A 72,089-nucleotide genomic window follows, 5' to 3' on the forward strand; every position below is an offset into this window, starting at 1 on the left:
ACGTACCTCACTCATGGCTAATTTAAAGTTTGAATAAGCATCATGAAATCCCTACATGCATAGAGCTTTTTTTTATTAGTAATGTTAGTATAGAGTTAAGTGGCTACTTGAAATATCAATAAACTTATGACTTGTTGGAATGTCATTCTATTCATTGTATACTTAAGAAAAAGATAGTCATATAACTAGGTTTGTAATGGCATATACAAGTTGTTTTCTTATATTATCCAAAAATAAATAGAAATAGGTACCCTTAGTCCCTTACCCTTTTGACACTAATCATTATTTAGACAAGAAGAGTAAAAATGAAACTTCCCTTTACTCTTAGGATTTATTTTAAAATCATTGTGTCCAATGACACTGACTCAATGTTTCTTACTTCCTTCACCAAAGGATGTAAAATTATTTTTAATATGTTAGCATAATATAAACTATTTTCAGCATGCCAGCTGAACATATTGCTAATCTGTTGCCAATATAAACGTTGTTATTTCACTAGGAACACTACAAGAGGGGGGTGAATTGTATGTGTAGAAATAAACTTAATTTTTTGCGGAATTTCAAACTTAAACAAATAAACAAGCTAAAGGAACACAAGGGATTTTTTACGAGGAAAAACTTCTTGGGCCCAACAAGAAGAAACAACCTCGACCACTAGGGATTTTAAACTCAACTCTTTCACTAATTAGGCCAAATAACTTTGTTACAACCTAATTCTACTCACGAGCCACAACTTGAGTTCCTAAACTCAAGTTCCTGAACCACTGTTCCCTTAACAACTGTTCCTCTCAACTTCACTTGAAGTTTTCTCACTTTTACTTGCTTCACTCAAAGCTTCTCTCTTACAAAACTTCACTCAAAGTCCCCTCACCCCAAAACCAAAATACAATTGATCGAATAAACTTAGTGGAATTAGAGTAAGAAGGCAAAGAACAAATGACTTTTATGAGAGAATGAATGCACTGACACTTTACTTAGTTACTCACTAAATCACTTAGTCAGACACTCTTTGGAACTTAATTAGACATTAGTATTTATAGTGGTAGTAATTTAAAACGTGGGATCAAAACATGTATTTGTGAAAAACCATTATCCCATAATGTTCCTTACTCTGAGGAACACGTTCCTTAACCATCCCATGATTTCCATGATCACTGTTTAAACGTGGGAGTGTTTTTAGTTACTGCTCCTTAATTTTAGCAACCACTTTAAGCATTACTCGAAAATCTGATTTAATTAAAAACATATTAATTAATATAACCGAAGTAAAATCCTTTTAATAAAAATATTATCTTTAAATTATTTCCGTAAAAACCGAAGAATATTATTATTATATTTGGAAAAATAAAATCTTTTCCTTAAAAAGATTTTTCATAAAATCAGATTTTTCCTTAAATAAAACGGTTACCTAGATTCTAGGCATAATTTGCTCAACTGTCATTTATGTACCTTTGTAATGTTTCAACCTAAGTCTAGTTCCTTTTAATTGTTAGTTCCTTTAACTTATAAGTTTAGCGTCAATTCGTCTGTTCCTTACAAAAGAACAAAAGATCATTCTCATAGTAAACTGCCATAGTTCATTACCATCTTTACTCGTTCCTTTACAATGGAACTAGAAACAAAAAGCCTCCTTCAGTCTTCTTGCTCCAATGCAGCTCCAGTACCAAATAGAGAAACATCTTCACTTAGTCTTCGAAATTCAAACTTGATTTCTTCCTTGACTTAGTATTCTCTTTGTTCCTTTCAGTGATACCTTGAAATTCACTCACTTAAACAACTTGTTAGTCCAGTACTTAGTTTGCATCTTTGTTCCTTTGTCATCATCAAAACTAGGGTTCAACAAACATCTTGCCATTTTAAGTTTATTCTCACTTTACATCCATTTTCATGCCAATCTCAAATATAACACATATTCTAAGCCCTTGTAAATTTCAATTCATTTGCTAGGCATTTGCCACCATCTTCAATGAATTCATGGTAGCAAGCTTTTAAATCTAGATCACGCCATCTAAGTCCTTGTGTATTTGCACTCTCTATCAGGAATGTGCCAGCATCTTTCATGAATTGAAGGAAACGACTTTTTTAATCCAAGTCACACCAAAGACATCATTTTCTAGAAACAGGGTGCTACGGTGGGAAGTTATAAACATCTTATGTTAATAAGCCAAGGCTCCACTTGACAAATGCTTCAAAGACATGTTGGAACCCTCCACGTAAACCAGTTCAACATTTTATAACTATCGAGAATTGCTAGATAAGACGTCCAAATTGTACTTTAAACAACCAATACCATTTCTTTTCAACATTTTGTCTTGTAATTAGTTTTAGTATGAGCACATACCCTTTGTGGTTTGCCTAATGTAGTTCAAAAACATCGTCATGTGCTTACTACCTATTTGAAACGAATTGCAAACAATATTATCGCACTAATTACACCTGACAAATTACGAATATCACAATTACACTATTTTAATGTGCTGCACGCGTAGGTGCGTTGTGCAATAACTAGTTTATACAAACAAGTAAAGACAAACTGTCACTTAGAGTCCAAGGTTTGGACTATGCCTCTTGTTATTGGTCCTTGTAATTAAGGGTCTTTAACTAGCATGTGTATAATCTTATAATTGAATGATTACCAAAAATAAAAATAAATGATATAGAACTAACATACATGAAACTGTACAAAAACTTACGAACATAAGAGAAAAATAGAAGTAATCAAATCAAGTAGAAAGATTGGAAATCATTGTAAAAAATAGTACCTCCATTATAATTATCGAGATAACTAGGGAACAACACATAATACTTAAAGTCTTAAACTACATGAGATTGAACTAAAATATAGTAACCCTAAGCTAAAGGCCACGAATTAAACTATTTCCTCCATTTCAAATTAGTTGTGTCACTTTTAGAACCACTGACTCCTATGCAACTTTTGGAGAGGAGAGAGATAGAGAAAAAATAAAAGGGTCTCATGTGATAGGAGAGAGATAAAGAGAAGTTATTACCCAAAATAACAGTGTAACATCTAATTTGAAACTTCTTAAAATAGAAACTGTCACAACTAAATTGAAACGGGTAAAGTAAGAAGACGTAAGAAAGGAGAAAAGTTTGCTTATAGAAGTATTGTTGTTAGCCGTTGTTGATTATTCCTATATTTATAAGTTATTATGGCAATTATTGTTTCAACTATCAAGATCTTTGTTTCAACTCCTTTTTAGTGTCATATTAAAAATACGCTCCTTCATATGTTCAACCTCGATTGAGATTGAAGATTGTCTTGAATAACCATTTCTCATTTTGTTTTATTCTAACGCCGGAACTTATTGGTTGATATTATTGGCCGGTATTTGTTGACTTTGACTTCTTCTGCCAAATTCACAATGGGTTTGGTACATTATTGGGTTCTTTTAAGAGATAAATTTAAATACGTATAATAAATTACCCCCTAATTTTGTAAGGTTGATATTATGAAGCTACGGAATGTTGCACATTTCTTCTTTGTAATTTTTTGAATTTGTTACCACCATGGTTATGTAATAGCTAGCATTTATTATGATACATTATATCAAGCCCCAAGGGTTTAATGTTTAATGTTTATGTAAATGTGAAGGCCCAACCATACAAAGAAGCCCATGATAAATAGTCAATAACTAGGAGCCCATAAAAAAAATCCCATCAATCAAGAGTGGTCAAGAGATGAAAGTCAAACGACGCCGACATAGACAAAGATGTGGGTGATAGTTAATCTGATTATGGAGCATGCAAGTACATGGGTAATGGGACGTGGTCATTGTGGCGCCAGAAGATAGCAGTTGTGATTTGAATCATAAATGATTCAAATCATTTTGTAATAGCCCGCACTTCCGAGCTGCTAGCTAATCACACTTAAGATTCACTAATCATAATCAACACTTAATAAACCTCGAATTATATATTTACTCGCAGCGGAAACATAACCTATTTACACGATCCTAGACCTGTGGGTCAGGGCCCACAACAAATCATCTTCAAAACCAATAACAGATTACATAATACCTTACTCGATTCCCAAAACAATATAATACTTAAACATCAAATGAGAACTTAATATTCAACATATATTCTAAAATAACTTCGAATCACTAATTTAATTTCCATCTGATCTCTTAATTGAAACCTCTTCCTCTTGATTCATTCCGAAACCCGAACATACATCTGCAAATTACATAAGAAAGAACAAGACAAAAAACAAAAACTAAAATGAGCGAAAAACTCAGTAACTTTACTTATGCCCGTCAAAACGGTTTTGGTTCGTAAACATATTTCATACAAGAAACAAACTTGGTAATTTTTCGGATAATAATGTATTATAAAAAACATATCGCTGGCATAGCTTAATCACGTAACATAAATCGCTGGCAAGTACAGGCTTATAACATAACATAACATAACATTCGACCTTTTCTGGTCTTAACTCATATCTGAATCATTTCCCTCCACTTGTACCTTGCCTAATATTCATCTTAGTTCATAAGCTAAGACAACTAAAAAAAATTTCAAAATCATTTTCTCATTTATCATACTCAAATCATATTCTAAGAAACATAATATTTCCGAACAATTCCAATAACTAAACAAAAGGATACTTTTATAACAATCCAATAACAATTCACAACTAACTCATAGAGACGCATCTATAACCATGGCCATGACTATAAACGATATATAATATCAAAAATATAACATAACACATACGGACATATAAATACATTTTTGCTGAACATAAATGTTGCCTCAATTGCAAACCAATTTCTTAAAATGCAATCCAATAATTTAGCACCCTTAAGCTCCTTTAATTTCTCCAAGATCCACAAATCGATATACATAAGATGCCTCAACAACAAAAACCAATAATTAACCACCATTCTGACTACAATTTAGAAAAAAATAATTTGACTCTCTTATACTTATTAACTTTTCTATGAACTAAACACAACATCTTATATGCAAACAATTTCCCTAACCAAGTCACATTTTCTATCTCCCATGATAACTCTAATTTCCCATTCTCATTTATAGAGAATATATTCAACAACATAACTTATCAAAATTTGATTTCATAAAACTAACTTAAGAAATAAAAATACAGATTTTGAGCTTCAACCCATCGTTTAGCTAAGAGTGAAAAGATTCAATCTTTAAAATTTAAAAATGCTCACCACAATTTGATTTTGCCAATCAAAGACAAAAATTCAGAATTGAACTAATTACTAAAACATTGTCACAAAATAAACCAATTTACACCACAACATGAATTCTTGGAACAAAAACATATATAGAAGGAGAGATGAGAGTTAATTTATACCTCCTCAAACCAAAATTGGTTTGCTTTTAAAATAAAAATCAAGATCTTGCAAACGGGAAGAACAACTTAATATCAACAACCATGGTACTACTGACGACCAGCAACACCACCAACCAAAATTCGTGGCAGCAACATCCACGAAGAAGAGGAGAGAGAGAAAACGCTGCAACAGTGGCAGCAACAACTACAACTTCCAGAGATCATAACTCCTAGCTCTGAACTTCGATTGAAGAAGATTTTGATCCTAAATTCAATAACTCGAAGAGATCTACAACTTTGATGAAGGAACAAAGACTAAAAAATGAGAGTATGTTGCTTGAATTCGATGGACAGAATGGAGATGATAGAAATGAAGAGATTTTGGGGTTTGGGTTCCATGTTGTTGAAGGAAAATGAGAGTTTGACAAAAAAGCAAGGTTTTGGCATTTCCCAAATATGCCACGCAAGAGGGTTTCTTTTTCTTTTTTTTTTCTTTCACTCAAATTATTTATTTCTATAAACCCACAAAGATTTAAAATAATGATTCTCAAATAATAATCCTTTTCTTATATTTTTATTAAAGCTTAGTTAAAGTAATAAACATAATCACTTTATTTAAAACATGCTTAAAATATAGACTACTATACATTTCCCTCCAAAGAGGTAAGGAAGTTACACATGGTCACGGTGTATAAATACAAGAAGGAGGATCAGAACAAGACAACAAACACAACAACGTACAAATTTACTTTCTTTTCTAGCGTAGCTTTAACCTCGATTAGCCAACCCCCTTTCGGGGTTATAGTTAGTTCCTAGATCTAGAGCATGTACCAAGTGATACGTTTGTTCAAACTCCAGTTTTAGCCGGAGCTCATGGAGGTATCCATCTTCGTGTTTTCCCACTAATTGTCCAGCCTTGTTTATCTTCATGTGTGCTATAAGAGAATCTTTCTAGAAGTTTGTGATATAAGTTGGAATATTCAGCTTTAACTAATAGATTACTTATTGCATTGATTGTCTTAGTTAATACCCATCGCCTGAATTTATTAGGCGTTGTAGTTTAATCATCTTAAGCTATAACAAAGTATGTTATTAGCAAGATTTTATCTAATTAATATCTAAAGGGATGAGTACATCTATTGGAATCTCTTCCCTAAGAATATAGGGGTTTGTTATGACAATCGTCGAGGAAGGAGGAGAATATGGAAATTCAATATTCAATGGAATTGAATCCATGAGATCTTCGTCGCCTTAAAAGAAGAGATTTTCTTCAGCAGATGCCATGTTATGATGCCTAGCTTCTCCTTGGGGGGCACTGACTTCCTCCAAAGCACCTTGTCTTTCCAAAGCAGGGACGGTTGTTGACTTCAATTGGGGGGCAATCTCACTTGGTGTAGAGACAATGGGCTCATCAGCATGTGTAATGTTGGGTTCATCAAAATGAGTACCCTCCATATTTTATCTTGGACCAACTATTGTGGGAACGTGTTCAGCAGTTGGAATGATAAAGTTGAGATTTGAAGGCTGTCTAAGATTAAGATTTGTCGGCCTTTCCAAAGACGGATCATCAAGATCTTTAGATTTAGACTTTGTTGGGCTAGATGAACCTGTAATGCACAATAAATTATGGAAAAACAGGTTATTGCTAAAATAAAGCTCCATATCAAGGAATATAAATAGGTGTATATACCTGTTTTGGTTCCTTGATGTTTTAGTTTTAGGAAGATTTGAGATATGGTCTTAGCATCCTCTTCATCAGAAGAAACATTGAAGTGTTGGACTTCAGAAGATACTTCTAGTTTGGGGCGTTTTCTGCAGGATTGTCTTAAGGATTTTGGAGCTGAGGGGGAGCTAATGTCTCTTTTCTTGAAAACTTTCTAAACATATTCAAATTGTTCTACTAGCTCAGGGGATGAAGTACTCTTGAAAATAGAGAGACAGTTATAATCTCTCTTCCTACCAGCTCTTTTGAGAGGATCGATTTTCTCCATTGGTTCCATGGTCTGAATGTCCTCTACAGTTTCGACATCTCCATAATAGACTCCTTGATCATTGGCAGCATCATATTTGTTGACCCTTGAGTTTTGAAGATGACCTAACCACAAAAGACATAGTATATTTTATTTTATGTTGATTGCAAGGTAATTCATGCTCGAGCTAAGAGAATACTTGATTGAAGATTAAAGCGGAGAATTAATCAAGATCGAAGTAAAGATGTTCGAGAAATGAAGAATCAAGCATGGAATGAAGATTAGAATACATTAGGGTATTTATTAATCTTCTTGTTAAGGTTGAGTAATAGCTTTATTAAGTTCGTGGTGAATTCTCAAAGGAACTTGGTTCTGTTCCCATGAAAGGAACAGACCTGGCACTATAGGAACAAGGCTTAGGAACAATACTTAATAATTAGGGAACAAGACTTTAAAACTAATTTAGGAACTCTAAGTGACTAATATTGTGCGCCTAAGGTAATTGTGTGCCCAATATAGTTGTTAGAGTTTTTAGGGATAATTTGACTAAGATCCATAATTTTAGGAAGTTAGTTTAAGTTTGTTAGGAAAAGATTTTAAATAGATTTTCTGATTTTAAAATAACTGATTTTCAAATCTTATCTTTTTAAAATATATATTTTATCTTTTAATTTTATTTAAAAGATTTAGTTTTCGAAAATATATATTTCCGGTTTTTAAAATGTTTCGGATTTTTTGAAATATAAAAAATGTTTCCGGTTTTTATAAAAGATTTTGAAAAAGATATTTTTCCTAAAAACTAGCTAAAGGATTTTTATTTATTTATTTCCTAATTCTAGCTTACACGCCTAAATGATTTACTGCTTCATGTTTATGGAGTTAGTGGATTTAGTGGCTAAGTTAATTATCCTCCAAGTATTTAATTAAATTAAATAAGATTAATTATTCTCCAAGTTTGCAAAACCACGTATTTGTTACTGCTTCTATGAAGTGAAGTAATGGATTAGTGGATGATGTACATGACATGAAATAATTAATTTAATTTAATTAATTAATTAGAAATCATGGAGAACATGTGATAATGGTCTAAGTTAGTGGAAATCATGTCTTGTCTTAATAGTCTATAAATAGGCGCCTAATTCACTTGAGAAAAATTGTGTCTGACTTAGTTAATTTGTCTTAAGTTATCTAAAGTGTCAGTGCCTTTCCTTAAGAGAATTCATACTTACATTAATCGAGTTTTTATTACTCTTCCATTGTTTTACAAAGTGTATTTTTGAGAAAAAGGGTTTGAGTGAACTCTTGTAAGTGTGAGAAAGCTTTGAGTGAAGCAAGAGAAAGAGAAAGAGAAATTCGAGTGAAGTTTGAGAGAAAACGTCAGTTGTTGGGAACTGTCGTTGGGAACTTGAGTTGAGTGACTTAAGTTGAGAATCGAGAGAAAAGTAATAGGTTGTAATCAGAGTTGTTTTGGCCTATTATAGTGGAAAGTTGTTTAAAATCCCTTGTGGTCGAGGTTGTTTCTTCCTACTAGGCCTAGGAAGTTTTTCCTCGTAAAATCTCTCGTGTTCCCATTGTTTGTTCCCAAGTTTACTTTTAATTCCGCAAAAAGTAGTGCTTATTCTCTCACTATAATTCACCCCCCTCTTATAGTGCTCATATTATACAACAATTGGTATCAGAGCGGGAACTCTAATATTCAGGAAACCCTGTTGAGTTCAAGATCTTGAAAAATATGAATACTAGAGAGAAACTGGAAGAAGGGTACTCTACGCAGAGGCCACCAATGTTCAATGGTAAGTTTATACTTACTGGAAGAACAGAATGGAGATCTTTATCAAAGCCGACAATTACCAGGTATGGAGAGTCATAGAGGTAGGTGATTTTGAAGTCACTACCACTAATGACAAAATGAGGTAATTCCTAAATCTATATCTGATTTTGATAAAGCTGATTTCGAAAAGATGGAAATTAATGCTCTTGCTATAAAATTGCTTCATTGTGGTCTTGGTCCTCATGAACACAATCGTGTCATGGGATGTAAAACCGCAAAACAAATTTGGGATCTTCTTGAAGTCACTCATGAAGGTACGAGTGAAGTTAAGAGATCAAAAATAGATCTTTTGATGAACCAATATGAACTTTTTCAAATGAAATCAAAAGAGTCTATCCAAGACATGTTTACACGCTTTACTAATATAATTAATGAGCTAACATCTCTTGGTAAAGTGATTACATCTGAGGAACAGGTACGAAAGGTCCTAAGGAGCCTTCCTAGGGATCGTTGGATGGCTAAGGTAACTGCCTTGCAGGAAACTAAGGACTTTACTAAGTTCAATTTGGAACAACTTGCTGGTTCCCTCATGACTCATGAGTTGCAATTGGACAATGAGAATGGAGAATGTCCAAGCAAAAGTCGATTGCCTTAAAAGCTGATGAAAGTGAAGGCTCAGAAACAGATGAAGAAGAATCTGCTCTCATGGTCCGAAAATTCAAAAGAATGTTTAGGAACATGAAGAAAGGTGATTACAAAGGTAAGAATAAGAAATATTCTAACAAACTTGTTTGTCATAAGTGTGGCAGTTCTGAGCACTTCATCAAGGATTGTCCCCAATGGGAACAAGAAAAAGGCAAAGGAAGGGAACAGAGCAGAGATAGGAACAAAGAATACAAAAACTCCTATACTCGATCTGACATGAAGAAAGCTATGGTTGCTGCATGGGGAGACTCTGACTCTGAGGAAGAAGATGATCCTCAACCAAATGAGGAGACTGCAAACTTCTGTCTTATGGCTCTTGACAATTCCGAATCTGATGAAGAGATTGAATCTCTTGAGGCAAGTCTAGACACCATCAAAACTCGTCTTAATTCTTTAAGTAAAGAAAAATTATTTGAGTTTATTGTTGACGCTGTAAATGATTGCAAAGATGAAACCATTAAACTAAAACAATGTCAAAATGCTTTAAGTGTAGCAAAGGAACATACCTCTTGGCTTAAAAGTGTTCGAGTTGATATTGAGAAAAGATTTTTCGAATTGTTTGACAAAAATCTTAAATTAAAAGAGGATTTCGAAAATCTTAAAAATGAGAACTACTTGTTGAGCCTTGAGTTGTCACAACTAAAAGAGTTTGTTCCTGAAGTAAGTTCATTTGACATTAAGTCAGTTCCCTTGCAAAGTTTCAAATCTGAAATAAACGAATTGAAAAATCATGTTTCATTTTTGGAAATTGAAAATAAGGAACTTGAAGGGGAACTGCACCAAATGAGAAATGAAAAGAAAATGCTACCTATTCCAAACTGGATTAAGAACCCTCAAACAAAACGAACTGAAGGTCTTGGTTTTAATCACAAAAAGAAATTTGAAAAACCTAAAAAGAGAGTTGATTTACCAAGTGATAAAGTTTGTATGTTTTGTGGGAACACTGGTCATTTTAGGAACTCTTGTCCTAAAAGACTTGGTCGCATCAATGAGAACTTGGAAACAAGTAATAATTTGGAAAAAGAAATCTATTGTTCCTGAAGGAAAGGAACCCAAGAAAGATTGGGTTCCTAACTCTAACAATTAGTTTTCTTGCAGGTTGGAGTGAGGGGGAACAACACATGGTACCTAGACAGTGGTTGTTCTAAGCATATGACTGGAGATAAATCAAGATTTCTCTCACTCTCAGCCTACAATGGTGGAAGTGTGACTTTTGGTGACAACAAGAAAGGTAACATAGTTGCCATGGGCAAAGTTGGTAAGTCATCGTCACATTCCATAGAAAATGTGTTTCTAGTTGATGGATTAAAGCATAACTTGTTCCCAATTCTGTGATAGAGGGAACTGTGTGAAGTTTAATAGTGAAAAATGTTTGATAGTCAACAATAGCACAAAGGATATCATTTTGGAAGGAACAAGGAAAGGGAACACATATGTTGTGGATCTCAACCTTGTTCCCAAAAACAAATTCACATGCCTTAGTGTTATTGATGATGATTCATTCTTATGGCACAAGCGTCTAGGTCATGCTAGCTTTTCCTTGCTTGACAAACTGCGTTCTAAAGAACTAGTTTTAGGTTTACCCTCTACTAAGTTTCATTTAGATCATGTGTGTGATGCATGCGCAAAAGGCAAGCATGTTAGGTCCTCTTTCAAGTCCAAGAATGTGGTGAGTACCACAAGACCTTTAGAGTTAATACATATGGATTTATGTGGACCTATGAGGATACAAAGTGAGTGGAAAGAAATATGTGTTAGTAATTGTAGATGACTTCTCTAGATTTACTTGGGTTATTTTTCTTTCTAGCAAGGACGAGACTTATGATGAGTTCCTTGTCTTTGCAAAGAAAGTACAAAATTTGAGTGGTCATAAGTTACTTCACCTTAGATCCGACCATGGTAAAGAGTTTGAAATTATAAGTTCGATGACTTTAGCAGAGACAATGGATTAGATCACAATTTCTCAGCCCCTAGAACACCTCAACAAAATGGTGTTGTTGAAAGGAAGAATAGAACACTAGAAGAGATGGCTAGGACTATGTTGATAGCTAGTGGACTTCCTAAAAACTTTTGGGCAGAAGCTGTGAATACTGCTTGTCACATTATAAATCGAGCCATGGTAAGACCTTTATTAAATAAAACGCCTATGAGCTGTATTTTGGTAAAAAGCCCAATATTACATATTTCAGAACATTTGGATGTAAATGTTTTGTTCATAATAATGGGAAACAAAATATTGGAAAATTTGATGCTAGAAGTGAAGAAGCTGTATTCTTAGGATATTCTTCTAGTAGCAAGGCTTATAGAGTGTATAATAAAAGGTCTATGTGTGTAGAAGAAAGTGTGCATGTTATTTTTGATGAAACAGATAAATTTGATGCAAGCACACAGGTTGAAGATGACTTCGAAATAGGATTGACAAAAGACCTAAGTCTTATTGATGAGACTTTGGAAGACGAAGTCATGGGAACAAAGCCAAGGGAACAACATCCTGTTCCTGTTCCCAATGAGGAAGAAGAGGAACTAAGTGATGATGCACTAGTGAATGAATCCACTATTGTTGAACCTGGTTCCCAAGTACAGGGAAATGAAGATGATCAAGGAAACCAAGTTTCCATCCAGGATTTCCAACCAAAGCCTTGGAAAACTCATCGTTCCCATCCTGTGGAACTAATAATCAGTGACATAAATAAGGGAACTCAAACGAGATCTCAATTGAAAAACTTTTGTGCTTTTCATGCTTTTCTTTCTATGTTGGAACCTAGGAATCATGAAGAAGCTCTCACTGATGCTGATTGGATCGTAGCAATGCAGGATGAACTTCATCAATTTGAAAGAAACAAAGTTTGGCACCTTGAACCTAAGCCTAAACATAACAAGGTTATTGGTTTAAAGTGGGTGTTTCGAAACAAATTAGATGAGTTCGGAACTATCATAAGAAACAAGGCCAGGTTAGTTGTGAAAGGATACAATCAACAGGAAGGCATTGATTATGAAGAAACTTTTGCTCCAGTTGCAAGATTGGAAGCAATTAGAATCTTCATAGCTTTTGCTGCCTTCATGGGTTTCAAATTGTATCAAATGGATGTAAAATGTGCTTTTCTAAATGGTTATCTTAATGAGGAGGTATTTGTAGAACAACCTCCAGGTTTTGAAAATAAAGAATTTCCTAATCATGTCTTTAAGCTTGACAAAGCTCTTTATGGGTTAAAGCAAGCTCCAAGAGCATGGTATGAAAGACTTTCTAAGTTCCTTCTTGAAAATGAGTTTAAAAGAGGAAAATTGGATCGAACCTTGTTTTTAAAATCAAAAGGAAAACATTTATTAGTTGTTCAAATATATGTTGATGATATTATATTTGGTGCTACTAATGAATCTTTGTGCAAGGACTTTGCTAATCTCATGAGTAAAGAATTTGAAATGAGTATGATGGGTGAGCTCAACTTCTTCTTGGGGTTGCAAATCAAGCAAACAGAAGAAGGAATCTACATCCATCAACAAAAGTACATAAAGGAACTATTGAAAAAGTATGGTTTGGAAGCATCCAAAGTTAATCATACACCTATGGGAATCTCAACCAGATTGGATGAAGATTCTATAGGAAAAGTGTGGATCAAACCAAATATCGAGGTATGATTGGCTCATTACTATATCTAACTGCAAGTCGTCCTGATATTGCTTTCAGTGTAGGATGTGCAAGGTTTAAGCCAATCCAAAGGAATCTCATCTCACAGCTGTGAAGAGAATCCTAAGATACCTCAAGGGAACAGATGATTTAAGCCTATTCTATTCGAGGAGTGATACCTTTGAATTGAAAGGATTTGCGGATGCTGACTATGCAGGAGATCTGGTCAATAGAAAGAGTACATCAGGTATGGTTCAGTTCCTTAGTCATAGTTTAGTTTCTTGGAGCACCAAGAAGCAAAACACAGTTGCTTTATCTACAGCAGAGGCTGAATATGTTGCAGCAGCAGCATGTTGTTCCCAAATGCTATGGATAAAACAACAACTACGTGACTATGGAATCTACTTTGAATGTGTTCCCATCTATTGTGATAATACTAGTGCTATTAGTATTTCTAAAGATCCCGTACACCATTCAAGAGTCAAACACATCCATATTAGGCATCACTTTCTGAAAGATAATGTTGAAAAGGGTCTTATTAAAATGGAATTCTGTGAGACTGAACGTCAAATTGCAGATATCTTGACAAAACCCTTAAATAGAGATAGGTTTGAGAAATTGAGACTTGAACTTGGCTTAATAAATTGAAATGATTGCTACATTATTCCCCTTTGTGTTAATTCTTTGGCATTATGTCTTGATGTGCATTTTTGATGTTTTTATTTGCTTAAATACATCACAATTCTTATATGATTATTTCATATGTATAAGTAAAAATGTCTGAAAACTGCTCACCAATGTCCAATAATATTCCCCTTATTGTTCATAGGACAATTCTATGCCTTAAGTGATAACAAAGGATTAAAAGAATTAATGGAGTTCCAAAGTAGCAAAATTTCATTGTTCCCTTCACTGTTCCCAAAGCTGTTCCCAATTCCCAGCGTATTAGAGTTAGATTTTTTTTCTTTTCAAAATTCGAAAAACCAAAAATATTTGTTCAGATTTTATTTCCTAAAAATCTGATTTTTCCTTATATCTCTCAAGTTAGTTGAAGATATTTTTTTGAAGATTTTCTTTCTCTTAAACACGTGTAAATACACGGTTTTATGTTATTCTTTCCTTAAATCAAAACAAATTTTTTTTCCTTCTCATAAAACCGAAAATTACTCCACAAAACATGACTACCAAAAACACTCATCACTCTCTCTCCTCCCACAAAGCCGAAAAACCCTCTCCTTCATCCTCTAAAATTGAATCACCAACACCCATGGATATTTCTCCCAATTCTTCATCAAGAATTCTAAGGAAAAGGAAGAAACAAGAAGAATCGGTTGAAATGGAGGTTGAAGAAGCTCATGCAACTAGTGAGGGGGAATCAGATGTTCCCGAGAGAGGAACAACTCGGTTGTTCGAAAAAATTCCACGGCAACTAGGTATGTGCATGGACTTTTTATTGATGTTTCTTGGTGCAAAAGAGTAAACTTTCGTCAATTACTTAATATGATTAAGTTTCAAGGTTGGGAAAATCTTTTTGTGAAATGTTATGGAAATAGTTTGATTCCTAAATTGATGGACGAATTTTGTGAAAACTTTTCCATGGATGAAGAAGGAAATTGTTCCACCTTGGTGAAAGGAACTCAAATTGATTTTAATGCTAAAATTTGGGTAAAATGCTTGGTGTTCCCGTGAGAGGAACAGATGTTTATTTCAAGAAACAACGTGGTTCATATCCATTTTCGGACATTTCCTTTGATCAATTGATTGTTAAGTATGGTGGTCAAAAGGGAAAAACTTTCTTGATCATAATCTTCTTTCCCCTTATCACAAAATTTTGTTTCACATCCTCAAGAAAGCTTTATTGCCTCGTCTTTCCAAACGTGCTCAAGTTAGCATGTTGGATTTAATTTACATTCATTGTCTTAGCTTCTCACAAACACATAAACTTTCCTTCCTTAATGATTCAACATTTGAGTCATTGCATTGAAAATGGATTTGTTGTTGGCTATGGAGCCTTAGTAACCGAAATTCTACTTAAGTTTAAAGTGAAAATTTCGGGAACTCAGTCCATAAGTGTGTCCACGGGAAATATGTTGAATGTGCGTGCCTTGAATAACTTAAATGTTTGTGTTGTGAATGGAGAAGTTATTAAGGGCCGTGCTAATCTTGATGATGATGAGGATGATGATGATGTGGATGATGAAGTGGAAGAAGAAGAAGAAGAAAAAGAAGTTGAAGAGAAGAAAATCGAAAAAGAAAAAAAAAGAAAAATCAAAAAGAAAAGAAAATTGAAAAAGAAAAAGAAGAAACTAAGAAGAAAGGGAAGAAGGTGGTTGATGAGGTGGTGAAACCGGTTTGAAGAGCACTAGAGCTAGTCAAAGGGTTCAAAATATGAAAGTGCTTAATTTTCCTATCTTGATGCCGAAGAAAGTTGTGAGGAAGATGAAGTAAAGGTGATTGATAGGGAAGATTATGAATCTAACCTACCTCCTTCTAGGGAACCGACTCCTGTTCCCATGGAAACCAATCCTCCTTTTCCTCCATCTCCACAAAAATCTGCCTCACCCTCTACCCTAGCACCACAAGATGATACTATCCCTCCCTCTACCTCAAAACCCTCCTGTTCTGTTCCTAAAGCTAAGGAAACAGTTGGTGTTCCCATTCTAGAGGAACAACCTGCTGTTCCCAAACCTAAGGAACAAACCGCAAACCCAAGCCTTCTCAAGCTCCCTCGTCTTCTCAAAATCCTACCATTGGTTCTACATATACTCTAGCTCATGCTAGAAGGTTGGATTCTTTGTTTTCCTTGGTTATGGGTCATTCGGAAGCAATGATGGAGTTTGCTACGGAAGCTAAGGATTTAAATGGGTTGGTAAAAGGGGTTATGAGCAAAGTTGACAAAGCCTTGGATGGACAACAGAGATTATGGCTCGGCTTGGTGAACTTTCTTCCTCATTCAAGCTATGAACTCAGATTGTTGAAGTTGGAAGAATTGTGCTCAAGGGAAATGATACATTGGCCGAAAATCATCAAGAAGTGATGGCAAAGCTTCATGATGTGGTGGAAGAAGTAGAACAACCTCCCTCTCCTAAATCATAAACTTTTCTCATTTAGCTTGTTTTATTTTGTGTGGGAACATGAACTTTGTTTAATATTTGTCTTTTCTATCCTTCTCCTTTAATCATGCTACAATGGAACTTCTTGGTTTGCTTAATTCTAAGTTTGATCTTTTTGCATGTGTGCGTCTAAATGAATGGCTAATATTCTTGGATTGCGGTTTTTGAGAGTTGAATGCTTTATTTGCTTATACTAACCAACTTATTTCTTACAAGTTTGGTGGTGTGATGTGTTTAGTGAATAATATTCATCTTTTTGAAATCGTGGACTATGTTTTTGAAGATGCCAAAGGGGGAAAGATAAGGCAAATCAGAGTAAATTTTTTTTTGTCATGAATTATGTTCTCATATTTCGACTTTACAAAATAAAATAACGAGTCTATAATACTTAATTTAACTTGGTTACATACTTTGTTAAAATTATTTTATATGACTTATATATATTATTTTTAGTATATGCCTTTTGTTGCCATCTTCAAAAAGGGGGAAATTGTTGACCCTTGAGTTTTGAAGATGACCTAACCACAAAAGACATAGTATATTTTATTTATGTTGTTGCAAGGTAATTCATGCTCGAGCTAAGAGAATACTTGATTGAAGATTAAAGCGGAGAATTAATCAAGATCGAAGTAAAGATGTTCGAGAAATGAAGAATCAAGCATGGAATGAAGATTAGAATACATTAGGGTATTTATTAATCTTCTTGTTAAGGTTGAGTAATAGCTTTATTAAGTTCGTGGTGAATTCTCAAAGGAACTTGGTTCTGTTCCCATGAAAGGAACAGACCTGGCACTATAGGAACAAGGCTTAGGAACAAGACTTAATAATTAGGGAACAAGACTTTAAAACTAATTTAGGAACTTCTAAGTGACTAATATTGTGCGCCTAAGTAATTGTGTGCCCAATATAGTTGTTAGAGTTTTTAGGGATAATTTGACTAAGATCCATAATTTTAGGAAGTTAGTTTAAGTTTGTTAGGAAAAGATTTTAAATAGATTTTCTGATTTTAAAATAACTGATTTTCAAATCTTATCTTTTTAAAATATATATTTTATCTTTTTATTTTATTTAAAAGATTTAGTTTTCGAAAATATATTATTTCCGGTTTTTAAAATGTTTCGGATTTTTTGAAATATAAAAAATGTTTCCGGTTTTTATAAAAGATTTTGAAAAAGATATTTTTCCTAAAAACTAGCTAAAGGATTTTTTATTATTTATTTCCTAAATTCTAGCTTACACGCCTAAATGATTTACTGCTCACAGTTTATGGAGTTAGTGGATTTAGTGGCTAAGTTAATTATCCTCCAAGTATTTAATTAAATTAAATAAGATTAATTATTCTCCAAGTTTGCAAAACCACGTATTTGTTACTGCTTCTATGAAGTGAAGTAATGGATTAGTGGATGATTACATGACATGGAATAATTAATTTAATTTAATTAATTAATTAGAAATCATGGAGAACATGTGATAATGGTCTAAGTTAGTGGAAATCATGTCTTGTCTTAATAGTCTATAAATAGGCGCCTAATTCATTGAGAAAAATTGTGTCTGACTTAGTTAATTTGTCTTAAGTTATCTAAAGTGTCAGTGCCTTTCCTTAAGAGAATTCATACTTACATTAATCGAGTTTTTATTACTCTTCCATTGTTTTACAAAGTGTATTTTTGAGAAAAAGGGTTTGAGTGAACTCTTGTAAGTGTGAGAAAGCTTTGAGTGAAGCAAGAGAAAGAGAAAGAGAAGAGAAGAGAAGGAACTTCGAGTGAAGTTTGAGAGAAAACGTCAGTTGTTGGGAACTGTCGTTGGGAACTTGAGTTGAGTGACTTAAGTTGAGAATCGAGAGAAAAGTAATAGGTTGTAATCAGAGTTGTTTTGGCCTATTATAGTGGAAAGTTGTTTAAAATCCCTTGTGGTCGAGGTTGTTTCTTCCTACTAGGCCTAGGAAGTTTTTCCTCGTAAAATCTCTCGTGTTCCCATTGTTTGTTCCCAAGTTTACTTTTAATTCCAAAAGTAGTGCTTATTCTCTCACTATAATTCAACCCCCCTCTTATAGTGCTCATATTATACAACAATATTCGTCTTCTAAAGGAGTAGGCTCATGGATTTGTTTTTCCACAACATTCCAGTATAGCTTGCCATACCTAGAGTCTACTTCCATTCCCTTAGGAATTTTCAACTTTTTATTGCCAGCTTTTGCTAAAAAGTAACGAAAGGCAGAAAGAAGTTAGATAAAACATCTTCTCTTCAAAGTTACTAGCCTTCTATGCACGCGATGCGTGCGTCGATTGTTTGCGTTTGTTCTTATAAATTTCATCCAAATATAATTTTAGAAGTGTGATTTATATTTATTTTTGTACAATCTAATGTAAAGTGCTTAGAAATTGTATGAACATTTAGATGTAAGGTCTTATAGTCAAATCAAATTTGTAATTTTTTAAAATTAAATAACCATTTTTCTCATTGTGTCAAGTTACTTTATTAATGCTTATTTAGTTTAGTCTATCATTAGAATTTTGACCCCATCTTTAAATTAGGAAAGGATATATTGTAGAAAATTTGAATATGCAATTATATATCTGGCTAAGGACAGAAAGGACTTTTTCAAAGGGATAACATAGCTCCCCCTTGGCTTAATATAATAATAACTAGGTTCATATGCACGCGATGCGTGCGTCGACAATCTTATGTAGTTATATACAAATTGACATGTTTTTTTTTATCTAAAATTATTTTTATAGTAATGTAAATTATTGAGGTTCTTTTGTAGATGTTATTATCTTTTTAAATTAAAGGTGAATGATTTTTAACCTAGTTCAATACCGTCACTGTAAAATTTGGTCGATGATTTAATAATTTTCTTTTCAGCGACTTTAGTATAGTTCTTTAATAATTATAGATGTTAATAAACCATATTGTTTGAACTTTGTAAATATCAAATATTATCTTATCACGATATGTTGCTAACTTTCTTTGGTTGAAGATTCTAATTGATTTCATGAATTGATTGTGTCAATCTAGTTTATCAAGTTATTAATGGTATTGCATATTCCATTTTTGACCTACTCATATGGCAAGTTTCATTGATTCTCATTTTTCAATTTTTTATAAAAAGAAAGCTATTATTTTAAATTATTAAAAGGTATTTTCGTCACTTCAAAAGAAGACACCACACCTCCTCCAATGGCTTATATAATAGAGATAAAAATAACTAAGAAGATATATCACTTACCACCTAGGAAAAGTTGATCTTCAAAGTATGTTATGGCATCGACATATTGTTGATCACTTGGGAAGACATGATCCCACCATGTTTGGAAACCTTGAACAGCTTCCGCAACCCACTTCTAAGGAGTAATGGACATAAGGGTGATGTTGAGAGTATTGCTTTGAAGGGATTTACCTTCTTCAAAACGACCCCTTGACATCCAAGGATCATTACGGGTCAAGAAATAGCGTATGGCTAACATCTGAAGTAATCCAAACTGCCTAGCTACTAGTTGTGGATTATAAACTTCAAAGCCAAAATATTCAGGTTCAGCTGCTATTAAGTCCCTAGACCTAAGGATGCTACTCCAGAAGTTCCCACTGCCTATGAAACCAGAGTGACTGTCTAAGGATTGCATCCATGTAGGCACTAGATAAAGGCATCAAAGCTCTTCCTTAACATAAGCAGGTTCCGTACCTGGGAAGACGTTCCAGGTGCCAAGGTGGCGATAAAATACCAAGAAATGTGAGAAAAGTAAGTTGGGGTGTCAGACTACATCTGGAGATATGAGGTTAAAGCTAACTTCACCATAATAGCTACAATCTTCAAGCTTGGAAAGGAATGAAAGTGGATCAAAAGAAAGGTCTTCTCCATCTTTTCCCTTTACTTCTTCAAAAGTATGAGGAGGTTTAAGTACCAACAAGCTTGAAAAAAAATGTATGGCCCCAGCAAGTCAAGAGCCACAAGGGTCCAAACCCCTTATCAATGGAGAAAATGGGAGACCCAGAGGTAGAAGTGTCAAAACCATTGAAAGACTCTCTACTTCTAAAGAGGCATCTGTAAAGTTGTCCTAATAAAATAGGAGCTAAAGCAACTTCCTCATAAGTGTTGGAGATGCTAACAGCTAGAGATAGCCATAATGTTATTACACCTCCAGCCCTGGACATCATCAGTCTGGAAAAGGAAAAGGTGAGGAATATACTTCTTGGAGAGTCACTGCCACACTTGAATCCTTATTGGTGAAGAAGTCAACGAACCTTTGAAAACCACACTTGCTAGCACTGGCAGAAGGACTAACAATTTGGCGAAAGAAAGATAAACATTCACTATATAGTTCATTGTATCCTTTCACATGATGGAATATAGGGAGGTCAATCCCATACTTACCTATGGGAGAAGTTCCAGTGATAAAAGCAATATCAGCTAAGGTTATAGTCATTGGTCCCCATTTGAATAAGAAACAATTGATGGCAGGATTCCAACAAGCCAATAAGGCAGTAGAGAGGGCTCCATCAAAAAAGAATAGTTTCATAAGAAGCTAGCCTCAAGAAGGGAAGTATCTTGTTCTAGGTCCATTTATCATGAAATGGTTGCATGTGCACAAACCATGCCCTTGCATCTACTCCTGAAATCCAACCTTTAAATGGTATACTGGATAAAGGCCAATGTAATCAGATAGCTGACCTTGAAGTGAAAGGAAGCGTCCTGGGTTTACCATGTTCTAAGATGATGTGATCCAAGAATTGGTAACACTGCTCTAGGATAGGCTGATGACGTTGGTTCCCTAGCTTAAAAGGAAATCCAGGTCCAATAGCAGTCGTTTTCTCCTCCAAGGGCATATCAGGAGTATCAGAACGTTTATTCGCATACAGAATACTTGGGATTTATAATGCCTTAGGTTCACCTTCATGGCATTGCATAGTTGACAAGCAGCTTCAGATTGCATGGAAGTGGCCTTTATGGCCAGCGCCTCACTAATTTCGTTTTCACAGTGAGTCTTTGCTTCTTTAGACATGGTGAATTTAAAAATTCAATTGATGTATGTGAGTTTGCGAAAGAATTAAATTGGTCTAAAAGATTTTAAGTTTTTCTGAAATCCTTAAAGGCATATTAATGGAGAAGACAACCAAAAATAGAACACATGCAGGAAGTGTGTCATTTTAGTATGCGTCACCTTCTAATGGGCCAATTTAACTAATTTAACGCCAAGTTCTAAATATAAGGGTTGAAGGTCATATATAAGTCCATTTTAAATGAATAAGTGAATAAGAAGCCCAAAATTTTTAAATGTCTGGTTAAGGCCCACTTTTGACCAAAGAGCCGCAATTTTTAACTTAACAGGTTTTCAAGAGATGGCAACTTTCCTTATAAAATGCAATGATGTAATGATAAAATTCATATCTATCCCCTGATCTTTCTACAGTTAGAACTTCTCATCTCCTCAACTTTTTTTCTCTCTCTCTCAAAAAATCATCATCCATGGATTTCCAAACATCTTCAGACTTCTCTCTCTCTGACGGGGTTAACTCCCCAGAAGTTAACTAGCCTCAGCCCTAGAGGCAAATCCCTCTCCCTCCTCCTATTATCATAGAGGAGTCAGAGGAAGAGGAAGAAGAGGAGGAAGAGGAATAAGACGATGATGGGGGAAATCCCTTCTCCTCATAGGACTCCTCCTCTGAACACTCATCTTCTTCTCCATGAGATGATTCTGACATCTAATGGAGATGATGGTGATGATGAGGAGGAAGAGGAAGAAGAAGAAGAGGACATCCCTCCTCATGCCCACCAATGGGAGGAGGAAGAAGAAGATGACCAACCTCCTGCAAAGAGGAGGAAGGTCCATTGGAGTGGGAGCCACTCCAAAGATGCGTTTGGCCCTGATGAGGAAGACACCAAAGGCAGCGATTCTGAGGCTGACTCAGACGCCTACAAACTGCCGTCTCCAAAAAATTAATGTAGCCTAGACTTAGGAATTTAGAATTAGTTTCTAATTTTAATTAAAGATTCTTAAAATCTTTAATTTAGTTTAGGTTTTATGCTTTATTATTTTTTATCTTTTTATTGAAATATATAAAATATATTTTGGTTCATCTCTTATGCAATTTATATTATTGCGATTTTATTTGCATTATTCATTTATTTATGCATCTTTATTTGTCCAATCAAAAATTAGATATTTAAATAAGATGAACGGTTTAGAATAACCATCACATCAAATAATGCATGTCAAATTAATTCCAATTAAAAAAAATATGTCTCTTGTAATACTAAAATTGAAATTTATTTAAACTTGGGACATGATTACCTCTAATAGTAATGATGAAAGTTCCACTTATACACGCCATTAATGCTAATGGGTTAACTCTAGAAACGTACAAATGCAATTCAAGAGTTAAGGGGGACATTATGGATAATAAGAGGTGATCATTTTGGCCCGGCCCGACCGTATTTCTTTTGGCTTTGGGCAAGCCAAAAATGACTTTTTAGTCTATTTTTTGGCCCGTCCCGTTTTGGCCAGCAAAAGCCCGCTATTTCGGCACAAAAATTCGGCCCGAATTTAGGCCCGGCCCGACCAATGGGTAAAATTTTTTGGCTGCGGCCCGACCCGGCCCATGGTCACCTCTATGGAAAATCCATGTTTACCCACTTTACCCACTAAGGGGTTAAAAATTAGGGGTATGAAATTACTAATCAGATTTAAGATAATTAAGAAACTTAATTAAATATTTATAAAAGAAACGTGACGCTTAGTTATCCCTAATAAATAGGAATGACTGTTTAGATGAATGTATTATAAATATATCATTAAGTTATTAAATTTGATCACTGCTATAAGATCCCTCACTTTACACAAAAAAGTTATACATTTCAAAACAATGGTCAATCATCAAGTTGAGATTATTCCTAACTTTCCTAGAGAATGTTGGAGGCATAGATTCAACATTGACATTGTTAAGGAAGATTGAGAAGAATTGAAAGAAATTGAAATCAAGAAGTGGCAAGAAAAATTTATCAAATATTTTGCGGAGGGTTCAAAGATCCAACCAAGAGATATAGAGAAGAAAGACATCAGCGCCACAAATGTGGGAAATAACATAGATTTCCTGGCGACTAATCTGTGGCCCCTACTAGGAAAGAGTGACTTACCCAACCTTCTAGTAGTTTGCAAGGCTTCGGGTGAAAACATTGTCAAATAATTTTTCCTCCTGATCTAGCCAATAAGTACTATAGATCAATCATTTGTTAGAGCAACCTAGGGGTATTCATAAGAAAATATCAGATGATCCAGTTGGAAAACAACACTAGCTTTAAAAAGCTAATCCGATACAAGTGTACTTGTCGTTTATGGCAAGAACATATGATGGATATGGGTTTCCCTATGCCTTTAGATGAAGATTACTCGGATGATGATGATCCAAATGTGGACGAGAATGAAGAGCCATAAATCATCATTAGCTTTGCCCATCTTAGGGTAAGTTAAAGTATTAGAATAAAATGTTTAATTTCAGTTTATTAAATCTAGTTCATCAAATATTATGCTTAATGTTTGTAGTCTTTCTTTAAAAAAATATGTAACATTTGTTGATGATTAATAAAGTGCATTTTTATTTCATGTTGAGTTAATGTTCACAAAATGAACATATCAAGATTTTTACCCTTTACGTACCAAATTACGTATTTATGTTCATAATACCCAATTATAAACTCAAATGTGTAAAGTGTATAGTGAACTAAGGAAGTAAAGATCTAGGCTCTAAGGTCTATAACATGAAGTCATCATGAGATTTACCAACAAATTGGTCAAGTTTTCTTCTAAACTTCTCGAAAAATGATCCAAACACTTAGTGGTTAATCCTAGAAGTTATTATAAAAATGACCGTTATAGGAAACAAACCGGTTATTTAAAGAAGTTATGTTGAGAAGTCTCACTCACCATTTTACTTCCATCTTACAAAAGTTAAAAAGCCTCTCCCTTCATTTTACTCTCATTTTACAAAATTCAGAAAGATGGATTTCAATGCTCATGAGGATATATCACGCGTTTTTTGATGAAGATTGTTTCAACCATCACCAATCACTGGATGTTATCCAAGAGGATAAAGAAGCCTTCATAGCAATGAAGACACAATAGTGGGGGTGAGCAGATGGCTTGGATCTTTAGGGATAATCCTACAATGGAGCTAGAAGATCCAGTGCTAGCACAATCCAGCGCCACCAAAGTTGGCACCAGCATGGATATCCTAGCTACATACATTTGGCCAAAACTGCTAGCCAGTTTGCAAGAGATGGGGGAAAAGAGGTCACAAATGCCTTCAATTTTCCAAGACCCCAAACTCTAAATTGGGCCTATGCCAAACGTCTGGTTCTCACATGTACCCAAACCTCAGTTAAGGTGGTGAGGGTGGAACCACACCAAGATGAGATAGAGGGAAGGATAATGCACTTCAAGTGTGTGTGTCAACTGTGGGAATTATGGGCCTCAGGAGGCTTCTTCCCTTGGATGTACCTAGCCCTTTTAGATAGAATATGATCTTCAAGGGAAGGTTTAATTATGTTCTTGGAGATGGTTACTACTTTGCTATCATAAGATATGCAGCAGGACATAACATCAAGATAAAAACTACCATGCCATGGTAGGGCTCCTTTGTAAATAGCATCTCCAGAGGATACCCATTAGAGTATTCGATTAAGTTGTAATATTTGTCCACAAATAGATAAATTTTAATGCTTATAAAATTACTTCTAAGAGTAATTTCTCGAATGTACTGTGGAATTTAAATTATTAATAAAATAACTGGATTTTATTGCGTTAAATAAAATAAGTTATCACGTGTCTTTTGATGCTTATTTTTCTCTTTAAATAAATGCCCCATAATTAAGCAGTTAAGAAAATAAGTGGACAAAAAGTTTAAATCTCTGCCTATAAATATGTATGTACAGATACAACATATGTGAAGGTTATGATACAACATATGTGAAGGTCAGGAATGGATTTTACTCGTCTATCTATCCAATATCTCCAACATATAAACCATATCCCTTAAAATGTCTGCATATCACAAAGCATTGGATATTATAACTGGAGATGAGGATGAATTCATAAAGGAAAAATACATTAAGTGGAATGCTACAATCAGTAAATATTTTGGTAATAATCCTATTATACAAAAGGATCCGAAGCATGTAAACAAATCTAAGGCCTTTAAAATAGGGTCAGATCTAGATTTAATGCAAGAATGGATATTTCCAAAACTTGATACAAATGATCAAGTTACTTCCTTATTGGTGTGCAAATCATGAGGTAAAATCATAATGGAAGAGATTTGGCAACCTGATATGCCCTGGAGATATCTAAAAAGAATTTTGTTAAAGGAAACACAAAGAGCATAAAAGTCTTTCGAATGGTGAATGGATCATATTCAAGAGATGTAGTACAATATATATGTACATGCCAAATATAGCATAATCTCATGGTCCTTGGTGCATATCCCTATTGGATGTTACATGATTATCCCATGGGATCATGTCCTAGAGAAACTTTCTTAATGGATTTCACATCGGCTAGAAGAAAGAAGTAACGAATACATGATAGATTATTCTTTTCAACCAAATTCAACCATCCTAAAGAGAGATTTGTCAATCACCTTAGAATAATGGAAGAAGACACTTTTAGGATGCTATTAAAACTAATTGGGTATAGCCATTAATCATATTCTTCTAATAATAATTTGTGGGTTCTGAGCACACCACCTCACAAATCAGGGGGGCAATTTGTTACCACCATTTTTATGCAATAGCTAGCATTTATTATGATACATTGTATCAAACCCCAAAGGGTTTATTGTTTATGTAAATGTGAAGACCCAATCATACAAAGAAGCCCATGATAAATAGTCAACAACTAGGGGCCCATAGAAGAAAGCCCTGCAATCAAGCGTGGTCAAGAGATGGAAGTCAGACGACGCCAAAAACGTAGACAAAGACGTGGTCCTTATGGCGCTAGAAGATAGCAGTTGTGATTTGAATCATAAATGATTCAAATCATTTCCCTCCAAAGAGGCAAAGAAGTTACGCATGGTCACGAAGTATAAATTCAAGAAGGAAGATCTAAACAAGACAACAAACATAACACACAACAACGTGCAAATTTACTTTCTTTTCTAGCGTAGCTTTAACCTAGATTATCCAACCCCCTTCTGGGGTTACAATTAGTTCCTAGCCTAGATCTAGAGCATGTACTAAGTGATACGTTTGTTCAAACTCCGATTTTAGCCAGAACTCATGGAGGTATTTGTTGTAGCCTAAAAATCAACAGCTACCCTTATGACACATGGCACTACTTCAGCCCTACACGTGGCATTCGTTTAGACCAAGAAAAGTACAAAGGCTTGTAGGTTCTTTGGGCTAAAGTACACTTTTCTGAGGAAAAGGTGTACTGAAAAGCTCCCTTGTGACCCTAGAATTGTACTTAGGCCCAATGAAGTAAAGCCTGATTCAGCTAAAGGGTAAAATGCATTTACCAATCAGTACTTGCCATGTGTCCTGATATTATTGCTTAGCCAATCAGATGCTCCCAAATTAGGGTGACATTAAGGTACATCAGTCATTTCAAACAGTATAAATAGTCCTTGAAATCAGGGGAAACGTACATTTTTTGGAGCATAGTACTGTTATTCTGCCATAAATTCTCTCTCTCTCTATCTACTTTCTCTCTCTAAAAGTTCCTTCATATCCCTGATTTCTGACTTGAGCATCGGAGGGGGAAATACCACCCAAACCTCCAGGGTGGGTCCCTTTTTGCAGGTTGCTGAGCGGAGTTCGGAATCGCGATTCGAGCCCAATCATTGTTACACAAGTCTCCAAATTAAGAACCTAAAGTTGGGAGTTATTGTATTAATTTACTAGTTTTACACAACGTAACATTTGGCGCCGTCTGTGGGAAGACGCAACAATGACAGATTGACATTCATCGAATGTCGCAAGGAACAGAAGTTTTAGAGTTCAAGTGGAAGACACAGTGGATGACGAGAGGCCACCCCGTGAACGAGACAGAGGCCATGTTGCCGTCCATCTGGAGGGTAGGACTGTGACTCCGGTCATCCAGGAAAACCTTGATCGTCCAGTGACAGCTGGTCACTTGGAGAATGTCTTAAATGATTTCCAGGCCAGAATGGCCGTTGTTATGGAAGAGCAGATTAAGAACAATATGTTGTTCTTTCAGATAAGTCCAGGAGGAGAGGCAACAAAGCCACTCAAAGGGAGGTCCCAAGAGGGTCGTCCAGGGACTAGCCGGCCACCTCGGCCAGAGTTGACCAGGCCGCTGTAATAGCCCTGTTTTTTAAGAACATTTATTTAATGCTAATTATATTTATTAAGTTAATTATGTTTCAGAAATTTCTTATTTTATTTGAGTTGTGAAATATAAATTTTATTTGTCGTGTTGTAATATATTTATTTACTTAATTTTAAGAAGTTATTATTACTAGTAATTTATATATTGAGTTTTATGTGCAACTAGTTGAGTTGTATTTGCCCAAAATAGAAACCCAAACCCAAATTACTTATGTCGGTTATTTTTCAAAGAAACAGAACCAGACCCTTATCATCTTTGTTTTGGCGGTGAAGAGGACCAAACCCAACCCGTGAAAAAAAAAAGAAACCCAAAACCCCAAAAGAAAATCAAACTCTCTCTCCTCTCTCGGTGAAACCCCAACCCCTCGTGAAAAATTTCGAAACCCGAAACCCCAAATTCTCTCTCTTCCCCTTCCTTCCTCCTCGTCGGTATTTTGCGGCGTTTCTTCGCCGGTGATGCTGCCGGAGTTGTTGCTGGCCGAACTTTTTCTCACCTTGCTCGCGTTTTCTCTTTCCTCAGTTGTCTTGTTGCGGGTCTTGTTCTTCCTCCTCTGTTCGTGTTCTGCCTCCGTGGTGCTGCCGTTGTTGGTTGGTTGTCGTCGCCGCTGCTGTTGTGTTGCTTTCGTTGTTGTTTCTGTGGCTACTGTTGATGGTGGTGTTGCGGTTGTTATCGAAGTCTCCTTCCCAGCCCTGTTTTCTCTCTGTTCTTGTGTCGTTGGGGTTGGTTGCTGCTGCTGTACTACCGTCGTGGCTTCGGTCTTGACACCGTGAGATGGTGGTGCTGCCGTTGTCGGTACTAACACCCTCTGTTTCTTTGCTCTTTTTATTGTTGTTCCAGTTTGGAGTGATGATTGATGTGTTGACAATGGTGATTATAGTTTATAATATTTCATTATTCTTGGATGTGAATTCTTATTTTTAATTGATTGTGTTTGTGTTGGTTATTGCATAAGTGTTGTATTATTGAATTGTTAGTCATTATTGGTAAATTTAGTTTGGAATGGTTCCTTAAATCAAGTGATAAATTAAGTTGGGGTATTGTTAGTTTTGGAAATTATTTATGATTATAAGTTCTGAAATTTGTTTAGTAAATTGTGTTAGTTTAGTTTGATTAATGGAAGCCTAGTTCTAGTTATATCGAATTATAAGTCATCTGATGGAGTTATCTATTCGATAAGAGGTTGTCATCTAGATTGAAAGGATGTTTTATATTAAGAGTAATAAGAAATGATAATTGATATTACTTGAATTAGTTTACTTGATTAGTTAATTATTGAGAAAAGATAATTGATATTACTTGAATTAGTTTAAAGTAAGTTAGATGAGAAATACTTATTATTAGTTAGCAATTAAAGAATTAAAATGTTATGAGTTCAGAGGCGATTTATCTTTTGTGAATCTAATGTTAATAGGAAGTTGTTAAACCTTAAATGATATTCATGTTATCAATCAGATTGTTCGAGCTCATTGTTAATTATGTTATAGAAGTCCTGGTTTTTGGCTTAAATGATCTTTATTAGTGTTTAAAGGCGACTTGAGTAACAGATTTATATAGTAATGAAATTATGTTATTGATTATGTGTATGCGATACATGAAAGTTGTTTTTACGTTGTTGATGGAAGTTCACTGAATTGTGGAAGGTGGTATACTTAATGTATAATTATATTTCTAATTGTAGGTTATCTTTTTGTCAAAGTATATACTATTAATAAGTGGATTAATGTGATAAGTTTGTGATAAGTATTCTAGTTATACTAGAATGATGTTTTAGAATTGGTTGGGTGTAAGTCTATAAATAAAAGAATAGTTATATGAAAATCTGCCTAGAGTTATCAATGATACTATGGGAAAGAATAGCTTGAGTAGATCTGCTTAAATGGGTTAACCTAATTAATAACCTCACATGATGTCAAAGAAAGGATAAACTAAAACTATAATAATGTGAAGAGTATGAAAGTTAGATTACTTAGATATGGATTAGATTAGTGATGATGTGTTTGATAAAGTATTTTAATTGGATGACTATAAATAGAATAATATAATAAAGTGATGTGGATTGATTAGAATTGAGAGGACTAAGTTGGTTTATAAGATTACTTAAGTGCAAGTTTGTACATTACTTTAAAGTAGTTTGAATTACACAATGAATGACTTCTAATTAGAAGAGAGGTTGACTCGCTATACTAAGTAAGAATATGATCTATTAATGGTTGCTATTTATATTGGTATTGGAATCGAACTTACGAGATAACATGGCCATAATTGATTAGGTCTAATCGACCTTTATTTCATGAATCTCGAGTTGTGGAATCTATGCTAACTCTCCTTAGTTAATTCTAAGAGAGAGACTTATTGTAATTTTTGATGGTGTTTGATTACAGTTATTACCATTGATGAGTTAAGAATTAATTGATAGTCGGGAAGTATAAAAGCGTATAAACTATTTATAAGTAAGAATATGAGTTGTGTGTTTGTGAGTTAGTAACTTTCAGTTATAAATTGTTGTTATTTATAAATTCTATGATTGAAATTGAGCTGAACTTAGTTGCATGACCATGGTGAACTTGGAAATGGTAAGAAAGTACAATGACATGTAATCATAGCTTCTTAGTGTGAAGTCTTCTAGTGTGGTTGGTTATGCAACAATTGCTTATAGTTATTAAAGCTAGTAGATGAGTTATATAAATGATCCGATTGAGTTATGAATGATACTCGAAAGGAAGCTAAAAGGGGAAAGTAGCCTCGTCTGAGTCGACGGATGAGGTGATACAAACAGTGCCCCATGGACTGTGAACCTTGGGGGCCCCACAAGGAAACCTTCCCATTGCCCTATGGGCGATAATCGGGCGATATATCAGGTAATGTGAAACCTGTGGATGGCTGATGAAATCAGCGGAAAAATGTACTCCGGACTAGTCGCGGTTATTGGCCAAAAGTAAAGCGAATGGTTGGGTGACGACCCCCACTGTCGGAGTGTAAGCTTTGTCTCCTCCGCCGCGTTCTCTTTCCCCCTGGTTAAAAGGAATTATCTCAGATATGAAAGTTATATCGATAATGGATTCCCGATAAGGAATCGTATCGTGGTAAGTTGTTTCGATATTGGATTCCCGATAAGGAATCATATCAGGTAAGTAGTGAATGTTTATTCAGTATATGAATATGAATATCGATATTGGTTTCCTGATAAGGAGGCATATCATGGTAAGTGATACTAACGTTAGATTCCTGATAAGGAATCATATCTTGTTATGTGGATTCCTGATAAGGAATTGTATCTCGTTATTGAATTCCCGATAAGGAATCGTTATGATAGGAAAGTTATTATGTTATTTGTTGCCTGATAAGGTTTGTGTAGGACAGTTAAAGGATGATTGATAGAGTATGAAAGCATAAGTTTGGATTCTGATAAGAAATCAATTAAAGGAAGTAAAGTATATTGCTTATATCAAAGTTGGTAACCCAGATTCCTCATAAGGGATCGTGATATGTTGAAAGGTTAACTAATCAGTTTCTATATGAGATATGTATCTGTTACAAGATTGTTTGAAGTCACGTTGTTGGGTTTGCTATTATGTGAATGACGATGTAGTAGAAAAGGAACAATTAGATAAAGATGTATAAGTATGTTGTCAACATGAGTTGATGTGATGCATGTTATGACAATGTGATTATGTTGACTGCTGAGTCTTTTCAAGTAAAAGCCACCAAAGCATGTGTTACTCTTGTTTACGGGTTTAGTACTCAGCTTTGCTGATGTGTGTATGTTGTTTTGTCATTTCTGTGGCCTGTCACTTGGTGGGTGGCAGTATCTTAAATGTTTCAGGTTGAAGCCGTGAGTTAATCTTCTACAAGTTGAAGCTGATACGAGACGGTGATTATCGTAGTTGTTACAAAGTGAGGGCGCTTAACTTGTAATAGTTAGTTATTAAACTTTTGTTTTAATTCTTTGTATTTAAGAGTCGTTAGTGCTCCTGATTCTCTGTTGGTTGTTGCTCCGCAAAAGCGTTGAGGTTGATGAGTTCTGGGATTTGGAAATATTTTATTTATTAAAATTATAACAGGTTCATATTATTTTTCGCTTTAGCGTTGTTCTATTTTCAAAGGAAATTCTGCCGGATTTTCTGTAGAAATTTATGGGAATAAAGTCTGAGAATCAGAGCATAGTTGCAATAGTTAATTATTTTGAAGAGAGTTAGCAATTGAGTTCCATACTCTCCGATGTAGTTTGGTGAGTGTGATGGTAATAGTTCGGGTTATCTCGACCAGAGTCTCTTTCGCTGTGCTTAATCCTTTGTAAGCTGGTCGGGAGAATTCGGGCCGTTACAGCCGCTTTCCAAGGGAAAGCAGCCAGCTGTTAGTGACTCCAGGAGGAAGATGGACTGGAGGCTGGTAGTCCGTCCAGGAGACAATATTCCCCCTACTGGCCACAAAATGGAATCTGATGCTAGGGAGTATCTGGAAGCCAAGAGGGCGGCAGCCCAGCAGCGTTCAGCCTCTGGTTCCACTCCTTATATGAAGGATCCGTCGCTGAGGCTCCCGTCCAGAACAGTAGGACGAAGCCATGGACCTTCAGCTTTCCAGCCAAGGCAAGAGAAAACAGTTTTGCAGCCAATGGTGTATAGGCGTCAAGCCTTAGCTAACACCTCTTCTAATCCGGTTCTAAAGGAGTACCACCGGGAGCACATACCCATTAAGGGTTTGGTTAGGGCACTCCAGATCAATTGGCCAACTCCTTTCTCGGTCAGAATTATGGAGTCCCCTCCTTTCCCAAAGGTTAAGCTCCCGACCATTGAGCCTTTCGATGGAACAACAGAACCAGACGATCATCTATCAGCCTATAAGCATCAAATGTATGTCCAAGGGGTGGGCGATGCTACTTGGTGTAAGAATTTCCCAGCTACGTTGCAGGGAGTAGCTCAGAAATGGTTTAACAATTTGCCGCCTAACTCAGTGAACAATTTCACTGAGCTCAGTATCCTGTTCACTAGTCACTTTGTGGCTAATCGTCAAGAATAAAAACAAGCATGCACTTGGGTAAGGTGGTTCAGGGTCCTAAAGAGGCCTTGAGAGGTTATGTGAAGAGATTCAACCTAGAAGCGTTGCAGATCCAGGATCTGAATGCAGGAGTGGCGTTTGACGCCTTCATCAGAGGTTTAAAACCAGGAAGCTTTAAGTTTGATTTGGTCAAGAAGAAAATCACCACATTGACGGAAGCTTTGAAGGAAGCTGAAGCATTCATTCATGCCACGGAGGTTTGTGCTGAGGCAAAACAGCCGGAGGGAAAGAAGGTAGAAGAGGCTATTCAGCCAAAAAAGAATCCACCCAAAAAAGCTGAAACTTGGGCAATGACTTCTTTGACCACCTCGTCCAAGAGGAGTAGGCGGTCTAAGCCGGCGGCCTCAGTTGAACCTATATAGTTCAACAAAGATCAGTATTCCATTCTGATGGAAATTAAGGATCGGCATGAGCTAAAGGCGCCGGCCGAAATGAAGACGCCCTATCGTAATAGAGACAAAAGCAAGTATTGTGTTTTCCACAAGGATTGTGGACATGAAACCAAGTATGCAAGCATTTGAAGAGAGCATTAGAAGACTTGGCCCGAAAGGGTAAGATGAACAATTATTTACCTTCATCAGGAAGGAAATTCCAGAAAAGTGATAACCGTCAAGGAAGGAAGATGGATGGTTATAGCACGGATGATGATGTTGTAATTGTAATACCCCGAATTTTCAAAGATTATTTTATTATTATTTATTAAGATTTAACATTATTTTCGCTTAAAAATTATTTTGTGGTAATGAGATTTCATTTGTCAACTGAGTTTATTAAAATAATAATTTAATTAGTTTGATTTATTTTAACAAGTTTCAACTAAATAATTTACTTATTATTCATTTCATTATCAAACTCTTTAAATTGATACCTTGGTCCACATTGGTAATCCAAGCCCAAACATTAGTCCATAGTTCAAGTCCATGTGTCTTTTACCAAAAAGAAAAGTTAAAACAAAACAAAAAAAAAAAAGAGAGAGTGAAAATCAGCTTCTTTCACCGCCTCCCTCCCTCCTTCCTCTTCTTCAAAAAAAAAAAATCAGCAGTAAAAGAATTAATTAGTTCAGCAACTTGTAATACTTGTCAGTAAAAATTTAATCTTCCCAACTAATATCATATTATAGGGGAGGTAAACATTGAAGAAGCTACAACACCATAGCTTCACCTCCCTACACCATAGCCTCCATTAATGGGGACTTAACCAAGCTTGAAAATTTCTGACCAAATCCCTCTATAAATAGTGACTTCAATCTCATCAGATTCCTCAAGCAAAAACCACTTCAAAGGTTTGCTTCATTCTCTCTCTCCCTCTTTAATTTCTGAAATTCTGATTTTTAGAGATAAAACAAAATAAAATTTCAAAACCACCATTACCACCAACCCAGAACCGCCGGAAAAACTTCGAACCACCAGAAAATCCGACCACCCTCGTTCGCGTCGTCTGCCCAGCCTGAGTCGCGCCTTCCTTCGCGCTCCCAGCCAACCCCGTCGCAGTCCCCTGCCCAGGTTGTCGCGACCCATCTGTCACCCAGCCCTAACCCGCGACCCTCGTCCTTCCTTCCTTCCTTCGCAGCCTCTGCTGCGTCGAATTCTGTCGCCGGCCAAAACCACCGCCAGCCCAAACCTCCTTCCCTTCCTCCTCTTCGTGCTCCTCTGTCTTTCTCCCTCCTTCGTTTCTTTTTCTTTCTTTTTCTGTTTGTAAAACTGATTCAAAGAATCAGTAAAAGAGGACCCCCTTCCCTTTTTAATGAGTTTTGTTATTTTACCTTTATTTTAAAAAGCTAAAACTTATAAACTTCCTAAACTAGCTACATTAATTAATTAGTGTATTTTATTAATCTTTTACAAACTTGATAACGTTTTCTGATTTTCTAAATTAAAACAAGGAGTAACATATAGTTATTCTTCTATGTTTAAAATAGTTGTTTAAGTTAATAAAATTAAGATTGAAGTAATTTTATGAATACTTAAAATGATTCCATATATAGTGTGAAAACTATAAAACTTTATAAACCCTCTTGAGGTCATTAAGAATTTCTATTGTTTACTTTATAAAAAAAAAAGGGGTTATTTAGGAACTAACTTAAATCTCGTTAATATTGTAGACTCCGATTTCGTAGACAAGGACTATCAAGAGTGCTAACACGTTCGTGAACTTAGCTTTGGGCACGCGTCACGAGGTAATCTTCAATGTCCATCTAAACATAGATCCCGTTAGCGTAAAACGAATTGATTACGTGATTATTATGTGCTTATAAAATTTATAAGTATGGACTATAATTATGGATTATCGATTTAATGTGAGTTATGAATACGAATGACAATGGACAATGACTATGGATTTTCGACTATGGACGATGTACAATATGACATAGATGTTATTATAACGTTATTAAAATCGGTTAATGTTATTTAATAATATTATGATTATCATTATTATTATTATTATTGTTATTGTTATTATTATTATTATTATTATTATTATTATTATGATTATCATGAGTATTATTATCGTCATTAATATTGAAACTTTGTGGAAGTTGGAATTGATAAGAAATTGTGATAACGAAATGATTATAAATTTGAGGTGATAAATGAACTCAAGTGATTGATAATATGAAATAAGTTATTGAAATCTCTATGAATGGATTGAGATTATGATGGATTGAATATGTTCACACTGGTTTGAACAAGATGACGTAAATTGAATAAGATGACGTAAATGTATATGTGAATTATGTGATGACGTGAATTAAAAGATGTTAATCACGTAAAGTGAAATATCGGAGGGAAATGATGAACAGGTTTCCATGTATGAGTGGTTCAGCGGCCCCTACAGGTTCTCTGGTTACTATGCTGATTATTCTGTTAATGTCTTCCTTCTAACTTGATGTGATCCAAGTAGAAGGGGTGTGCACACTAGGGACTCTGTTATGGCCATTATGATTTTCGTAGGTGGTTACAGGGTTTCGTCCCGGCCTACAAGTAGGTGGTTACAGGGTTTCGTCCCGGCCTACTATGTTGAAGTAAGTGGTTACAGGGTTTGTCCCGGCTTACTGGCGTTCTCTTTCCTCTCCATGAATAATTGGGATAATTGAATTAATGAAATGATTATTCAGTGTATATATATGTGTACATGTGTTATGACTTCCAAAACTATTAGTATACTATTTTACAAAGTATTTTCAACTTAAGTATTTTACGGGATGGAGTTGGAATTACTCAGTTTATCTGATTTTTGGGAGCTTGTCTCTCTTGTCTCTTTTCAATGTATTTGTGCAGGTGGGTGATTGATCGGGGGAACAAAAGGGAGATCATTTAGAGTTGTCATCCACTTAGCATATGATTAGCTTCCGCTGGAACTCTGAAACATTTAGTTAATTAGTATTGTTTAATGAACAATTTACTTAGTTGTTTTGATTAATGAATTTGAGTTGGTGTGTTGTAACTTAGCCTTGCAATTGTTTCCAAGGAGATAATTGCGGCGGTAACACCACCCCGTCGGATCGAACCCTCAAGGATCCGTTTTCCCCCGAAAACCCGAGTTTTATTGGAATGGAAAAAGGGTTCGGGTCGGCGGGGGTGTTACAGTAATGGTCATTTCAGGAGGATTTGCGGCCGGAGGTCCAACAAATCGCGGCCACAAAAACTATTTAAGGGAACTCAGTCAGGTTATGCTCACTAATCAGACTGAGTCTGATCCCTTCCCTAAAATAGTAGTCAGCGAGCTGGACCGAGGAAAGATAAGAACGCCGCATGATGACCCCCTAGTAGTGTAAATGAAGATTGCCAACCTCAGGGTTAGGCGAATTCTGATTGATACCGGAAGCTCTACTGATATAATTAGTGCTGATTTTTTGTCTCGGTTGAAGTTTGATAAAAATGACTTGGTGCTTGTAAATCACCCTATAATCGGTTTCGGTGGAGGGATCATCCATCCCATGGGGACCGTCACTCTACCCGTCAGGGTTGGGGAAAAAGATGCTGCCCGAACGCTTTTTGTGAAATTTTTGGCAGTACGAGACTTGACTGCTTATAATGTCATTCTCGGATTACCTACCTTAAATCACATCAAGGCTGTTATTGTAACCCACTTAATGCTAATGAAGTTTGAGTGTGATGGGGGGAAGATTGGATCTCTCTATGGAGATCAGCAAGCTGCTAGAGAATGCTACCTTACCACTCTCAAACCATCATCATGGAAAGAAAAGGCAGAGCATCCAAAGGTCCGAGAGGATGACTCGGCCGAGAAGGTAAAGGGTCAGATTGTTGAGCTAAAGCAAGAGGTGGAGAAGGTTCAAGTGCTACCTCTTCCTGAGAGCAAGCCGTCAATGCTCTTGCCCAGCAAGAAGAGAAAGTGTTTGGCTATTAAAGAAGAAAAGAATTCATCTAAGGAGGTTATGGCAATAATGAGTCTGGGACTAGAACGTCCGGAGCCGGTAGAAAGTCCGGTAGAAATCTGTTTAAGACCAGATCGTCCAGAAAGGACATTGAAGGTTGGGTCCGTCCTGAATTCTGAAATCAAGGACGCCTTGATCAAGCTGCTAAGAGAATTTGAAGATGTTTTCGCCTATACCGTAGAAGAAATGCCTGGGATAGATCCTAAGGTAGCGGTGCATAGGCTAAATATTGAGCCGGGGAAGAAGCACATCCGGCAGAAGAAGAGGCATCAAGGGTCGTCCAGGAATCAGGCTGTTGATCAAGAGGTTCAAAAGCTGCTCAAATCTAAGTTTATACGTGAAACTTATTATCCAGAGTGGATAGCAAATGTTGTGATGGTTCCGAAGCCGAATGGCACATGGAGGATGTGCGTTGATTACACGGATTTAAACAAGGCTTGTCCTAAGGACAGCTTTCCGTTGCCCAAGATTGATCGGCTGGTTGATTCTACAGCAGGTCATGCACTACTGAGTTTCATGGACGCTTACTCAGGCTTCCACCAGATTCCCATGTGGCCAGACGACCAAGATAAAACCTCCTTCATAACAGAGAAAGGGTTGTATGGCTGGCTCCAGATGCCCTTCGGCCAGAGAAATGCCCCGGCCACCTTTCAAAGGCTTATCAACACTGTGTTTCGGCCACAACTTGGGAGAAATATGGAATCTTATATATCGACGATATGATCGTCAAGAGTCGAGAAGAAAAAGATCATCTGGACGGTTTAAGGGAAACTTTCCTCACTTTGAGGAAGTACAAGTTAATGCTCAATCCGCAGAAATGTGTATTCGGCGTAGTAGCTGGGAAGTTTCTGGGGTTTTTGGTCGATCAGCGAGGGATTGAGGCCAACCCCGACAAAATTCAAGCAATCATGAATATGACCTCGCCGTCTAAGGTCAAAGAAGTTCAGCGTCTGATGGGATGTTTGGCTGCCCTTGGACGATTTCTTTCAAAATCAGGAGACAAATGTCACCATTTCTTTGCAACCATTAAAAAGAATGCCAAGTTTGAATGGACGGAAGAAGCTGAGGTTGCGCTTCAACAAGTTAAAGATCATCTTCGGCAGCTGCCTAGGCTGATCAGTCCGGCAGAGGGAGAAAAACTATACGTTTGTCTGGCCGTGTCTCCATTCGCTGTAAGTGCTGTTCTCTTGGCTGAGAGAGACTCATTACAAATACCCGTCTATTTTGTTATCCATGTCTTGAAAGACGCGAAGGGCAGGTATTCGTCCATTGAGAAGTTCGGCCTGGCGCTGCTGATGGCTAGCCGGAAGTTAAGGCCTTACTTTCTAGCCCATAGCATTCTTGTTTATACAGATCAGCCACTGAGGCAAGTGTTGCATAAGATGGACGCATCTGGCCGAATGTTGAAATGGGCCGTTGAGCTCAATATGTTTGACTTAACATTCGAGCCTCGAAAGGCAATCAAGGGGCAAGCTCTAGCTGATTTTATTGTAGAGCTGACCCGGCCTATGATGGAAAGCGTCCAAGACCCAGCAGAGGGAAAGCGGCATTGGACACTAATGGTGGACGGATCCTCCACTACGAATGGATGTGGGGCTGGGATGATTTTCCAATCACCAGAAGGGGATAAATTTGAGTATGCCATGAAGTTCCTATTCCAGGCTTCAAACAATGAGGCAGAGTATGAAGCTCTCTTGGCCGGCATAAAAATGTGCAAAGCGGCTGGGGCCCTGGAGATTGAGGCTAAAACTGACTCTCTGCTGGTCAGTCAAGTGAACGGGGATTTTGAGTGTAAAGAGGCGTCCATGAGTGAATATATGAACTTGATCAAAGAAGAGATCAAGTCTTTGAAGCGGTTCGTCCTAGACCAAGTGCCTAGATCTAAAAATCATCAGGCTGATGCTCTTTCTAAGCTAGCCAGTTCGGCTTAAGGGGATGTCCCTAGAACAGTCTTCTGGGAGGTCAAGGCGGCCAAGAGCATTGAGGCCGAGGAAGTTCTGATTCTTAGCCGGGAAGATGAGTGGATGAGCCCCATCATTGAGTTCAAGAAGACTGGTCGGTTGCCTCTTGATCCTTTAGAAGCTAAGTACGTGAAAGCTAGGGACAAGTGGTTCGAATTGTGGAATGAGACTCTATACAAAAAATCCTTCAATCGGCCTCTTCTTAAGTGCATCAGCAGAAAGGAGGGATTGGACGTTTTAAAAGAACTGCATGAAGGAGCTTGTGCTTCCCACATTGGAGGGAGAGCGTTAGGAGAAAAGGCTCTGAGGACTGGCTATTTTTGGCCGACCTTGAAAGAGGACGCCTTGCTCTATGCCAAGAAATATGATAGTTGCCAGAAGCATGGCAACATCTATCATAAGCCGTTAAATTACTTAACTCCAATCCTCTTCCCTCTTCCCTTTTCTAAATGGAGAATGGACATTCTTGGCCCCTTTCCTATTGCTGCCGGCCAGAAAAAGTTTGTAATAGTAGCCATTGACTACTTTACAAAATGGGTTGAAGCCGAAGCATTAAGAGGCATTACCACCAATGACGTCAAAGGGTTTATCTGGAAGAACCTCATACAAGGTTTGGTATGCCCAGTCGATCGTCTTTGACAATGGACCGCAGTTTGAAAGCCCAAGCTTCGCCAATGGTTGGCCGATCAAGGAATCAAAGCTCACTTTGCTGCAGTGGCTCATCCACAGGCCAATGGGCAAGTCGAGGCTTTTAACAAGATCTTGTCGGCCGGGATTAAAAAGAACTTAGATAATGCAAGAGGACTTTGGGTAGAAGAATTGCAGTTGGTCTTATGGTCAATAAGGACAACGGCCAAGAACTCCACGGGAGAAACTCCATTCATGCTGGTATATGGCTCTGAGGCCGTCCTTCCTATAGAGATTGAAGAACCAACTCTGAGGATGATGATGTACTCAGAAGATGTTAACTGGGCAGCTCTTCGGACGGCTTTGGACTTAGTTCCCGAAGTCAGGGGCAATGCATTGCTGAGAATGCAGCTATACAAGTTGAGAATGGCAAGGGAGTTTAACAAAAGAGTTGCAAGGCGTCCATTGAAGCTTGGAGACCTCGTCTTGAGGAAAATGGAAGCAGTCGGCCGAGCCAAGGAGCTAGGAAAGCTCACCCCTAATTGGGAAGGACCCTACAAAATAATCGAAGTAGTTCAGAATGGCACCTTTCGTCTGGAAGGTATGGACGGACGTCCTATTCCTAGGACGTGGAATTCTGATACTTTGAAGAAATACTTTGTTTAGGGCATCTTGACAAATTGTAATCTACTCTTAATGCATTACAATGAAAAAAGTAGAATGTATACATGTACCTTGACTATCCGTCAAGCAAAATTCATATAATACAGCTCTACTTCTCTATGACTCTCTGTTTGATTTATTTGCTTAAGTTATATACTATCGTCTAAAGCTAACTAATATAACAGAGCAGCAAGACAACGCACCTTTCATTAGGAGATTGGCTGAACATGTTATCATCCTAAAATGGATAATTACATAAAATTGGCCGCTTGTTTACTTAAAGAGTTAAACATCTCCTAAACAAGGTCAGCTAGAAATAGGACACCTTAGTAAAGGTATCCTACCTTCCGTCCAAAAGCCAAAAAACTTAGAAATAACAACCTTAGTAAAGGAACAAGTTATTTCATAATTTAACAAGGATGGACGGGTTGCAATCACCCTCGTGAAAACGTCCAAGTTATTTAGAAATTATGACCTTTTCTCCTTCTTGAACAAAGAAAGGTTATCAAAACCTCCTTGTCCAAGAAGGGAGGCATATAGGCGCATAATTTAAAGATGACTTATTCTTTGTCCAATGACGAATGATTATTCATATTCAGGCCGAGCTAGTTATTAACTTAGCAGTTTTTAAACTCACAAGTTTTTGCACGTCCTGACTACTACTCGTCCAGAAAAGAGCTATTGGTGCAGACGAAGTAGGTTATGACGAATTGCTTTCATACTTGTGCATTAAAGCCTAGGCAATTGATAAATGCCTTAATACACTCAGCCAAAGGAGCTGGGGAATCGTCTGAAGTATGTTAAGACGAATTGCTTTTGTACTTGGCATAAATATTCAATCATGAAACAATGCGTCTTATGCATTAAAGTATAAAGCATTAGAGATTGAAAGAGATAACTTTTCATAGATAGAAGAAAGGATTACAAGCTAATCTAAAAACTAGATTACAACCTAATCTAAAGCAAAAGTACAAAAGACAATTAAATTACAAGTGGCCCGCGGCCAAAATTGAAAATGAAGAAACTAAGCGTCAGGAGGGGCGTTGTTCTCTTCGTCCTGGGCCTCAACATCATCTTCTTCTTCTTCGTCTTCTGAAGACTCTTGGAAGACGGGGGGTTCCTCCCCTTTGATGTTGGCTCTGTGCAGGCTTTCTTGAAATTCCAGCCGGCGAGCATACCGGGGGATATCCTCCTCCTCGGCCATCATTCCAAAGGCCTGCACGGCCCAGTCCTTTGAGGTATCGATGATTGTATTCATGGCCTCCTTGGCCGCTTCTACAGTGGTCGTGACTTCGGCTCTTAAGGCTTGGTTTTTTACCCTAGGGACGAGATTTTCTTTGAAAAAATCCGCGGCCATCAGCATGGCCGAGTTTCTCTCGTCCTTGAAAGAGCGTTCCGAAGCAGCCTTCTCGTCCAACAGCTTCGTCAGCCGAAGGAGATAGGTTTTGTTTTGGGACTCTAGCTCAGCTTACCGCATTTCCCAAGCAAGCTTGGATTGTTGGTGCAACACTTCTTGCTCGGCCATAGAATACTGAGCATGGTCCGCGGCCTTGGTCACATCCTGGACGAGCTGCTTGTTTTCTTTTCTAAGCACCCTCGCCCAGTCCTCAGTTATCATGCTGCAAGCAAAGAGCTGAAAAAAGGAAAAAGAAGACGATGTGTTACGACGATTGTACAAACATAAAATTTAACAAGTGGAAAAGACAAGCGTCCAAAGAGAAAGAAAGGTGTACCTCGGCAGCAAGTTGAGACATGTAGCCTACATGTCTCGATGATGCACCCCGCAACCCCTTGATGTAAGGTTCGGGGAAACATTTGAAAAGCTCCAGCTTGAGCTTTTCGCGATCAGTCGATGACATCTTCCCAAAAGCAGCAGAAGAGTCATCGTCTGAAAGGATGGGAGAACCGTCAAGAGCTGGTCCTTCCCTTTATCTGAAAGATTAGACTCGTCAATATTTCTGATTGGAATAACCACGGCCTGTTTGTTGGACGGACTCATCGGACGCCCGCCAACCCGCAGTGTTCTAACTATATTTGAGTAATAAGACTCACCAGAAGAACGGGAGGCCGTCCTAAAAGCCTCCGGCATCTGCCCTACCAGTTTGGCGACTGGTCTAGTGAAGGCAGACCCGTCCAAAGCCGGGTCCGGATGAGAGGGTTTAACCTCGGATCCGTCCACGGGAGCAACCGTCTTAGGTTGCTCAGATTGATCGATAGGGCCGGTGTAGGTAACCAAAGCCCCTCCTCAACGACTGGAGGATCATCCTCGGCCGGGATGACAATCTCGACTTTGGGAATCGGCCGAGAAGGCTTCTTCTTCTTGGCCATGAAGCCTTTGGATATTTTGGGTGGAGGAGCGTCGCCAGTTGCGGCTGGCCTCTTCTTCGATGCCGCTTTGTCCGCCAACGCTTTGGACGTTGGGGCATTTTTCTGAAACACAAAGCCAAGTTAATAAGGAAGGCGGCAAGGGATATTTTATTTCTTTGGACGGGGCACGCTTAAAGGAGGCGCCCGTCCAGAAAAAGAAAGAAAACTGAGGCAAGTTCAAGGAAGTTGGCGAAGAAGCTCGTCCAAAAAAGAATCGTAGGACGGTCTACCTCTGGCATAAGGAAACCGTCCTAAGATGATCTAGGACGCTCTGCTCCTTGAAGCAAGAGCTCGTCCTAAGGCATATAGGACGGTCTGCCTTTGACAGAAGGAAACCGTCCAAGGATAGTCTAGGACGCTCTGCTCCTTGAAGCAGGAGCTCGTCCTAAAGCATCTAGGATGGTCTGCCTTTGGCAGGAGGAAACCGTCCAAGATAGTCTAGGACGCTCTGCTCCTTGAAGCATGAGCTCGTCCTAAGGCAGCTAGGACGTTCTGATTCTTCGAAAAGGTAATTCGTCCAACAACAAAAAAAAAGGAGAAAAGGAGATTGTACCAGCGTATCTGTTCTTTTTTCAGCACCAGTCTTGCTGAACTCTTTCCAGAGGGAGTCCGTGAACTAGGATGCACTCATATCTCCCTTCCAAGACTTTCTCAGTTTCGCCTTGGCCGAATCTGCATAAGAAAAGAAAGCATGGTGAAATTCTCAAACTTAGGACGAAGGGGTTTACTTCGAGTTTATCGAAGGGTATACCTCTATCCGCGGCCGGCCTCAAATCGGCCGCGACCAAGAAATCATCACTGAAAAACATCTCCTTGAAAGGGATCCAGTTGAACGGACCCTTGAAGGAGATGTCATTGATGGAATATTTTGAGACCTTAAAATATTCCATCAGCTCCTCAGCCGAGCTTTTCTCCAGCTCCAGAAAGGACGCTGTACGTCCAGTGTTGGTAGCGCTCCGGCTAGTAAAGTGATACCGTCTGGCTACCGCCTCGTTCGGAGCTTGGACGAACAAGAACTCCGCCTTCCAAGCGTGCATCTTGGACGTCTTGTCCCAAGACGTCATGTAGCCTTGCCGATTGCAAATACTAACCCAAGCCCCATTAACAGTTTTGGAAACCTTGGAGACATAATGCATTTGTGAGAAAGCCACCATGGACGGGTCGACACCCTTAAACTCACAGACGGCTATGAAAGTTAGGATGTTTTGCCATGAATTTGGGGCAAGTTGATTAAGTCCTATGTTGTAGTAATAAAGAAGTCGAGTGATAAAGGGATGAAGAGGAAAACGCAGTCCGGCATCTAACGCCAGACGATAGACAGCGAAATGGCCAGCGGGAGCACTAAGTATAGTCTCCTCCCGGCCAGGAAGAACAAACCGATACCCCGGCATGGGTACGGTCGAAGAAAGGTGGTCAAGATGGCGACCTACTCGTCCTAGCCAGCCACTTTCGGCCAGGAGTATCTAGGGTCAGACAAGGGGCCAAGGCGCCGCCTTATCTCAGAAGAGGTGGTGGATGGCTCGTCTGAGTCGCTAGCGGCGGCAGAAGAGGTTTAGGCCTCATTCGACTCATCTGAGGCCGCCCTTGGATTTGACGGGTTAGGCTCTGGAGAGCCCTGAACTTCAGATTCCTCCTGGACGAGGTCAGGAGATGGGCTTGGGTTGGCAGGACGAGCGCTCTGGACTTCTCGCTCTCCATCAGCGGGAATCCGTCCAGTTGATGCCTCCTTCTCTGAGCTAGAGGCCGGCATGTTAACCCCTCTTCTGATACGAGCCGTCTTCTTGACGCGCGCCAGATTACCCTGCATAGGTAAAGACTGGGTCGTCTGACTATGCCGTCCATGGCTAAAGAAAAAGAATGCATGTCCGGCCGAGATAGGTCCAACTCTAGAAGATGCCGAGGAAGTCAGGCCCTCTGTTCTAGGGTTAGCACCAATCCTTGAGCGGACGGGATTGTTCGATGAAGAGGACGAATCCATTTTCTTACAATATGCTTGAAAATATAAAAGGAAATGGATGAAGAAATACCTGTAGATGAAAGCTCGGACGAAGGTCAAAGACTAGTTGGAATCTCGGACGAGCGGAGTAGTAGTTTGCAAGAGCTTGGACGGAAGTAAATCCTCTCTCTAAAAAACTCAGTAAAAATTGCAGAGCCTCTCTCTCTAGAAAATTTCTCAGCAATGTTAAAATGATTCCAGAAACGACAAGGTCACATATTTATAGAGGGATGAAAATGACCCTCTCATCCGGTAAAAGTAACTGTTGCCCTTAAGGGTTGACCTGTGGAGACCGGCAAAATGACGCCTCTTTTTTGAAAAAGAAGATGGCAGTTCTAGGTCGGTTAAAAGAGGAAGATCAACCGTCTTGGCGCCTAATAGGTAACTCCCTCTTTTAAGGGGCAAATGTTGTAGCCTAAAAATTAGCAGCTACCCTTATGACACATGGCACTACTTCAGCCCTACATGTGGCATTCGTTTAGGCCAAGAAAAGTACAAAGGCCTGTAGGTTCTTTGGGCTAAAGTACACTTTTCTGAGGAAAAGGTGTGCTGAAAAGCTCCCTTGTGACCCTAGAATTGTACTTAGGCCCAATGAAGTAAAGCCTGATTCAGCTAAAGGGTAAAATGCATTGACCAATCAGCACTTGCCACGTGTCCTGATATTATTGCTTAGCCAATCAGATGCTCCCAAATTAGGGTGACATCAAGGTACAACAGTCATTTCAAACAGTATAAATAGTCCTTGAAATCAGGGGAAAGGTACGTTTTTCGGAGCATAGTACTGTTATTCTGCCATAAATTCTCTCTCTCTCTACTTTCTCTCTCTAAAAGTTCCTTCATATCCCTGATTTCTAACTTAAGCATCGGAGGGGGAAATACCACCCAAACCTCCAGGGTGGGTCCCTTTTTACAGGTTGCTGATCGGAGTTCAGAATCGGGATTCGAGCCCAATCATTGTTGCACAAGTCTCCAAATTAAGAACCTAAAGTTGGGAGGTGTTGTATTAATTTACTAGTTTTACACTACGTAACAATATCCATCTTTGTGTTTTCCCTCTAATTGTCCAGCCTGGTATATCTTCATGTGTGTTATAAAAGAATCTTTCTAGAAGTTTATGGTATGAGTGGGAATATTCATCTTTAATTAATAGATTAATTAATGCATTGATTGTCTTATTTAATACTCATCGCCTGAATTTATTAGGCGTTGTAGTTTAATTATTTTAAGCTATAACAAAGTACGTTAGCAAGGTTTTATCTAATTGAAACCGGAATCCCTAGGGACTAAGATTCCCATGGCGCTCAATATCTTACTATTGGGTGTGCACTGACTTATTTGTAAAGTCATCCAACTGATTTTGCACCAACAAAATTATGTTAAGAATAAGAGAATCTATTGATGCAATATAATAAATACATAACTTGGGTGATTTTGTTATTATTTTTTATAATTATAATCCAACAACATGCAATTACAAAACATCTTATGTCTGTTTAAGATTAACATAGTTGGGATATTATGAAAAAGTAATAATTGGAATAATAAGGAACTAAGAGACTGATCATAACTAGAATGAACCTAGTTACTGAATAAATAATTCATTGTTCGAAAAATCGTCCCTTCATAAAATCCATCAATTTGGCTTAGAAGTCGACCCAAAAGACTCTTCAAGATCGTTTCGAATACATGCTCACCGTCCCCTATAGGTAGCCAGATTCCTTCTTGTTAGCTTTATCAACTAATTTGAACTAAAGTAAAACTATAATTCAAATTTAACTTCGTTATACGTACAATATGAGCTCAAGATTAGCATTTATGTGTATATGCAAATTTCGAGTCAAATAAATAAGACAAGAAACAAAGTGACAAATAAATGTATTGAGTACAATCTCTGTAAATAGTCTAATAACTATAAAATAAGTCCTCTGTTTCGGTTTTGTAGCTAGAGAGTGACACATGTTGATGTCGACGTGAATTTGAGTGTAGAGTGACATTTTGTCAACGTAAACCTGAGTTTGGGTGTGGGATAGCGTTTTGTCAACGTCAACTTAAGTTTGAGTTTTGTTTTAGTGTATTCGAATGAGGGCTGGCAACAGCTTGAATCTCAGTCGATTATGTTTGAGTGAATCTGAATAGTCGGCACGAATTTGATGTGCTTGTTGACTATTTGTAGAGAGAATTCCAAGAGAATCTTGTGAGCTCTTAAGAATAATGATTTTTTGGTCCCCTTAACTCAAGGAGCATATGCCTATTTATAGGAAATGAAGATCCCTTCCTGGACTTGTTAGTTTATAGGCTTGGGCCCATTTATGACTTAGAAGTCTTTTTTACCTTTGCTATTTTACCATTTTGTTTGGACTAGTGATCCAAATATTTTAGAACCAAATTATATTTATTTTGGATATCTTACTTGAGTGGGCTAAATTAAATAACTGGGCTAATTATATTTATTTTAGCTAAATAATAAATAATTTATTTTAATGAAAAATACTTAAATTTTTAGTGTCTACAAATTACCCCAACGAGTATGGGATTGATTGTGTTGCTGATTTATATGTCGTCATGTATGCCCATAGAGCTTCTCTTATTCTTTCATGCCACGTGTGGACTTCACAACCACTTTACTTAACAAACTACAAAGTATCTTGTTGAACGCTCTCGCTAAACCGTTCGTTGTACATTGATGATCTATGTTGTGTGAAATTCACTAGTGAAAAAAGTCAAGGGCTATAGTCAAAATATCCCTAAGGACTCCGCTTTTGGTCCGCAGCCCTTGGCGTAGCAACCCTTGGGCAAAAAGGAAGGGTTGTAGTGACCGTAACCCTTCACTCCCGAGGACTGCGGTTTTTGGCCTAAACCGCAACCCTTTTTACAAATTAAGGGTTGCTGTCTTGATTAAAACTGCAGCCCTTGTGACCCAAAAAAACAATTTTTTTTTGCAATTTTAGTCCTAAATGATCCCCAAACAGTTATATATATATATATAATATATAATATATATTTAATATATATAATATATATAATATATATAATAATATATATATATATATATATATATATATAATATATATATATATATATATAAGTATCATTTTCCATTGCAAATTATGTTTTTATATAAATATAAGAAATTTACAAAAATATAAATGTTAAATGTTCTATTTGCCTTAGGTATCATCGAGTAATATGAGCGCAATGTACCCATTCCTGATAAAATAAGTTATGAGTGACAACTACTACTTTACGGTAGCAAAACGCTAGTGCGCGAATGCTAGTAGTGGAATTGTACACACCAAACAATCATATTCCAGACAGGATACCAATAGCACCTAGCAACAGGGGAAACAAATAGCAAGGTGAGTTCAACGATTTTCTTTTTAATAGTCAAATACATGTAGTATTAATCACATGAATAGAGCTATAAAACAATCAGAAAATTATACATTAACATCTGAACCATCCAAATTGCAAACATAGCATGACATCCATCCAAACAATTTATCATCGGGAAATACATGAACTAAAAATTTCAATGGAGAGTTTAAGAACAAAATGCTTGCGGACAGTCTAAAAATAGAGCAACAGGTCTTCTTTTCATTAGTTGTATCTTTATATAACAAATTCACCTCAAATCACATAAACAACAACTTCGTGTAAAGGTATTTTTGGGGCAATATAGGGTGACTAAATCTTGTTGTATATTTGTGTACACCCATTGTATACAAACTTTGCGATAATAAGGAGAGCAAATGTGCAACATATATTTGGATGGAGCCATGATCAGGAGGGAATGACAATAATTTTAACCAAATTTATTTCCGACCTCCATAGAAGATTTCCAAATTTCGAGCAACCTACAAACTCAGACCTGTGATATTCACATCATACAACAAAACTTTGATCCGTAACTACATAGTTTTTCCTAAAGGCATCAACAACTCATAGTGAAAAAATAGATAAGATCAACCAACATCTAGATCCTAGACAATATAGATTCATCCCTATTTCATGACAGTGGATAACAAGCAAATGCACTTACATGAACAAGAAATTTTTGTATCTCTGCTGAATCTGAAAAACAAGTTAACTTTACATCAAAACAACTATGTTGATAGTCGAATTGTAAAGAAGAAAATTTGTTTCCCAAGGGTTTATATAAGGGTAATAATAAAACGCTTAGATCAATATCACTCTAATCCACACTTGAAATATTTAATTCTTACTCTTAGTTGTCACTATTCCACAGGATATTCCCACTCTTTTGCCTACTAGATAACCAGAAGAATTTTCTACTAATCAACTTCAAATTAAACAAATAGTAAGAAATGGATCAATGGATTTATATGCATGAACTTCCACATAGTCTATCTCAATATATTAAGACTAAGCCATTTATTAGTACCCCTTTTTGTCATTGATCATTTGAACCTTTTTCATTTTCATTAACATATAAGAATAAACATTTTCATGCAAATTTACTTTGAATTAATTTTAATATGAAGATCTAAAAATTAAAAATCACAACACTGTAATATGAAGCCTGTTGATAGAAGCACTTTGTACCAATTGACAAAGGAGAAAATATGCATGCAATGAAGAATTTGCAAAGAACTCATAAACTAACACATACAAACTAGAAATCCCACTATAATATCTACATAAAAGCAAAAAAATTTCATCACACACACCTGAAGGTTGATCAATTTATTGTAAAATGGTTTACTGTCAGTGACACAATTCGTAGGGGTACACCATATTTGTAGATGATGCGAGTACGCATGAAGTCAACAACATTCTCTTTTTTCACTTCACGTAGGGGGGTGACTTCTTCCCCTTTAGAAAAATAATCAGTCGATGCCAAACTATATGCTTTTCTAGCAGATGATTTCGGTGTAATTGGGTCAACTACGTCAAGTCCCCGTGCTTCAAATGGCCAAGATGCGACTGGGGGTGTAATGATTCTGGAGGTTGATGAATGAAGTTCGCATAAAATTGGCAAGCTTCACATTTCTTTGCATAGTCCACACTATCTTGCACCATAGTTGACCATTAGTAACCCATTCTTTTAATACGGTCATGCAATTTTGGACCTGACTGATGAGCGCCACAAACTCCAGAGTGAGATTCCTCCATGGTTTACTTTGTTTTTCATCTCCGAGACATCTTAACCAAATACCATGGAAGGATTGTCGATAGATAGTACCCTTATAATATATAAACCTTGAAGCTCAACGACGAGTCACTGTCTTATGCTTTGGATCATCTGGCAATTTTTTATGTTTCAAATAGTCAATTCAATCTTCTTTGCCGATTTGATAGACACAAATTATGTCAACTTCTTCACCATATTCTTCCACATCTTAATCAGGAGCAACAACCCATCGTTTACAAACTATCACAAACATTATTTCTTCTGCCCCTAGTCCCAAAGTGGTTGCAAGCCCAGCGAGCGCTTCAGCCATCTTGTGGAACTCCTTATTGGAACATATTGATGGTATCAAGTTTGTCAAGCAATTATGACACTTGACTTTGATAAGGGAGTAAAACATTCTTTTCGTATTCACTCGACAGTTATTTTAGGACCAATTGGGATTCCTCGTGAATGTCTAAGTCTCTAAGTCCCATCTTAATTGCCATTTGGAGACCTATTATAAGTGCTTGGTACTCAACCATATTATTGGAACAAAGTTGAGTTAGCACAAAAGAGTATGTCAGTACATGCTTTTCTGGAGAAACGAAGACAACTCCATCTCCTACACCGTCATAACGAGCGGCTACGTCAAAGAACATTTTCCAAGGTGGGAGTATTTCAATAAAAAACACATCCTCACCTGGCAGATCGTCTGAAAGCTCCCATTCTGAAGGGACTGGGTGGTCTGTAAAAAAGTCTGCTATCGCTTACCCCTTGACATATATTTGCGGGACATACACAATGCCATATTGTTTTAAAAGCGTAGCCCTCTTTGCAAGTCTGCTAGACAACACGGGCCTTGAGAGAATGTATTTTATCGGGTTAGACCTCGAGATGACATGAACTGTATGAGCCTTCATGTATTGCTTTAATTTTTGAATAGCAAAAATCAAAGAAAGGCAAAAAAAAATTCGATAGTTGAGTAATTCAATTCAGCGCACACCAAAGTCCGGCTCAAGTAGTAAAGAGTTGTTTCCCTACAATGTTTTTGCTCTTGAGTGCACATTTTCCTCAAATATTGCTCATGTGCTGTGATATAAAGGATGAGTGGTTTTCCTTTCATTGGTGCCCCCAAGACAGGGGGAGAAGACAAGTACTTCTTTACACTTTCGAAGGCTTTTCTACATGAATCATCCCATTTAACGGGACATCCTTCTTCATGAGATGGCTGAAGGGATAACATCTTCGTGCTAGATTCAAAATAAACCTTTGAATGTGAGCAAGACGCCCATGGAGGCCACACAACTCCTTGAGGTTCTTAGGTTCAGGCATCTCTTGGATTGCCTAAATCTTTGCTTAGTCAATTTTAATACCTTTGTATTTGACAATGAAGCCAAGAAACTTTCCTGAGGTGACACCAAATGCGCACTTAAGGGGGTTCATTTTTAATTGACATTTTTGTAGTCTTTTAAAGACTTTACGGAGGTCATGCAAGTGATTCTCCTTCTCCTTAGACTTTACCACAAGTCGTCTACGTAGCACTCCACAATTGTATGCATCATATCTTCAAACAATTTCTGCATTGCGCGCTAATACGTAGCTCCGTCATTTTTCAAGCTGAAAGGCGTAACTTTGTAACATAATATGCCTTTAGGGGTACGAAATGTAGTTCCCTCTTGATCTTCCAGAGCCATGTCAATTTGGTTGTATCCGGCTGTATAATCCATGAATGACAAAGCCTCATGACTAGTGGTGGCATCAACCGTGATTTTCATTATTGGGAGTGGGAAGTCATCCTTCGGACATGCTTCATTCAAGTCACAGAAGTTCACACAAACTCGTAATTGTCCATTTTTCCACTAGTGGAAAAAACTACTTTTGCTACTTTTCAAATGCTCCGGTTAACTAATCAACCCGAGCATTTGTGAAAATTTTAATATAAAAATTCACAAATGCTCGGGTTGATTAATCAACCCGAGCATTTGATGTCAAATGCTCCGGTTGATAACCCGAGCATTTGAACCCTCTCTCAATTTATGAAACTTGCACTGTACCTACTAAAATAATATTCGACCCTCCTTAATCCTCATCAGTCCTTTGACTCCTTTCCTCTATTGTTTTCCCTCGCTCTCTCAAATGAAACCTCGCACTGTACTCCCCCCTAGTCCATCCCTACGTCGTCCATCCTTCCGCCGCAGTTCAATTGGTTGAATCAATCAACCTCGCTGCTCCGCTCCTCAGCGTCGACCTTGTTGTCAACTCCTTCAGGTTTTATATTCTGAACTACTCGAATTAATTCCAGGGTTTAATTTAATTGGCAGTTATTTGAATCTAACAATGGCAGTTATTTTCAAGGATCTTCACACTGAAACTGATCTCAAATCTCTCGATGATCATCTCTCTGGCAAATCCTACATCTCCGGGTACATTTCTTCACATCATATATGTTTTTTGTTGATCTAATTTCGTGCTTTTTAAGCCGAAATTATGATCCAATTTTCTGCTATTTTGATCTAATTTCGCTCATGAATTTGTAGTTTTAGGTAATTCATAGCTTAATATTGTAGTTTTTTTATTCGATTGATGTATTGAACTTAATTAGTTTACGTATGAGAGATTAAACTTGTGTAAAAACCTTCGAAATATAAGAATACCTAATTGTTGTAGCTTTTTTATTCGATTTTCGAAGATTTGGAGAGATTTCTATATATGGCTGATAACATTGTGCGAACCTGATAAAAACTTGAATTATATTTTGAGCTTTGTATGTGTAAATGTTGTTCACTTTTCGATCAATAAAAATTGAATTGTAAACTTTCTAGAACCCTAATTTATCATTGAAAATATAGAGTGCTGTAGCTAATTACTCTTGTTTCAGAAACTATAGTTTTTGCTCTCGAAATTGATGCAATTTAAGTGTCATTTTGTGTTAATGCAATGTTGAAATGTTGCAAAGTTTAGATCAATTTGATTATTTTCCTTACGTGTGTAAGAATAATTGAAAAGATTCAGTATGTATGATAATTGTTATTTTTAGGAACTGTAATTTATTAGTGACAATATAGGTAGCTGTAGCTAATTTCTTTTGTTTTAGAAACTATAGTTTTTTGCTCTTGAAATTGATGCAATTTAAGTTTCACTTTGCATCTGTTCGTTTAAATGAGTCTGCCCTTGATGCAAAGCTTAAGACTGCCTCACATGGGAAGCGCTCCAGGGTGGATGACCATGATGTGGCTGCGGATTCTATGGAGGATATGGATGCTGATAAGATGAGGTCAAACAAAAGAAGAAAAAGTATTATCAACCCAGTACAGCAAGTAGCCTCAGCAGGCGACAATGATTCAGTTTTCACAGGTGGTGGTGATGAAAGCAGTCAACAAGTTGACACAGACGACTATAGAAAGTTTACAATTCAGAGGCTAAAGCAAGAGTTCACAGAAAACAATTTCGGTGATGAGGTATTTAAGCTTATGGCTGGTGCCAAGAAAGATTTTGTTGCTTTATATGAAAAATGCATCCTAAACAAGTCCTGATGACCCAAGTAATACACGCCAATAGGTTTGGACAGGAGATTCGACTGTAGTTATGTTGCTATTTTTTTGACTTAGCTGAGTCGACGGGAACTTAGTAATTCTCTAACTACAAGGGCTGTATGTTTATGTTGTTAAAACTTCTGATATCTGCAGTTTCATTTTGGTTTCTGGAGAGACAGAAAAATGTTTCTTGGATGAGAGTTTGTGAAGTTTCCTTGTTTGCTTTGATGTAACTAGTGTAGGTAGAATGGCAATTGTAACTACTATAACAGATAACCACTGCCGTGTCGCGATGGTTGTAGAGATTTTGTTATCTTGACTAATGATTGTAACCGTTCCTTGCTTTTGCAACAATGATGAGTTGACCAAGGATGATATCAAGGTGTACTTTGCAGTATTGGAGAGGCCAGGTGACTCTCTCTTGAATGCAAGCAAGTGGTACGAGAGGATTTCCCAACAGCTTGCTGCGAGGTTTGTGCCTGTTTGTATTAAATTCGTGTTATATTGGTCACTTCCTTAATTAGGCAGTAGATTGCAACTTTGTTGATTGCCCAGAGTTGGTGTGGAGGCAGAATAAGGCATCAATTAAGTTAACTTATGCTATCAGCTTTAAGCTAAAACAATTCTTCTTCTGTTTTTAATTAGTGTAACAGTTCTAGAATTCGAAATAGAAGACGTGGTTTTCCCCGGGCCTTGCTTTTGTTTCTTCTTCCTAAACTTGATTTTATTTTCCACCGCTTCGACGCAGGGGTCGATTCCACTCAAAGAAATCCTAGGGCATTAACCTTCCTGGGAAGCCGGTCCCTCCCCATTGTTGCCGCCCTCGAGTAGCCGTTTCTCCTCCTCCTCGAACGCCGGCGACATTCTCATCAAATTTCCAGGTTTTTTCTGCAACCACTTAGGCTCCGTTTGGTAGGGCGTAAAACGTTTTCCCGAAAAACTGTTTTCCTCTATTTTCAGTTTTACATTGTTTGGTTGGCAAAATAGTGTAAAACCATTTTCCCTTGGGGTAAAATTACTCTCCCAAGGATGGAAAACCATTTTCCTTTCAAAATGAAGGGAAAACTATTTTCCTTCTCTCTCTTGTACAATCCTCCCACTACCTCCTTACTTTCCCTTTCATTTTCCTTTCATTTCATCATTTTTTTTTACATCGAACCAAACAACGGAAAACCAATTTTGGAATTGTGTTTTCCATTGTAAATTGTTTTCCATGAAAATCATTTTACACTGAAAATATTTTACGTCCTACCAAACGGAGCCTTATACATATTTTTTTGCCCTAATCTTGCTGTAAATATTGTAAACATGAGAAAAAATTAGTTAATTTAGTGTTTGTGTAACTGATACATGTCTTGCATTTGCACTAATTTCTTTCTGTTATATGTCTTCTAGAATTTCCTAATCGAGAGTACTTGAAATTATACATATTAATTTTATGAATTTAATGTGTTCAGTCATACTATCGATATGGAGATACCCTTAAACCAGATGTCTGGTTTGAGCCCTCTTAGGTAAATTTTTGAACATTGTGTCCGTCCATTTACTTTTTTCCCCTCAACTGTAGACCAATTTTCTAATAGCCCTCATTGAATGATACTTTTATCATTTTACATACAAAGATGATTGCATTATTGTGATCAATAAGAACTGCTAGTCTCTAGTACCTCCTGTGTCTTGATCTAGCTAGAGCATATTTCTTAGTTATGAATAAACTGTTCCATAAGCAATCCTAGACAGATGTCAAATCTTTCGCTAGCTGATTTGTACTAGAAGATGGTTGGTAATGAGCATAGTTTGTTCTCTGCAGGTGTGGGAGGTCAAAGCAGCTAACTTGACTATTAGTCCTGTTCACCGAGCTGCAGTTGGTGAAGTAGATTCTGGTATGAGACTTTGTTCACAAAGTTACCGATAAGTTCATATTCATAACCATCATTTAATACCCGACTACCAAATAGGCCCTAAGAATTCTCGAAGGATGACCTTTAGTACTTGGTCTGATTGTTGCTTTGAGATTTCTTTCAGGTGGTAGAAATGTACCGTTCTCAAGCAAACAATCCGCACCGTAAAAGTAAAAATGATTTAGAAAAAGAGGACTGATACCCTATTCCATTCCATTTATAATGAAGCAAGTCTTCTGTTTGAAACTAATCCTGGTTCATGAGCATCTTGTTGGGGACTCATAAAGATCAAGGTGTAATCGTGGTTTAATTGCACTAATTTGCTCAAACGTTGAGTGGCGACACACGTAAAACAGAGCCAATTTACAGCAAATTGGACAACGATTTGCTCAAATTTTGAAGATGCCTGGTGTTCTGTTTCGTTGATTGTTTGCTTGCATTGGATTAGAGGAAAGTTAAGCAAATATTAGAGAGACTAAAGTTTGTTGATCTACATCCTACATAACCATGGTATTTAATTCTATTCTGTACATTTGATGCTAATTTATGCTGCATTATGGTTACATTACTAGTTATGATATCATGATAAAAATTCACAAAGATCAATGTGTTGTCTTTTGAACAACAAACACAGGTTCTCAAGTACACCTTAATAAATTGATCTAGAGATGGAATGAAACATCAGGTCTTGGGATTTAAATAGTTTTATGTGGCCTGACTATGATTATCCAAGGGTTTATGGTGACCTTCCTCTGCTTAGGATCACTTTACTAATACGTAGCTGGTTGATCTTTTAGTTTTGAGATATTACATCTGACATTGCTATTCTTAGTTCTTACTTGTTTGCCTTTTGATATCTTTTTTGCTGATCACTCTGTGGGGCTCTTCAAATTATACATCTGAAGCAAATGGTTTCTTGAGAAAATTGGTCATGAAGGTTGTTGCTTCTGCCTCCATATGTTTATTTACTTTGTGCTCCATGGTCGATTTTATCTGATTAATTTTGTTTATGTTATGTTGGGAATTTCTTGTAGGTCTGAATAATTTATTGATGGCCTATGAAGATAAATCAGCATATGCTTTATGTGTATTCTCTCTTGCCCTCAACCCAAGTGCAGATCCTATCACTTTTGTGGGTAAAACTATGGTATGTGCTTCTGTTTGTAAATCTGTTGAAGTTTTAATCTTTACCACCTAAGATTCAGGATTAATATGATTTAATTTTTTTTTACCAATATTGATGTTTAAGTAAACTAAATAGCTATTACTCTACTGACATCTATCACTGTAGCTCTTTTTTTTTTCGTCGCTGATAACTTGTGCTTTATCTTTCTAATTCCAAGTGTTATACTTGCTGAAAATCTGTTTACTAAGATCTTAAGAAGCACTTCTCATTTAACAAATGGATATGTTACATTTTGATTTCTATTAGAGCAATTCAGGTGCATCTGCATCTAAAAAAAATGATGCTTTGTAAATGCAACTATGAGTTGATGTTTTTAAAATTTAGAACGTATAACTTGATGATTTTCTAATTTGGAATGCTTCTTGATTTGGTTACATGCCCTGTCAGTCTGTTAGACAATTCTAATGCCCATGCGAAGCTGAAATTAACATTAAATCTATATTTTCTGGTTTATCCCTAAAGTCGACATAATTTCTCACAGTATATGTCGGTTTTCTCGACTCAAGAGTTTGTCACCTAAATCGGCAATTGCAATTAATTTACAACTACAAAGGTAAGTTAAATTCAAATTAAATTCAGATGATTAGAACATAGGATGTCAACATACTTGATATGATTATTAAACTATGAAGTCTAATAATCTAAGTTTTACTTCCAAGATTTCGAACAACTTATGAGAAACTCGAACCAAGATATGAATTTAATCAAGAACACTCCTGAACCTTGATTAAAGACTCTAAACACCCTTAAAATCACTCCTGAAATTAAGTTGTTTAACACTAAGTATTCAACACTCCTGAAGAATAATTAATGGTTTTCAATTGCAAGCATACAAGCACACAATTAAAGAAGAAGGAAAATAACTCAAAATACTCTGTCTATTATTATTGAAGAAAACGTCCCTTTATATAGGGTACAACTTATTCTACTCTAACTAAGAAAACATAAACTTAACCTACTCCTACTTTACTTTAGACTCCTAATTAGACTCCAAAAGATAACATGTACAAACCACATGTTTATCCTATTATAAAATCTATCTACTACTAAAATTCTAAATTAACTATAATTCTAATCCTATTAGGAATCCTAATCCAACTAGGATTTGGATTTCTAACTTAACTAGAATTCATAAACTAATATACTCCTAACAAAACTAGGAGTTCTAACCCTACTAGGATTAGGATTTTAGAGTCCTATTCCTACTAGAATTAGGAAACAACCAAACTCTTAATAATCTAACATTTAAAACTCCTAAATTACATAGAATTCTAATAGAACTAGAACTCTATATAACGACTTCCATTTCATATCATACTCCCCTTCTTCGAAAAAACTTGTCCTCAAGTTTATTGTGATCCATGAAATCATCCAAATCAAGCGTACATATACCATTAAATTTTGGCGTCGTTTATCACCATCTTCTGCTGCACAACATCTTAGGCTTTCCAAATCTTGATTTTTCCCTAATTGTAATTTATCCTTCCTAAAAAGAACATGTAAAACTTTGGGAAAATCACGATCATCATCAACACTAGGCACCAAAGTTAAAGAAATTTTAACTAAAGGCTCATATTTCTGCGAATCAACATTAGGTACCACTACTTCCTCATGAGAAACTTCCAAGTTCGAATCTTTATCCTTAGGAAAAAAAAATTCGATCTTTTCTTCATCCTCAACAATAGGAAGTTGTTGTTTTTCTTCATGTTGTCTCTCTTGAAGTTTTTGAACCAAATCATTCATTTCTTTAAACGTCGCCATTACCGTCTCCCTTAGTCTAGCCAAGCTTTCCTTTTCCTCAGTTCGTGACTTTGCTAGTGCTTGCATAGCCATGGCAAGCTCATCCATCTCGAATGTCATGGTTAAATGGTCTTTGATGGTTGCTACTCCTTTATTGAACTTCAAGAATGGATCTTGGACGTCAAAGATGTCATCTTGGATGTTTCTTTGGATCTTGGATCTTTTTCTTTCACCAATCACTAATAATATTGTAGTACTTTGATGAAACTTTATGAAAAATCAAGAATCTTGGAAAAAAGATTGGATATTTAAGACTTTCTTGAAGATCTAATACTCCCCCTAGTAGGCAAAAAATTTTCGGCCCTTCCAAGGATGTGTAACCTTTGCTCTTGATACCACTTGATATGATTATTAAACTATGAAGTCTAATAATCTAAGTTTTACTTCCAAGATTTCGAACAACTTATGAGAAACTCGAACCAAGATATGAATTTAATCAAGAACACTCCTGAACCTTGATTAAAGACTCTAAACACCCTTAAAATCACTCCTGAAATTAAGTTGTTTAACACTAAGTATTCAACACTCCTGAAGAATAATTAATGGTTTTCAATTGCAAGCATACAAGCACACAATTAAAGAAGAAGGAAAATAACTCAAAATACTCTGTCTATTATTATTGAAGAAAACGTCCCTTTATATAGGGTACAACTTATTCTACTCTAACTAAGAAAACATAAACTTAACCTACTCCTACTTTACTTTAGACTCCTAATTAGACTCCAAAAGATAACATGTACAAACCACATGTTTATCCTATTATAAAATCTATCTACTACTAAAATTCTAACTTAACTATAATTCTAATCCTATTAGGAATCCTAATCCAACTAGGATTTGGATTTCTAACTTAACTAGAATTCATAAACTAATATACTCCTAACAAAACTAGGAGTTCTAACCCTGCTAGGATTAGGATTTTAGAGTCCTATTCCTACTAGAATTAGGAAACAACCAAACTCTTAATAATCTAACATTTAAAACTCCTAAATTACATAGAATTCTAATAGAACTAGAACTCTATATAACGACTTCCATTTCATATCAATACTGATATAGACAATGAAGTCAACTCTATCAAAACCATACTTACTCTTCCTACAACTCCACGAATTAAATCCTAATGTAAAGTTGAATGCTTCGTCACCCATACTCGAGGCAGGTTAGTAACTTTATCTATAAATATGGGATGCTCAATTTTCTACATAGACTAGGTCACAAGAGTAGTAAAGATTTGACGTAGAGTTTGTACTTCTCTAGTAACTAAGACTGTCTAACAAATTATCTAAGAGAAGCTTGAAATTGCTTTATTTTGATTTATGTATCGATGGTTCAGTTCAAGTTTATCTGTTGAAGTCATACTTGCCTACTTGATTGGAGATTTGGAGGTTAAGATTGATGCCTATGTAATCATTTAAAATTTTGTTTTATAGTATAGATGTGTGTTGAACTGCTTTATTTTTCCTTGGCAATGTAAGAGGATTGTACAACTCAATGCCAAACTACATGATGAGTGGAGGAATGTGAGATCAAAGAGCATTCTAATCTTAATGCACTCTGTTGTTGGAGTTTCTTTCTAATCATAATGCAATGCACTTTACTGCATTTTGATATTGTTATATTATTTGGTTTGTCTCATTTGGTGCAGAGGTTGTTGTGGTGTCCTGAGGAGCAGGTTTTGAATCAATCTGATGGTGATGATGTTTTTAGGGTGTGACAATGATGATGAAGCTATTGCAAGGATGGAGGAATCACCATCAGGCAAAAGGGTGACATGCATATTTCTTCCGTTTAGATTTATAACTCTTACCTGTTCTTCACGAAACTTTTTGTATAATACTAATTAAGGTATCGTAAAGGCATATGAGATTTTTTTTGCAATTATTAGCTAGTTGTTTATACTTGTGTCATGGCATATTAATTTTTTAGTTGTTTAAAAAAATTTCACTTTGTTTTTTATAAAAGTAGTCTTAGGGGCTGCCACACAAAAAGCTAGTTGTATTGAGTACCTACTGAAGCTGTACAATTTTTTTTTTAGGAAAAAAAAACTATCAAATGCTCCGGTTGTTAACAAAAAACCGTAGCATTTGACTGTCAAATGCTCCGGTTTTTTTCTAAATAACCGGAGCATTTGACCGTCAAATGCTCCGATTTTTTAAACAACCGGAGCATTTGAGTTACAAAATGCTCCGGGGAAAATCGGAGCATTTGTAAAATGCTCGTATGGCGTCTGCTACGTGCAAAATACGGAGCATTTGATGCGTTTTCAACCGGAGCATTTGATGTTTTTTCTACTAGTGTTCTTCCGTACTGGTATAATGTTTGTTATCCAAGTAGGATACTTGACTTCGCGAAGAAATCCTACATCACTGAGCTTGTTTACTTCTACCTCAATTTTAGGAATTAAATCTGTCCTAAAACATCTTTAAGATTGCTTCTTTGGATTGACACCTTTTTTGATGGCTAAGCAATGGACATCATACTTTTGGGTCGAGTCTTCGCATCTCCTCATAATTCCATGCAAATACGTCTTTGTAGTCAGAGAGTAACTTGGAATATTTTTTTTCTTCCTGTTGGGTAAGAAAAACGCTGACATAGGGCGTGAATCTTCTTGCATTCCAAGGTTTAACTCTTTTAACTCATCAACGGTGGCTTGCCCCCTATCTTCAAGAGCTTTAGGAGCTTCATCTGTTTTCATCTCCTCGTCACTTTCAGGAGCCTCATGCCCTGTGATATGGTTTGTAGAAACAAATTCAACATTTTTTTTGTTTTCTTGACTAGACGAACTCCTTTGGTTTGTTAGTACTATGATACGACCATTGGCTTTCAAGGGTGCATGTTCAATAATGTCTACAACCTGTGTACGCCTCATGCAAGATGGAATAACGCTCTGAGGTGCATCCTCGCCTTTGACTTCATTTTTCCCTTTTGTGATGCAACTTATTACTGACCGTCTTTTTGTTGCTTATCAATTGAGGTAGATGCACCAAGACTTTCAAAGACATATGCTTTCTTCTTAGAGGATCAAAGATTTTGCAAGGGTGTTTATTTTGACTTCGCATCTTCGTTTAACTCGTGTCCACCAAAAATTGATGTATGGTCCTTTACGACAAGCAACTGCAGTCGGTCAAAGACCGATATTTTAAGCTGAGGCACATTATCTTCAGCTTCATTTTCTTCGACTTCTTTCACAATAATATACTGCGAACAAGAGGTTGTCCCTCTACGACGTGTGGAAATTTTGACGGGTGTTGGGGTTTCAAATCCCAAGCCTACTTTAGTCGGACGTACCTCAACGCATACTCTTGCGATTTCTTTTGTGTGTCATTAGTTCCATGAGGATCAACCTCAATGACATTTCCCATGGGTGCTGGATTCACGAAGTCTTAACCAGACTTCGCCAAGATTTTATAAGCATTTGGGTCAAACTTACCCTTATTGAGCCATTTTCTCCTAGATTGAGCAATAGATTCCGAGTTTAGAGGCTTAGCAATTTAATTGTGGTTGGCTCTAGGTAAAGGAACAACCACTTCTTACTTTAAACATTGAAGCGTAGTCTCATTACCCTTTTTCCTTTCTTTGGTCTACTTTCATAACCTGACACCCTGCAAATTACTCCCCTTCCTTACGACATGATTTAAAAATGTATCGCAATATCGGAGTCGTTATTGCCTTCTTCATTGCTTTAATGGGTTGAGCAACAACTTCTTCTTTGACTTTTTCCTTGCATTTTTTTGTTGCATCTCACTGGTGAATGACTCATTAGAGCTTGAAGATGAAGGAATATCACCATTTTTGTTTGTACCCCTTTTCCTTGTTGAAGAAATTCTAGATGGAAACACTTCACTTGAGGGTTCCTCATCATCAAAAAAAACTTAGCATCAGCACAGTACGAATTTGTCGTGCTAAAGGAATTGGCATACCCATTTATGTTCTTTTCGCCTCCACGATAAAAGTTCAGACATTAATGAGGGTTGATGCAACTACCGCATTTTCATGCAATCAAGGTTGTCTAAGCAACATTTTATACGACGTTTTTGTAGCAATGACGTGAAAAAGAGTAGATGATGTCAACTCTCCCATCATGAGGTCAAGACGTATTATGCCTATCGCACGCTAACTGTTTAAATTCAACCCTTGGATCATGAGAGCCTATCAGAAAGATCTTCCATAGTGATCCCTAAATCAGTCATAGTGGATTTTGGCGTGATGTTGACAGCTGAACCTCCGTCCACTAAGATGTGATTCACTCTCTGGCCAAAAATATAACCAGAGACGAATAAGGGTCGGTTGTGAGGTTTTGAACCCAACAATAAGTCTTCATCAGTGAAGGCTTAGGCAAAATTACTTGATGCACATTTAGCCGAACTTTCTATTAGCTCTCCGGCATCCTTCACTTTGTTAATGTATAGTTCTGGCTGTTGAAGTGCAAGAGCCACCTGTCGACTCATTTCTCGAGGCAAATGAAAGATCTGCCTCCATCCCATGCGTGTAGGAAGAAATTCCAAGATAGCCAATATCTTTGAATCTATCTTTATCCCTGAATGCTAAACAATCATTTTAATAGAGATTTCATTTTCATTAACAAGCTCTTGCTCCTACTCTTCTTATTTTTCTTCTTCATCCTCAACAAATGAGGTAGCATTAATAGTAAACATAGTGGATAGTCTTAGGAACGAATTATTTTAAGGTTATAGGGGTAAGTGGATCTTGTTCGAGCATGTCAATTGGCAGTATTTTGCTGTTTAGTATGCTTTTTTGACTTTTTCGTTCCTTTTGAGCGTTTTGAGCCCTTCCTTTTTTATGCTTCTTCTTACGAGAAACAGACTTTGGCTGAGGCTTAGGTTGTCTTCAAGGCCTCCTTCTAGTGACCAACGTTCATCCTTTGTCATCCTCTCCATGTTGGTCGTTAGTTGGGATATTGTGCTCAACATATGGCACATCATCAACTTGGAGAACTGATCATCACAAAATGTACAATTACTGGCTCCAATAAGAATCTAACATCATGGAGGCATGATTAGCTTCAGCAACTTCATCAAAATCCAGTACAATCTTCCCATCCTTTTCAAGTTGCATAATTATCTCTATAAGTGCTATACACATTTCTATTGGATGACTAATCAACCTGTGATACCGACATTAGTTAGGGTCGGAAGTCTTACCGACCTTGGCAGGACGCTTAGCTTAAGGCAACTCGATGACTTTGTTTTCAAGTAAATCATGTAACATCCCTGATAAATCAGAGTTTGGAAATGGATATTTCTTTGCTTGGAGTTCTTTCAAGGTTGACCTTTTTTCCTAGGTTCTTTAGAAGATGAACCCTTATTCTTTTCAGTGCCAACCTTGTTAGAGATATTGACAGGCAAGGAGGTAGTCGTGATTTACATTGACTCCTCAGTCAAACTTTTGGCAGTCTTGTCAGTTTTCATAAAATCCTTCTTCTCTTTCTTGTATTATGAAGAAGTGTTGCTTTTGCCTCTGTTGTTGGCCATGGTGAGCTCCATTTCATGAGCTCGCATAGCCAACTCTTAAAAATTCATAGGCTTTACGCCTTGTAAGATATAAAACAAGTCCAAATCCATTCCTTGAATGCACATCTCAACAGCGGAGACTTTAGTTAGGCGATCTTTACACTACAGACTCAATGCGTGCCAACGATTGATGTAATCGATGACTGGATCATCCTTCCACTGGTGAGTCTTAGTCAGTTCAGTCATACTGACAATACGTCGAGTGTATAGAACCTGTTCAGGAACTCCTCCTCCATTTGATCCCAACTGCCGATGGATTGTGAGGGTAAATTTGTGTGTCAACCAAAGGCCATGCCTTTAAGAGAATGAACAAATTGTTTGACAAGGAAATCATTTGTGGTAACAGCATTGTTACATGTTTCCACAAAGTGAGCAATGTGTCGCTTAGGAATTTTTTTCCTATCAAATTGTTGAAATTTGGGGGGTTGATAGCCAAAAGGCATCTGCAGCTTATCGATCCTTTTGGTTAAGGCTTCACATAGCGATGACTGCCTTGAGATTAAGAATTGTTTTCCCCGCCTTCTAGAAGAAGAATTATTTTGGGTCTAAGCTTCCTCCACCCTCCATAAGAAGAATTATTTTCCCCTCCAAGGTTTCAAGCGGTTGTGATAGGTTTAAATAATGAGGTGGCAGCAAAACAGATATTTGCGTTTGATGGAGATTGGTCGACCAAATGCAAAACAATGGGTGTTGGGTGGTGTCCAATTTCAAGTTCTTCTCAACCACACATCAATCATATTAGCATGAACTATAGAGGGGGTGGAAATTATGGCTATGTGACTTCGGCTTTACAGGCGGACGCAATTGCCTGCCTCTATGCAATGGATTAGGATTTTCCGAACCATATACAACATGTTTCACTATTAACAGATTCAACTAATCTTGAATCTATTTGGCAGGGTACTATTCCTCCACCTATCTTGCTTACATGAACGATAAACAAAATTCAGAACCAAGCCAAACTCTTCACGTGGTGTATGGTTACTTAGGTTATAAGGCACTGTGTAGCAGAAGCATATTACACCGCGAAGCGTTTCATGAAGTCCATGACAGCTTTTGTTTTTGTTTTTCTGGTCATTAGTTTCTTTCCTCTAGTTTCAAAAAAGAAGAGTTGAAAAGGTGTAGCCCAATAACGGAAATAAAGCATACATTTGTTTTATCAATATTTCACATTACAAAACATGGATAGTACTAAAAGCATGAGTCACTTCCAGCCAATTGTTGTTGGGTGAAAACCGAGTTGGTGGTTAGAGCATCTACAATGGGTGGGTTTTTAGTTGGTTTAGGAAATAGTAAAGCTAGCTTCCTTGGTTTTGCTATTGGGGCAATTGGCCCTTGGGGTTGGTAGGTCTGGACTTCAAGACCATATGCACCTCGAATGGAGTGCATAGGACGAATGGATTTTGGCCGTGTGGCAAAGAAACTGGGCGAAAAAATGTATTTGGGCCCAAATGAAACGCAAAGCATTGAATAAAAGGGAGAAAGAGAGATGTAGATTTCCTGTGAAATCGACTGCACTTCCACAAAAGCGTGCACAGTAGCTGGGCCCAAAACTACTGCTTGTTGTCAATGGCCCTGACGCGGGTCAGAGGCCCGCTGACCAGTAAATGGTAGCCTTCCACCTGTTCGCTGCATGTTGTATTTGAGCTGATTTTTTCAACGGGCATTTTTAAACGTTACAAAAATTTGTAACGTCAAAATAAATTCAACTATTAATTAAAAAAATACAGTAACGGCTATAAAATAATTATATCTATAGTTGAGCCTAAATTTCATACTTCTTCCAAATCTATTTTTTTCTAATTACTTTCTCCTACCTAATATTACTTATACTAAACCAATATAATGGATTCAAATAATCCTAATTACTCCAAAAATAACCCAAACCACCCACAAAATCCCCAAACTACTTTTGAAATCGATCCAAGTGTGCTACAAAACCCGAAATTCCAAAGAATGTTTATATTTTTTCAAAACTAATCGGATTACCAAAATTCTCAACAAGCTACACAACAGTCTCCACAAAGTTCTCATCATTTATTCCAACAACAAGCTCAACCATCTTTTCCTACATCCCAACATATTTCACAACAACATGAACAACCTCAAGAAGACGATGTAGTAGAAATTCAATCACAAAAAATTCAAAACACTCCATCTTCAAAAAAAGCTACAACACCAAAGTTTCAATGGAGTGTAGATGAAGATTATGCACTCATTTCGACGTATTTAGAGTGCGGAGGAGATGTGTTGAAGGGAACTAACCAAAATAGTGATGGTTTTTGGGTTCAGTATTTGAGAGTATGGACGAGTCACAACGACTCAATCCAACTTTGCGTCGAAGGACATTCAAAGGTGTTAGTAGTCGTTGGAAAAAAAATCAACGGAGATGTGAAGGCATGGATCGGGATATATACGGTGAAAGGAAGAAGGGGTTTGGCTGCAATGAAAAAGACGTTGTGACTGAAGGCGCTGAGATGTGGAAAAGGCTCATGGGCCCCGATTTACATTGGAGCTTGCATGAAATGTTTTGAGACACAATGACAAATGGGCAGATGGCACCCAAACGAGCGGTGGAAGCTCAAAACGGTCTGGTCCAGATGAAGGTGCGAGCTCAAAGCATCTTGATGGCATCAAGAAAGTTAAGAGTAGGAGAAAAAACCCAATATTCAGTTCTCATCCACTTCAGAATGTACAAGGAGGATTAGTTTGGGAGAAGACTTGCTTGAGTATCAAAAGGAGCGTGATGCCTTGAGAAAATCAACGAAAGAGGAAGATAGAAAGTTCAAAATTTGAAATACATTAATGGCTAAGTCTTCCCTTGGTCCGGATGAGAGAGAGAGAGAGAGAGAGATGTATGAAAAACTAAGCTACAATTTAAGGATAAATATGTTTAATTAGTGTTCATGTTTTTAATTGGTTTTAGTTTGCAATTTAGTTGTATCGTAATTTAATTATGAATGTGTATGTGTCATAACTTTTGATTATTAATGTATCATTATTATTATCGTTACAATTATTATTATTATCATATCATTATCATTTTCATTATTATTCTACTTATTATTATTATTATTATTATTATTATTATTATTATTATTATTATTATTATTGTTATTATTACTATTATAATTACTGCATTGAATTGTCTACTCTACATTGCATAGTTTACCCCTACATTGCATTGATATGTGTAATCCGTAAATAAATTATTGTTATGTACATTTGATGGATTTTTCCTATATAATAGAACATAAGTTCGACCATAAAATTCAAAACTTCATCCACTTTTTATTTTCAATCTTTTGTTTTCTAGAAAAACACCATTTCAATCAACATATATATCTCCAAAATGAACTATGATTCAAGTTCTTCTGGTTTAGGTTCTGAATTTTTTAATTACTGGTTCAAGAGTACATAGAATGGAGTCAATTTATTGATGCTGAGCAACAAAACGAAGAAGCAATTGTACCCCACACTAGAAAATATGTGCGCAGGGAACGTGAGCAAGCTCATGAAAGATTGTTTCATGACTATTTCAGCAACGAATCTCTGTACCCCGAGAACAGTTTTCAACGAAGGTTTTATATGCACAAGCATGTTTTCCTTCATATTGTTGAACGTAACAACTGAAGATGGATTCTTTACGTAAAAATCGGATGCTATTGGAAGGATGGGTGCGTCTGCACTACAAAAATGCACAGCAACTATCAAAATGTTGGCAAATGGTTCATCCTCTGATGTTGACGAGTACCTTAAAATTGCTTCAAATACCGCTAGAGAATGCCTTCTTCATTTTGTCGAAGGGGTTGTTGCTAAATTTGGACTTGAATACTTGAGGAACGCAAATCCGAATGACATTGAGCGTTTCGTACATGAAGGCGAGTGTTGTGGCTTCCCAGGCATGATGGGAAGCATCGATTGCATGCATTGGAACTGGAAGAATTGTCCTCGGGGCTGGAAAGGAATGTATCAAGGAAGAAGCAAAACATCAACAATAAGCTTAGAAGCGGTTGCTTCACGTGACTTATGGATATGTCATGCTTTTTTGTCACTTCGGGTTCACACAATGATATAAACATATTGTAGAGATCTCTTGTCTTTGATGGTGTTCTACATGGAAGAGCTCCATAAGTCAACTTCTCAGTCAACGGGACAATTTATAACATGGGTTACTATCTTACAAATGGCATCTAACCGAGATGGTCATCACTCATCCCCGCAATAAAGCTCCCCAAACCCCCAAACAAAAATTATTCACACAACATCAAGAAATTGTTTGAAAAGATCTAGAGCGTGCATTCGGAGTATTGCAAGCTAGATTTGCAATCATTTGCAACCCCGCTCTTGTGTGGGATAATGACATAATGTGGAAAATAATCATGGCATGTATCATCATGCACAATATGATTGTTGAAGATGAGCGTGATACTATCAAAATTACCGAGATCTGAACGAGTATGATCAAGTTCAAACTCAAAATAGAGAGGGGTCTTCTAACCAAGCCGGAGGAGACTCATTCGTCGTGCACAACGGAAGACTCGAAGCGTGAAATTTAGGTGCATACATGGAGAGAAGATCCGAGATGAGAGACGGGGAAACTCACATCCCACTAAAAAATAACTTGGTTGAACACATATGGCATAAGTTTGAGCCTGATCGTCAAGTTGATTAAGAAAATTTTATTTAATTGCTTACGGTTTAAGTAATTTCATGTATTTGTGTTTATTAAATTATCTATCGTATGTATCAAATTTCATGTATTTGTGTTTTTAATTATCTATATTATATGTAATGTGCTCGTTGCTTTTACTTATAATGTCAAGTTAACGTAATTAAATTTAACATAAGCTAATTAGCACATAGTTACTATAACTAGTTATTAGGCCCGGGCTATACCCCGAGTAAGAAAATTTTCATTTATTAATATAATACTTTATGATAATAACACTAAATAAAACTTATTCTGGTGGTTAAGACTTTAGTATATGTACTTGAGGTCTCGCGATCAAACCCTATACTATGCAATTTCTAAAAAAAAATTATTGTACATGAATTACATGAACTAAAACTCCCTAGGGAGAGCGCCGCGTGGCACAGTTTCTTGTTTATGCACGCCTTTTAATATATTTACTAGTTATTAGGCCCGGGCTATTCCCTGGGTAAGAAAAAATTTTATTTATTAATATAATACTTTATGATAATAACACTAAATACAACTTAGCCTAGTGGTTAAGACTTTAGTATATGTATTTGAGGTCTTGGGATCAAACCCTATACTATGCAATTTCTTAATTTTTTTATTGTACATTGATTACATGAACTAGAACTCCCTAGGGAGAGCGCCACATGGCACAATTTCTTGTTTTCGCACGCCTTTTAAAATATTTGTATAGATATATAAAGGTCAAGTTAAGGCTAATTTAATTTAACATTAGCTAATTAGCTTTTAATGTAATTAAATTTAACTTAATCTAATTAGCTTTTATTAATGTAAATCATCTATTTCATATATAAATAAACTTTGGGTAGGAGAGAGGTATATGATGAGGTATGGTAAAGTAGGAGAGAGAAATAGAAAAACCAAGTAAGACTAGCCCACCCATTGTGAGGAAAAAAAGATGAATCGGTGGAAGTTTAATGGGATGTGAGGTGTAGGAAGGGAATGAGGGAGGGAAGGAGAGAGGATGACAAAAATTTAAAGACTAACAAAGACTAACCAACCTATTTACGTCGATCATATCCTGGTTTATTTGATTCAAGCCCGTTATATTCGAGCTTCTTTTTGTTTTGTGTGAGATTAGGTTCAAGTTAGTTTCCTCGGTTTAGAAAACCGGACATCAAGTTAACATTTTGTCCCCGCTGTGTAAAAAAAAATTTAACATTTTGTCAACTTACCTCAGATTTTGTGTGTTTGGATCGTTTTGTTTTTGAGTATGAAATAAGGCCTTAAATTAAATAAACAGGTTTGCATCAACTTTGTCGTATGTATTTCATAATAATCATAAATCACTTGTTTTTGTAGGGGTATTCAACTATTCATTCCTAATTGTCCACGAGATTTTCTCAATCGTAGTATGTCACAAGTAACAAATATCATACATAATGGGAAAAAGCCAAAAGGGCTTCATAAGAAAAATGAAAATACAATTGTACATCATGCAATATGAGCGTGACCATTTGCAATAGGTGGCTGATTATCAACGGGTGGTTGTTGTTGTTGTTGTTGTTGTTGTTGTTCAGGAGGACCTCCTCCATCATCGAACTCTTGAATTTCCAAAATCTCGACCCGTCGATTCATTCTTCTCCTGATCTTAATGGCTACATCAGATGGCCTGAATCTCCCGCACACGCTTACCCTGTTGTATTGCCTTTCTATCACATGTGTTTCCACCTCTTCAACACAACAAACAAAAGTCCTTGAGGTTAAAGAGTAAACAACAAGGACTACTAAGGCTATGTGCACACTAAGCAACTCCAGAAAGACTTCAATTATGACTATATGAGGACCCAATCAAATTAGTTGTCCGCCTAAAGTAGCAAATGAAAAACTAAATTAAATTACAGATTGTTCCTTTTCAATTTATCGAATGAAATGTTGGATATAGATTCAAAGAGGTTAATTTATCTATGGTCTTTTGCTTCATCTCTTCATATTTTCCAAAAAAATCCCATAATGAATAATGATTGTTCTAATTCACCAAATATTTCAATCCTTATACTTTATTTAGGATAGGCCCCTAAATTATACGAGATAACCCTATAAACAATATACCATTTGTTTTAGGGATGAGCAACATAATTTTATGTTTTAAGGTTTAGTACCATTTGTTGAGGAAACTCTCTTTCATCGTTAACTACTTCCGAAATAACACCAATCCAACAATCCCTTACTCCTACGATCCTACCAATGATATAACACTAGTCTTCTGTGAAAACGGTAAATAATATTTCATATTTGATTTGAAATTACAAATAGTGAGACGGCCAATTTTTAATTGAAAAATAATATATTGGCCTGATCGATGCCTTGAGTATGTTACAATTATCATCTATAATTTTTTCGTAATTTTTTGTCTAGTGCGAAATTTAAAAATAGACGTTATGGCATGATAAGTTGTTTAAAAATAACCTTTAAAGAATCGCGGATGAAAATAACAATTTCAATAGAATTGAGGTAAGATAATGTTATTACCTTAATAAAAGTTTTACAGATTAAAAAAGTTTGTTTACGTCTTTATAATCATCTATGATTATAAGATTATTTTATATTTTATTTTGAAACATTAAACATGAAATTGTACTAGATTGGTGGTTAATAATTTGTCGGTATTATCACATGCGTAAATTAGGAGTTTATTTTTGCATCTATATTACTCTCGTCGTGACACATTATGAACTAAAATCTCACCTTTCATATTGATAAGAGTTCTTCTTAATTTTTTGTAACACCCTTTGCAGTCAATGGACACCCTCATTAGCATGCAACAGTACTGCAAAAACAAGATTATGAGGGAAGACAAAAGGAGAAAATAAAATCATCAACGACAACAAGAGCAAAAAAAAAAAGAAGAATCAATCAACTTAGAGGTTGGACTTGCCTTTGTTGACATTGACATTTCAGGAGGGCTGGACCAAATGGCTGGAGAAACTGCCCCAGTAATTTTTGCTTTGTTTTTGGGGTTGGAAGAGGAGATTTTTAAGAGCTTAGTAAAAAAATTCTGTTTTACTTTTTGGGGTTTCATTTTGGAATCTGATGCTGATCAAATTTCATACAGATTATGGAATGATGTGCTGCATATATATACATGGAGTTGATATTTTGGGTCATATCAACATTTGGGATATCCCTTTTGAGGGGCTAAGGATTTTTTAAGTATCTTTTTTTGGCTTCAAAGATCATGTCTCAAAATTGAATGTTTCTTCTCCTTGAAACTTGGCCTCCTGTAGAAGTCTAGCTAAAAGATCTAAAAAGAAACTTTTGAGCCTGGTTATTCTCAAGAATCTAGCTAACCTATCCTACTCAATCTCATGGGAGAATGCATAAGGCAGAATAATAATAACATAGTTTAGCCATTTGCCAAAAGGGG

The 72,089-nt window shown here is 36.7% G+C and overlaps 1 protein-coding gene and 3 long non-coding RNA genes across 16 annotated transcripts in view; 2 read left to right on the top strand and 2 right to left on the bottom strand.

The window, feature by feature from the left end:
- Positions 1-3,915: 3,915 nt before the first annotated feature.
- LOC125498415 (uncharacterized) lies at positions 3,916-5,928 on the bottom strand. The gene is made up of 2 exons (XR_007275404.2): positions 5,348-5,928; positions 3,916-4,197 (listed from the first exon to the last, which is right to left on the bottom strand). It is a non-coding gene; the product is annotated as an uncharacterized LOC125498415 (long non-coding RNA).
- A 29,029-nt stretch (positions 5,929-34,957) lies between these two features.
- Positions 34,958-36,324, top strand: LOC130592008 (uncharacterized). Its single transcript, XR_008970028.1, has 2 exons — positions 34,958-35,080; positions 36,183-36,324. It is a non-coding gene; the product is annotated as an uncharacterized LOC130592008 (long non-coding RNA).
- Positions 36,325-52,108: 15,784 nt separating this feature from the next.
- On the top strand, positions 52,109-60,366 carry LOC104898911 (uncharacterized). Of its 12 annotated transcripts, none has more exons than XR_007275560.2 (11): positions 52,109-52,313; positions 52,401-52,468; positions 53,228-53,503; positions 53,940-54,049; positions 54,327-54,459; positions 55,036-55,092; positions 55,389-55,461; positions 55,604-55,989; positions 56,385-56,416; positions 56,514-56,626; positions 60,114-60,366. It is a non-coding gene; the product is annotated as an uncharacterized LOC104898911 (long non-coding RNA). The 12 variants fall into 12 exon arrangements; XR_007275558.2 differs by having other exon boundaries at positions 53,949-54,049; XR_008969822.1 differs by having other exon boundaries at positions 53,974-54,049.
- A 9,635-nt stretch (positions 60,367-70,001) lies between these two features.
- Positions 70,002-72,089, bottom strand: part of LOC104896523 (uncharacterized) — a 4,381-nt gene continuing 2,293 nt past the window's right edge. Inside the window, exons 1-3 of one of the 2 annotated variants that reach the window (XM_010683275.3) lie at positions 71,601-72,089; positions 71,411-71,492; positions 70,002-70,395 (exon numbers count right to left, since the gene is read on the bottom strand). The exon at positions 71,601-72,089 is cut by the window's right edge and continues 577 nt beyond it. In XM_010683275.3, the coding sequence (XP_010681577.2) occupies positions 70,157-70,395; positions 71,411-71,492; positions 71,601-71,744 (465 nt within the window). In that variant the 5' untranslated portion in view covers positions 71,745-72,089 and the 3' untranslated portion in view covers positions 70,002-70,156. The remainder of the gene's footprint in view (positions 70,396-71,410; positions 71,493-71,600) is intronic. The other variant, XM_010683276.4, reaches the window with a different exon arrangement.

Source organism: Beta vulgaris, chromosome 6, assembly GCF_026745355.1.
Source record: "Beta vulgaris subsp. vulgaris cultivar EL10 chromosome 6, EL10.2, whole genome shotgun sequence".
In the NCBI taxonomy this organism is placed as follows: domain Eukaryota; kingdom Viridiplantae; phylum Streptophyta; class Magnoliopsida; order Caryophyllales; family Amaranthaceae; genus Beta; species Beta vulgaris.